The sequence below is a fragment of the Ursus americanus genome, chromosome 16 (genome assembly GCF_024610735.1).
Source record: "Ursus americanus isolate L20-20 chromosome 16, mUrsAme1.1.p, whole genome shotgun sequence".
NCBI lineage: Eukaryota > Metazoa > Chordata > Mammalia > Carnivora > Ursidae > Ursus > Ursus americanus.
The window spans coordinates 4,426,980-4,492,858 of NC_142142.1; the positions used below are offsets into that span (position 1 = coordinate 4,426,980).

Here is a 65,879-nt window from a genome sequence, read left to right on the forward strand (position 1 = left end):
TTCTTTATTTTCTCTATAAAACAGAGTATCAGATGAGGTAGCTGAAACGGATAAAAGTCCTTTAAAGAACTGCAACAGGTGGAGTAGGTGACCCTAAGCTAGTTTCTTCACTTTAATGTCTGGAGCCCAGGCTAGGAAAGTGGTTGGATGGGCTCAGTTAACACTCTTGTATGAAGCTAAGCTCTGTAAGTTTCCTTGTGTCTGAGTGGCTTTCCTCCGCCCTGGTCATCGGCCCTTTTCCCTGCTCCTGTAATCATTAAACAACTAGTGGGGTAATGGTGAGTAAGAAGTCGGGCTCACCTTATTGAGCTTCCTTCTTTCCCAGATCTCGTCTCCTCATATCTTTGTTGCTTTGTCAGGTCTTTCACCAAAATAGGTCATGAGAAGTGGGACAAAGGAACTACGGGCACATCAGATTTAAGCTATAATACAGATGATGTAGAACCAAAAGAGCCAGGGAAGACTGATGGAACATGTCATTGAAGAAGGCAGCTGACATCTTAACAGTTCAGGTATTAATCAGGAGCTTAGACTTTAAATTTGGAAAGCAGAAAAGATACTGAATCTCATTGGAAAGGAAAGAATAGATGACTCTTGCTCCATAGTTCCAGTGAAGGTGGGAAGTTCTCTTAGAACTCTCCAGTGAATATCACAGTTGATGCCAAGAATCCAGGGAGACTACAGCCCGATCCCACTGGAAGGACGGCAGCTGCATCAATATAAATGCCTCTTCCTTGCCTAGAAAAGTGGGGACCCAGAGAAATGCCAGACAATGTTTCCAAAGTCCATCCTCTCAGAGACATTTGGAAAGCAAGGTAAGGCTGTATTGCCCTTGGGGGGCTGTGGGAAATAGCATGAGAAATGGGGAATGAGTTCATGCTCACCCAGAATAGGGAGCAGGAAGGAAAGTAAGCACATAATACAGATAAATACAGGAAATACATAAATACAGGAAAAAGGAGAAAGTGAATACACAGACAAGCTTTGGGTATTACAAATTTTACACCCATAAACTATAATGGCCGCAGACATTCCTACGTGTACATATTTCTCTTTGTGTTTATAGTCCTACACATGCCGCCCCAGGTCACATGCAGAAGAAAACTCTGAATCAGCTCAGCTACTTTTTCTTACCTTATGTACTAGGGACCAAATGCGAACATCAAGAGATCAAGGACCATGTGTTCTCGGTAACTGATACATTGTCAGTCCTAATAAATTAGATAGACGGGTATGTTTTTAACAATGGAATTCATGGATGAAACATCATGAAGCATAACTGAATGCCGGTAGGGTTTGTTCCATTTTGTTTTGCTTTATTTTGAAGAGGGCCCAAGACCAGGATGAGAAAGTAGCTAAGAAAGGCGATAGCACATGGGTCGTTCTTGTTATTTTAGAGTATCATATGCTGTGGGACTTGGAATTAGGCATAAGAAGATAAAAAGGTGTACAGCAGAGTTTCTCAGCCGTGGCACTACTGACGTTTTGGGTCAGATCATTCTTTGTTCTGGGAGGGGGGCTGTTCTGTGCAGTGTGGGGTGTTAAACAGCATCTCTGGCACCTACCCATTGGACGCTGGTAGCACTTCCCTCAAGTTCTGACAGTCAGAAATATTTGCAGGCATTGCCAACTATACCCTAGGGAGAAAATGGCTGCTGGTTGCAAAACACTGGAATAAAGAATCATTCCTCCTTTCCTTATCATTTACAGGACATGAAATGGTGTTTATGTGTGTGGGGAAAGGTGAGTGGGTAGGTGGAGGCTGTGGAATATGGTAAAGTAATGAGTAACATGACACAGAACTGAGAAAATGTCTGGTATAATTCATTTCAGGACATTAGAAATCATGGTCCCCAGGGGGAGAGTCTGGGGCCTCGTCTCATTGCCGTACCTGGCGTCTCATTGCCGTACCTGGCGAAGATTTAGGGATATGTGAATATACATTGATAGAAAAGATCAGCATATAGTGAAGGAATGAATAAGTGACTGGTTGGTTAACTGATTTGGAAATGTGGCTGTTGAAACACTCAGGAGGGTACCAACTTGTAGGAAGTTAATGGTCCTGGAAAATCAGAAGTGAGAATGAGATTAGCTTTCTTCTTTGGATGTAAAAACATAATAATTCTACAACCTCATGCTCTACTTTGCTCAAGTGACCCAGATGCTTTTTATTTAAAGATAGAACCATTAATCTCCAGAATGTGGAAAAGGTTGCAAAAAGAGCCACAGAGCCCAAGTCTTAAATGGCAAACCAATGAACTCACCCTATGAGGCAGGGCCAGTAATAATTTCGATTATTATGTTTATTATTATGTTTTGATTATTATGTTCTCAAAACATATATGTATTTCTCTCTACCTAGAATAAACTTCCTTTGCTTGTCCTGTGCACAAAGTTGCCCTTGATCCATTTACCTTCTCCATGGAGTTTCTTTTGTCCTATTCATAACAATAGCATTTGCTGTATTTTTCTACCATAATGCAACATTTTATTCAGTTTTCATTTTTTCATTTATATTTCCCTCACTCCACTGTGAAAGCATCGGTCAGGTCTTATTCAAATTTTCCATCTAAATTTCTATCCTAATTTATCCCTTCTTTCTGCCACTTCTACCAGGCCTCTCACATGGACCACTTTCTTAGCTAGAGGCTGTGATGGTTTTTTTGTATATCTATCTCTGATGAGTACTACTCAAGTATGAACTCCCCCATTTTCCAGCCACCGATCCTCAGCATCTACCATTTTCAAGTTGTTTTCAAAATAGTTTTATCTCAAGAAGTTACCCAATAGAGAACTCTTCCTGTTTTCTTAAAATATTAATTCAGGATAAAAAACTGCAACATTTTGGTACTCAAGCTAGTTACTATATAACAAATCTCTTAATAAATTCCTTTTTATTTAGTCCTTAAAGAAATACCAGAAGACATCAAGATCTGGGATAGAGGACAGTTTGTTGGATTCTAATTTCAAGGGTATCCAAAATAATACTCTCTTTTCCTCGTATAAAAAAGAATAGATAGGATTTGAATAAGCTAGAGCTCAAAAAATTAAAAACCCTTTAAATATCCCTGATTAGACATCCCAAAACAGCTTCTTAAATTAATTTGAAATTTTATGGATTGACTTTTGGAAGACTTAGTTAAGATAGAGATTATGTTACTAATCATTTGGGGCTTGCTGGTTGTTGTTATGACTAACTTCTGACTTATTCATTTAACAAATTTTTTTCTCCCTGAGAATTTGTATGTGTGAAGTAGTTTCAAGGGCATGAATAAACAAAAGTAAATTTGTTATCTCTGTTTCAGAATCAAACAGAGATATATGCATAGTCAAATACACACACATATATATATATACACATGCAAATGTGTATATTTACATACACATTCATATGTATGTATATGCATATGCATAATATACATATACATGAACATACTCACACACACACACTAAATGGTCCTCAAATTCCCCAAGAAGAGTATGGGTTGAATTACATGTGGTAAAGCATTTTTTTAAAATTTTTATTATTATTTTTTAAAATGTTTTTTTATTACATTATGTTCGTCACCATACAGTACATCCCTGGCTTCTGATGCAAGGTTCGATGATTCATTAGTTGCGTATAACACCCAGTGCACCATGCAATACGTGCCCTCCTTACTACCCATCACCAGTCTATTTTTCATATAAATTAAATGCAGTGTTTGTAACACCATGAGATACAAAGAACAAAAACCTGTATTAGTCCTACTCCTTACCTGATAGATGTATATTCTTCTTCCCTCTCTTGTTCAGTCTTTGATATATGGGAGTGATCTGGGGAATAGAGAGATTGGCTCTATTCCTGGAGCCCTCTGATGTTCAGGTAAGGATGGCAGAAGAGTTTTGATAACATTGGAAGAAATGGGAGAATATGAATATTACAAACTGATTTTACATTTAACCAGGGGTCAGGAAAAAGACAGAAGTGGAACAAGAATCACTACTGGGAAGTTGACATCTAACACTGTTATATGCAGTCACCAACAGTGACAGAGACAATGTCCATTCTTAATGACACCCAGTTCCATCCTTCTTCATTCCTCCTCCTGGGTATCCCAGGGCTGGAAGGTGTGCACATCTGGATTGGATTTCCCTTTTTTTTGGTATATCTTATTGCACTCCTGGGGAATGCTGTTGTCCTATTTGTGATCCAGACTGAGCATAGTCTCCATGAGCCCATGTACTACTTCCTGGCCATGTTGGACTCCATCGACCTGGGCTTGTCCACAGCCACCATCCCCAAAATGCTGGGCATTTTCTGGTTTAGCCTTAGGGATATATCTTTTGAAAGCTGCCTTTCGCAGATGTTCTTCATCCACTTCTTCACTGCCATGGAGAGTGTTGTGTTGGTGGCCATGGCCTTTGACCGCTACATTGCCATTTGTAAACCCCTTCGGTACACCATGATCCTCACCAGCAGAATCATCAGCATCATTGGAGGCATTGCTATCCTGCGGAGTCTATGCATGGTGACCCCACTGGTGTTTCTTCTCCTGAGGCTGCCCTTCTGTGGCCACCATGTCATCCCTCATACCTACTGTGAACACATGGGCATTGCTCGTCTGGCCTGTGCCAGCATCAAAGTCAACGTAATATTTGGTCTTGGGGATATGTCTATTTTACTATCGGATGTGCTTCTTATTACTCTGTCCTATGTCAGGATCCTCCACGCTGTCTTCTGCCTGCCCTCCTGGGAAGCCCGGTGTAAAGCTCTCAACACCTGTAGCTCCCACATTGGTGTCCTCTTAGCTTTTTTCACACCAGCATTTTTCTCTTTCTTGACACACCGTTTTGGCCATAATATACCCCAGTATATCCATATCCTTTTAGCCAATCTATATGTGGTTGTTCCACCAGCCCTGAATCCTGTAATCTATGGGGTCAGGACCAAGCAGATTAGGGAGCGGGTTTTGAGGATTTTTTTTTTAAAGACCGTTAACCATTCCTATTCCTAGAATTACAGTTCATATTTGCTCCATTTGCTCATTAGAAGGAGGTTATTGTCTAAAAAAATAGAAGTAACAAAGATGAATATAAACAGAAATAGCATTTTTCTGTAATCCTTGAGTTTACAGATAATAATAAATTTGTTGGTGATAATATTATAATTTTTAAGGATTGCATCTTTTACAAAATGCTTATATTTATACTATTTGATAATCAAGGTAGTCCTATAAAGTCATTACTATATTCACAAGTTTTCAGATGAGGGTTTGATACTTAGGATCCTAAATGATTCGTCTGAAAATTCAGCTGTTAGTGAGGAGTACATTCTTAAGTCAGGTGGTTTTAGAGTTATACCAGTTTCTGAATCATCAGAAGATATATGAAAGCAACAGAATGAAATTTGTTCAGGGATTGTAGATAATTTTGGTGGCAAAATTTTCAAAATAATAACAATGACATTATTGAACTCATTAGCATTTACTGTTCTAAATAATCTACTTACATTTACACACCTATTTCTTATGTGAATTCTATGATGTGGTCACTCTTAATATATGCATTTTCACATAAGTAAACTGTGGATGAAAAAATTCTCCATAAAAAATTATGATTGAGATTTTGGCTCCAGGTATCTAGAGAAATAGAAGGCATGCATTTAGAAATGAAACAGAGCAGGGAATAATGGTACATAATTGTGAAACACATTCATTAAGTGAATATTCATTAACTTCTGCATGTGCTAAATTATATGTGGCTGTTTGGTGATAGATAGAAAGACAGAATCCTATATTGTAAGAAACCCATGATGGCAGTTAGGGTATTAAGGCAAAGAACATTATGCTATAGGATTACATATTAACTTTTAATTGGAAGGTGCTTTGTAGAATCTTCGTAATAATATTAAATAAATATTTCAAATGTTGGGCTAATATATTAAAAATAGCCACACAAAACTAGAAATGTATTTGACTTTTTTTCAATTTCTAAAATAGTCATATGGAAAATTATTGACCTAGTCGTAAAGGAGATTTTGTTTTTTGTTTGTTTTATTTTGATTTTTTTTTTTTCGAGAGAGAGAGAGGGAGAGAAAGTGCACGGTGGGAAGGGGCAGAGGGAGAGGGAGAGAGAATCCCTGGTAGACACCCCACTGAGTGTGGAGCCCACAGGTGGGGCTCCATCTCATGACCCTGAGATCATGATCTCAGCCAAAGTCAAGTCGGAGGCTTAACTAACTGAGCCTCCAGGTGCTGCTCTTCTGATTTTTGAGGAGATATTATTTGAAACTACATTCAAGAGAGTCTGCCAGAGTTATGTTCTCTTTTACTTCATTTAAGACTTCTGAGTTTTCATCACTTTATGAGCATGGACATTTCACTGCATGATCAGAAAATGTCAGAGAAAAAAATTAGATATTGCCTTCTAAAATCTTGTAGTTAGTTCTAGCAAAAATATTGTAAATGGGACAGCATAGAATTCATATACAATATTTGTTAGCAAAATTCATATACTACAGTTAAATTTTTGTATTTAGAAACTCTAGTAGATCAAAAGAACACAAAAGGGCAATTGAATAAAGAGACATCAAAGTAATTGTCACGCTAGCCTGTATAGTCAAAGCCTCTAACTCTAGATAAAGTAACAAAGCTTTAATCATCCAGATAGACAACAGAGAGCTTATCTATTGGTGCACTAACAAAAATGATATCATATTTAGACTTAAGTAAATGTAAAAATTAATAACATTATCTATAGCAACTTGGACCTTTGGATGAAATAATCTCAGTACGAAAAACAGTTTGTGGAGATTTTTGAGGAAGAATCTATAGCTTGCAAATATGGTTTTTAGTAATTGGAAAGTTAAAATTAAAAATATTTGCTTGGCACCCCTAGGTTAGACATTACTAGTGTTCGCTGACATTTCCAGCTTTCTTTTTCTTCCACGAATGTGGGAGGATTACATGTGTCCAAACTCTTCAGTTAAACTTGGCCACGGGACTTGGTGTGGCAAATAAAATATTTATAAAAGTGACCGGACATGTATCAATTCTGAAAGGAAACATTTAAGAGTGATTATATGCTTCTCCATTTCTCTCCCCCTACTCTTGTGTACCCTGAAAGGTTTTGTTAATATGCCAGGTCATAAAATTCTGATGCCTTCATCACAATAGATCCTTGAGTGACTACAATAGAGTCTCCACCCCCAAAGCCTCTATTAGTTGTGTAGCATAAACAAGAATTAAATCTTTACGTCTTTAACACACTGAAATTTGGGAGAGGATGGGTGTTACCTCAGCGTAATCATGAGTATCTGGAATGATATCATACTCATGGACCAGAAACAGTCCAAATATATATGTGTTTAGCCAAGATTAGCTAAGTTTTTCCTGAAGAACAAAGTTGGAAGACTTATTCTGTCAGAACACAAGATCTGCTCTTAAGCTATAGAAAAGACCTATAACAAAGCTATAGTAATTGGATGGTGTGCTTTTGTTGCAATTGTAGAAAACCAGTCCAATGAAGCTGCACAGAGTCTAGAAGCAGACCCCCAGATACATATTTGCTTGAATTATGACAGACATAACATGGCACTACAACGACAAAAGATATTATCAATAAAAGGTACTGGATCAATTGGAGAGTCATATGAAAAAGTAATGAATCTTGATGTTTATCCCACATCACACAAAAAATCCTTCCCAAGTGAATTGTAGATATAAACTTGAAAAGAAAAATACAGCTTCTAGGGGAAAAAAAAGGAGAAAATATTTTCAGAACCTTATAATAAGGAAAGATTCTAAAATAAGACACAAGTACATACATATTGGTATACTAACAATATTGGGAACATATTGACTAGTCACTGTATATTTAAATTAAGAATATCTTTCATCAAATACACCATTAACAGAGAAAATAGGAAAACCAGATGACTTGTATTATAGAATATATAGAAGACTCCTATAAATAGATAAGAAAAAGGAATACCACCACATAGAAAAATTAACAATGGACTTGTATGAGGACTTCATAAAGGAGGATATCTGTATTTCCAGTGAATATGAAAAGATGGTCTACCTCCTTAGACATAAGGAAAATACATTTGAAATCACCAAGCACTTCCACTATGTATTGACCAGAATGGATAAAATTAAAAATGTTAAGCAGCATCAGGTATGTAGAGCAACTAGAATCCTGAGACATTGCTAGTGAGAAGGTAAATTGGTAAAATCAATTTAGAAAACTGGCAGTATCACAAAAAGCTAGTCATGTGCATATCCCATGACCTCAAAATTTCATTTCTAGGAATATACCCAGCAAAAGCATTACATAAATTCATTTGGAGATACGTACATCAATGATCACAGAAGCACCATATGTAACACTAAATGAGACAGCTCAAATGTACATTAATACTAGAATGCATAAAGAAGGTGTGATATATTTATACAGAGAAATACTATGTACCAATGAGAATGAACAAACTAGGAGTATAAACAACAAATGAGCCGGATAGAAAAAACATACACACATGTATCTACATCTATACACATGTTGATTTAATTTCAAGAATAAGAGTGCTAACACAAGGACTGACGTGTCAAATCAGATTCACATAAACCAATACCAATGACTTATCCTTACTAGGATGTCTAGTTATTAGTATACTTATAAGGGGAATTAACTAGATCAATTGTTTTTCCTGGGCCACAAGGGTGGAAGAGAAAAAATGGTTTCAGGTGTGCTGCTAATCTTTTGCTTCCTTGTAGGCAAGTGTTAGAAATCAGAATTGTGGTTACTTTTGCTTTTGTTTCCCTTGCTTCAGAAGACAGATCCAGAAAAACGTTACTATGCCCTATGTCAGAGAAATTACTGCCTATGCTCTTTTCTAGGATTTATGGTTTCAGGTCTCACCTCACATTTAGGTCTTTAATCCATTTTGAATTTATTTTTGTGTATGGTGAAAGACAGTGATCTGGTTCATTCTTTTGCATGTAGCTCTCCAGTTTTCCCAACACCCTTCATTGATGAGACTCTTTTTCCCATTGTATATTCGTTCCTCATTTGTTGAAGATTAGTTGACCATATAATTGTGGGTTTATTTCTGGTTTTTCTATTCTGTTTTATTGATCTATGTGTATATTTTTGTGCCAGTACCATACTGTTTTGATTACTACAGCTTTGTAGTATAACTTGAAGTCTGGAATTGTGATGCCTCCAGCTTTGTTTTTCTTTTTCAAGATTGCTTTAGCTATTTGGGGTCTTTTGTGGTCCCATACAAGTTTTAAAACTGTTTGTTCCAGTTCTGTGAAAAATGTTGGTGGTATTTTGATAGAAATTGCATTAAATCTGTAGATTACTTTGAGTAGTATGGATCTTTTAACAATATTTGCTCTTCCAATCCATGAGCATGGAATGTCTTTTCATTTCTTCGTGTCATCTTCCATTTCCTTCATTGGTGTTTCATAGTTTTCAGAGTACAGGTCTTTAACCTCTTTGGTTAGGTTTATTCCTATGTACTTTATTATTTTTGGCACAATTGTTAAGTGGGATTGTTTTCTTAATTTCACTTTCTGCCGCTTCATTATTAGTATATAGAAATGCAACAGATTTTCATATACTGATTTTATTTCCTACTACCTTACTGAATTCATTGATCAGTTCTAGTAGGGTTTTGGTGGAGTCTTTAGGGTTCTCTATGTATAGTATTATATCATGTGCAAATAGTGAAAATATTACTTCTTTCTTACCAAGTTGGATGCCTTTTATTTCTTTTTGTTGTGTGATTGCTGTGGCTAGGGCTTCCAGTACCATGTTGAATAAAAGTAATGAAAATGGACATCCTTGTTTTGTTCCTGACTTTAGGGGAAAAGCTTTCAGTTTTTCCCCATTGAGTATGATGTTCACTCTGGGTTTTTCATCTAAGGCCTTTATTATGTTGAGGTATGTTCCCTCTAAACCTACTTGGCAGCCACTGTGGGAAAAGGATGGAGGTTCCCCAAAAAGTTAAACATAGAACTTCCCTATGATCTAGTAATCTCACTATGAGTATTTATGCAAAGAGCACAAAAACACTAACTCTAAGGCATACATGCACCCTAATATTTATAGCGGTATTAACTACAATAGCCAAATGATGGAAGCAGCCCAAATGTCCACTGAGAGATGAATGGATAAAGAAGATGTGGTAAATATATATACTATGGATTATTATTCAGCCATAAAAAATAATGAAATCTTGCCATGTGCAACAACACAGATGAAGCTAGAGAGTATTATGCTAAGTGAAATTAGTCAGAGAAAAACAAATACCATAAATTTCACTCATATGTGGAATTTAAGAAATAAATTACACATGAGCAAAGGAAAAAGAGAGAGAGAGAGACAAACCAAGAAACAGACTCTAAACTGTAAAGAACAAACTGATGGTTACCAGAGGGGAGGTGGGTGGGGGGAAGGGTGAAATAGGTGATGGGGATTAAGGAGGGCACTTGCTGTAACGAGCACTGGGTATTGTATGGAAGTGTTGAATCACTATATTGTACACCTGACACTAATATAACACTGTATGTTAACTATACTGGAATTAAACCAATACCTTAATAAATAATTTTTGTTGTTGTTGTTCTTTAAAAGCCACTGTTTAGGGAAGGAAAAAACAAGTAACAGAGCAGGAGACAACATGTGCAAAACACATATGTCGTGAAAGACTTGTATCCAGAATACATAAAGAACTTCCAAACTCAATAATAAGGAAACGACCCAATTTAAAACGTGGGCAAAGGATTTGAACAGGCACTTCACCAAAGAAAATTATATGGATGGCAAATAAATACATAGAAAGATGGTCAGCATCACTGGACTTCAGGGAAATGTACACTAAAACACAATGAGGCAGCACTAGAACCTCTTCAGATGAAAGAATCCTGAGAATGCCAATTACTGGTGAGCCTGTGGACCAACTGACAGTCTTATACACAGGGAGTATCAACGCTCTCTAGCCAACAAGCACCAGGAATACGATTATAGTTTTTAAAAAAGGAGGATTCATCACCTGCTGTAACAGGGGACACCACATGCAGGGGTGAAATGTCAGGGGTTTCAGTAAGAGTGTTCAAGGAAGGGCTGGATATTGGAATTGGACTTGTTAGGGGATATTTTTCAGGAGCAGATGCTCTCAAGGTGCTCGTGCTTAGTGAAATTGTTTCTATTAAGTGGACATCATCAATCAAGATGTTTGTGCCAGGACAGCTATCAGCTGACAGATACTAGAACTGCTCTTTTCTCTCTCAGAAGAAAACCAGTCTCTCATGATTGTATTCGTATCCAGGCTAAACACAATACCTAATCTTTCTGTGATGTCCTCAAACGATGTATGTTTCTATTTTGCTGTTCAGTTTTTATCGTGCCGCCTTCTAAGCCTCTCCTAAAGGAAACTGAGTTAGGAAGCCTAGAAAACTCACCGGTTTCCTGAATTGCTGTAGTTCTGAAGTTGGCCCCATAAATGTTAAAACTTAGTTATTTGCATGTTCATATGTGGTTAGTATTAACTATGCAACCAGAATATCAGCTTCTTGGGGTAAAGATTTACAGATGCAAAACATTACTGACCACATAGTTTTAAATAAGTGCTCAGTGGCTAACCTAATTTCTAGATCAAGTAAATGATATTTGCTGGAAAAGAGTGTCACAATCATTAGAGTATAGAACAGTCATGGGTAATGAGTTGGAGAAATTATAGTTTGGCTCAGATATTATTCTTGTGGGACTGATGGCAAGAGAATAATTAGAAAGAGTGGGTTGTTAGAGAATGAGAGATTCTTTCAAATTGGGAAGCTAAGGGAAGAAACTTGAAAGTCCCAAGAGATTCTGTTGCCCCTGCGCTTTTTTCTGCCCGTAACCCAATGGTGAGAACTTGCGAATTCATTGTTCATGTCCTCGTCCCATGTGACCCCAGAAGAGCAGCTACTCCCCTTCAGGGAGAGGATTTTCAATCTCAGTATAAACTTTTCTCCTTGAACCCCAGTTACAATGCTAAGACATGCTTGGAGCAGTTATTGGTCAGGATTGTAGATTCTTTCAATATTGGCACTTTCTGAAGCTGGTGAGTTGGTTATAGGCTTGACTGCCCTATGTGTTCAAACATATAGGCCGGGAAGGTTTGAGCTTGGTCTGTTGATTAAATTCCCTCATTAAATTGATGATACACATTTATATATGATACAAATATTAATTTGGAAGACATAAAGTAAAATATTTTATATTAAATTTCTAATTGGTAGAATTTCAGATAATTTTGCATATTTTGGTGTTTTATCATTTTTTTTTTCACAACAAGCACACCTCCTTTAATGATAAGGAAAATTTAAAAAACCTAAGCGAACAACTTATTTTATTGAGGTATTACTACATTTCTTTCCCTCCCTTCTGTTTTCTTTTTCCCACTCTGTTCTGTTTTGCCTCATTTCCCTCTCCCCCTCCCCATTCTGTCTTTCCTCTTCTCTCTCTCTTCCTTTCCTTCCCATTTCTAACTCTCTGGTAGCCTAATTCTACTGAACTTTATCATGTGATTCCTTACTTCAGAATTTCTTTTGTATTTTATATCCAAAAATTTGACATTCTCAAATTTTTCCCAAATCAAATTAATACATTTTCTATTTTTATTTCATTGTCACTAAGGGTGATGAAAGCAATTGTTTAATACCTTCAGTTCCAAACCGTATGCAGCCTCTTAAAATTACAAGGGGCTTTTCCATTCTGATGTATGCATTCTATATGGCTACATGTTTATATACATATTCACTCTTGCTTTAGTCTTCCCTATTATCAAGCACTCTTAGCATTACATACATAAGCTATAGATAAAAATGCGAAACAATTGAAAAAAATGATAAATTTATTTAAAGACATCACTTTCCTATCAGCAGAACTCACTCACTCATTACTCTAACTCTTCCAGTCTGTCTTTTACTCTTTTCCTAACACCAGGGCCTAGTTTGGTACAACTAAGATGATCCTTCCTTCCCCACATCATGAACATGTATGTGTTTATTTAGCTCCCCACCTGCCTGTTTGGTCTGGATTGGGAGGGTGGGTCTCATTTGGGTTGATATGAATCTGGCAGATGGCCATTGCTCCTGAACGAGTCCTGCTCGGTGGTGTGCAAAGGAACATCTCTGCTCTCAGCGAGGGCTCTCCCTTTACGCAGCACTGCAGAATACCTGATGGAACGTGGTTTTGGCTTTAACACAGTTCTTGAGCTTTTGTTGTTCATTCTCCACATGGATAAAGATCTGGATAGAGGGCATAAGCGTCTTTTGGATAGGTGGGCATGCAGAATGAGGCTGTCTTTAAGCCATTCCTTTTCTATCTCTTGTCCTAGTCTATTTTTCCTACATGAGGCCTCCTAAATTCCCTTGCAAGTCTGAGGCTTTGATTACAGATTTCACAAGTCTCTGCCCTCATCCTTTTGGCCCTTGAAAGATTCTACTTATTTAGGCACTCTAGTATAGAGTAAATAATGATTTTATGTGAAAACAAGTTGGCATTGTAAAAGATCGAATAACTCAGATTTTGGAACATGCACTACTATGGAACTTTTCTATTGATATTTCATTAATACCGTAGAGCAGGACAAGAGTCAAGGGTTTCCATGAGAAAAATAAGATGTACATAAATAAATCAGTTATACATTACTGCCTATTTCTGATTGTTGTACCGCCTGCTTTTGCTAAGCCTTCCCTACAATGCCTTGTATTCTCCCTCTGCTGCACCAGAGGCCCATTAATAGACCCCTTGTCAGGAAAGCCTCTCATCAAGGACTTAATGTGTACGTTCACAGTTTCCTTATAAGGATCATGGGTTTGAGTCTCATTTCTCTATCCTTAACTGCCACATAAACTGTGTGATTTCTGTTCCTGTCCTCCTACCATGAGGACTTTTGATGAGGAGTAGAATTAACAATTACCTACTTGTCTAGTCTTTCATTTACGAATGTTTTGAGTGGCAGCTATCTGCCAGATATTGTGCTAGAGAAATAATGATGAAAAAGTGCTCACTGGCCTCCTCTGCAAGTCTGCCTGAAGCTTACAATTCGGTGGGAACTCCGACCTTAAGTAGACACACAGAGAGCTATGGGTAGAATAAGAGGGTCTTAGGAGAGACTGTTATCAGCCAATACACTGAGTTCAGTGAAGGCCTTTTTGCGAGGGGGTAACTTAGTAAAATGTGGAGGATTAACTGGAGGATGATGTTGGTTCCTCCTCTCTTTTCCTCACACCTGTCTTGAGGATCTCTCCTACAGGTACATTACCACTTTCAGAGATTTCCTCTTCCTCTTTTTTCTCTCACAGGGCATTTCTCTTTTATTCTTAAAATCTACTTTGATTGTCTATGATCTCAAGTGCATAGTATATTGTGTAACATCCTAACTTCCTTGGATTTTAGGAGGAGGTCATGTCTCATATTAATGCTATTTCATACTCTTCAAAGGGCTGTTCTTTATTGATTATAATTAAGAACACATTCATCTTTTGTTCCCAGTTCTTTAGAAATGTAAATTTAGAACAATTATGTTAGAAAATATGCAAGAAGTAGTTGAGAATGAAGAAGAGGAAATGGGGAGGAAATTCGGGGTGCTGATGATAAGGGCAAGTAGCTCAAGAAATCGAATAAAGGGCTAAATGCTTGATACTATAGGAAAACTCCATAAATACGTGCATTTGGGTAGAATCCTAGGACTACCAGGAGGTCACAGAGCTGGTGACTGCAACCAAGCAGTCATTTTGAGGATGGAGACGAGCTCCTGTGATCCGGACATAAAAGAAATCAACTGATTCAGGAGCCAGTATCTGTCCTGTTTTTCCCATGTGGTTGATGTGAGTAGCAAGTGGTATAATTTGTCTGAAATTTCTTTGTGCAATTGAAATAAATAATATTAAATGCTTATATAACACTATTATTTCTGTAGTTGTCCTCTCCCTCCTAATAGCAATGACAATAATAATGAATTCACATTTAGGGACAAAGTTGGAAATGGTATGGATTGTTTAGAAGTGAAGGGAAGCCAACTTGTCTGCTACGAGGAATAGGGGACATAAATACGGAGCCTGAATGGTTCAGTCAGTGCTTTAAGCCTCAGTCAATCTTTCTAAAAATGGTGGTTTTATATCTGAGATTAATTATGTTACCTTGAATTTTGTGAACTCTGTGGCCTCATAAAGCAAGGTCTTTGTTTCAAAAAGTGAAGCAAATGTTTTCATCCCTTGATGCAAAAGTAACACAAATTTAGAAAAAGCAAAAAATATGCTTAGATTTTGATGCAAGCTATTTATAAACAAGTTGAAGAAGAAAGATAGGCCATATTAAGTAGCAGAAATAAAAGTCCATTGGTTGTAAGTGGAAATGCATAGAGGAAAATATTGGACTCATATTTTCAGTTAAACAGATGATATTTAACTTTATTATTATTATTAATTTTTTGGAAGTATCGTTGATACACATGTTACATTAGTTTCAGGTGTACAACATAGTGATTTGACAAGTTGATACATTATGCCATGCTTACCATCTGTCACCATACAACACAATTATAGTACCATTGACTATATTCCCTCTGCTCTAACTTTTTTATCCCTGTGAGTTAATCATTCTGTAACTAGAAGCCTGTATCTCCTACCGCCCTTCATCCATTTTGTCCATTCTCCCATATCCCTGTCCTCTGGCAACCGTAAGTTTGTTTTCTGTATTTATGGGTATGTTTCTGCTTTTGGTTTGTTTTTAAACAAATGATTTTAAAAGATGCTTCTGAAATCTATAATATTGTCAGTACTCACAGATTATAGTCTGTTATCAGTGGGCTATCAATGTGTATATCTTCTCCCAATCTATAATTAAATATTTTTAAAAGTTAGAGCCTAAAATAGAAACTTATTTCCACTGGCTTAGTCAGTGTTCTCACTAAAATTAATTTAGATGATCTCATCCAATACGTAAATATCCCTTCATTTCTTGCGGAATATTCTTCATTTGTCATATGTACGTATCAACGAAAGTAAAAGAGGGGAAATATGTATGAGGGAAAACATGATCTTCTGTATTCCTAGAGGAAATACAGTAATTACATCCTTTTTTGTTCTAATTCAGTATTAGCAATATTGAGGAGGCATTGGGAAACCTTACAAAGAACTAAGGATTCCTTCAAATGAGGAGAGTGTGACCATTAGAAGCCTTTGCCAGTATGTCTCCAGCCAATACCTCATGCATTCACCCCTCATCCTTCCTGCTTTTGGGAATCCCAGGACTGGAAAATACGCAGTTCTGGCTGGGTGTCCCCTTTGGTACAGTGTATCTGATTGCCCTCCTGGGGAATGTCATCATCCTCTTTGTGATCCAGACTGAGCACAGCCTTCACCAACCCATGTTCTACTTATTGGCCATGTTGGCTTTCACTGACCTGGGCCTCTCCACTGCCACTATTCCCAAGATGCTGAGCATTTTCTGGTTTGGCCTCAGTGAGATTGACTTTGGAGGATGCTTAGCTCAGATGTTCTTCATACACCTGTTTACAGGCTTTGAAACGTTCATGCTTGTAGCCATGGCTTTTGATCGTTACGTAGCCATTTGCCACCCTCTACGATACAACACAATCCTCACCAACAGAACTATTTGTATTATTGCTGGAGTAGGAATGTTGAAAAATTTTGCTTTAGTGTTTCCACTTGTGTTTCTCCTTCTAAGGCTTTTGTTCTGTGGACATAATATTATACCCCATACCTACTGTGAGCACATGGGCATTGCCCGCCTGGCCTGTGTCAGCATAAAGGTCAATATAGTGTTTGGATTAATCCTCATCTCTATGATACTTTTGGATGTTGTTTTGATTGCTATCTCCTATGTGAAGATTCTGCACGCTGTCTTCAGACTCCCCTCCTGGGAGGCCAGGCTTAAAGCTCTTAATACCTGTGGTTCCCATGGATGTGTCATCTTAGCTTTTTTCACTCCAGCATTTTTCTCCTTTATGACACATCGATTTGGACACAATATTCCACGTTATATCCACATCCTCCTGGCTAATTTATATGTGATCATCCCTCCTGCTCTTAACCCCATTATTTATGGAGTGAGAACCAAGCAGATCCGAGAGCGGGTCGTGACAATCTTCCTTTTTAAGGAAGTTTGACTCTGAACCCTTGATTCGGAAAGAGCCTTCAAATCTTTTCCCTTTTCATCCGTAAAAGAGGCAAGTGTTGTTAAGCTTTTATAGAGTAAATGCTTTCCAGTATACGATGTTAAACACGATGTTTCCTCATTTATGTGCAATATCAAATTAGAGATACATTGACATAGTAGATATTGTTCCTAACTAACTGTAAACATTATTGTTAAATAAATATAGGTCACTTATTTCTGGAGCTCATATTAAAATCAGGATCCAAGGATAAAGTCTTAGTGCAACTCAAGTACTATTTTTTCTTTCCCAAGCACTATTAATTAGTCTCTGAACAAAGTTTACTGATTATGGTGGAGGAATGCTGAACTGCCAAGAACTATCATAGCTGTAATGGGACCGACAAGACAAGCCATAAGGTGTGGTTCCAGGAGCAACAATTAAAGAAATCAAACACCAATTTTATTTCTCCCTTGGCACAGTTGACTTCCTTAATCATGTAACCACAGGGAAGAAAATAGTCAATAAAACACCATAGACATCATTGTATACTCCATTTTTATAAGTTTTGAAATAGCAATTACAGCAACTACAGCCAAAAATATTTGAAAGGATTCATGGGGCTTCATGAAGTATACTCATTTTTGGCTTTAAGTAAGGTTAAGGTAAAATACAGCAGGAACAAGAAATAGAACAGGTAAACATACAAAGATCCAAAAAAATTCAGCCACAATTCATAGGACCTTTTCTCAATTGTGCAGAATGAACTTTATCTTTGTTGTGAACCACTAAAAATGTGGAAAGATACCTTTGTTTCACCTAGGCCAACACACAAAATTAATGAGAGTTGTTGTTGTTGTTGTTTTAAATCTTACCGGTTACATAGCAAAAACTGGGACCTCCATAAAATGTGTGGGCCTTACCCAATCAGTCGAAGGCTTGTATAGAACAAAGACCCACTTTCATGGAGCAAGAGGGATTCTGCTGGTTGCTGAGTATATTCCAATTATGCATCTGTAACTGGGGAAATAACCACAGGATGATTTTGAAGATCCATTGATCACCTGACTTACAAAGTCCCTACTATGACTGTAAGGACTTCATCAAAATAAGAAATATGTATATTTATTTTTAAAAGGAGTGAATTTGGTGATGAGCACTGAATGTATGGAAGTGTTGCATCACTCTATTGTACACCTGAAACTAATATTATGCTGCATGCTAACTGGAATTTAAATAAAAAAATACTGAATAAAAAGAATATTGAAGAATATGAAAGAATATCTTCATGTTAATGAGTTCAACAAAGATTTCTTCAACAGCACACAAAGAGCAATAACTTTAATGTAAAATATTAATAAATTTGATTTTATTGAACATGAAAACTTGTATTCCTCAAAAAATACCACATAAAGAGTGAAAAGTCAATCCATATAGCGGGAGCAGATATTTGCAGGATATATATCTGAGAAAGGATTTATACAAAGACTATAAAAAGAAGATTTACAACTTCCTAAGGAAAAGATAATACAATTTTAAAGAGATGAGCACAGACTTTAAATAAAATCGTGTTCCACTAAAGAGAACAACCAAATGGCCAATAGCTATAGTTTTTACAACATCATTAGTGGTAAGGTGATGTATATTAAAGCCACATCACAATAGCATTACCTGAAGTTAACAAATAATGGCAACAAATAAACATAAACATACATGCCCACCCTTTTTTTTTTTTTTAAGATTTTATTTTATGTATTTGACAGAGATAGAGACAGCCAGCGAGAGAGGGAACACAAGCAGGGGGAGTGGGAGAGGAAGAAGCAGGCTCATAGCAGAGAAGCCTGATGTGGGGCTCGATCCCATAACGCCGGGATCACGCCCTGAGCCGAAGGCAGACGCTTAACCGCTGTGCCACCCAGGCGCCGCCATACATGCCCACCCTTACACCAACACACATACCAAACCCCTAGTGCTGATGAGGATATACAGCAATTGGCTTCTTTGTAACTGGTGAACTATTCTCCCAATCACTCAACAGTCATACAAAGGAATTATTACTGATGGCGGATGTCTCCAAACAACATGTAGAGAAATAATAATAACAACTTTATTCAAAATAGTCAAAAATGAGATAAAACTCCAATGTCCATCCACAATTAATAATTACATTGGGTACATTTATGAAGAGGAATACTATCCAACGACAAAAAGTAACAAGCTACAGTTAAATCCAATCATATGAATTAATCTCACAGACATAATTTGAGTGAAGTAAGCGATCACAAAAGATATATCACATGATTTAATTAATATTAATGTTAATTAATATTAAAGTCATAAAGTATCCAATCTATAGTCGTAGATATAAAAAATGATGAACTCTGGAAGTTATTCACTGGTAGGGGCATGAAGTCTTCTTCTGGGTTGTTGGTAGTGCCACGTATTTTCATCTGAGCAGCAGTTACATAGGTTCTGGGTGGCCCACAAGGTGTGCAAGTACTCAGCAAATACTTTCTATGGGGCCTCTGACCACATATACAATTTGAACCACTCTAAATCAGCATGCCAGCACTGTTCTTGTAGACTGGCCTTTAGCAGTCCCTGAAATAAATACTGTACACCCAGTGGAGCAATCTGCTCTCCTGGCCATCACACTAGAATAGAGATCATTCAAAAGGCCTTGGGAAACTATAGGCATTACCTCTGGAATTCTTTGGGCATCTGTACAACACCATTAATGCAGAATATTGGGTTAGGAAGTGTCCCAAAAGGGAGTGTCCTAAAGTGGAGAAACAGGAAGGCTCTTAGAGGGGTACTTTGAGCTTGGGGAAGGGTAGCTAGTCCCAGACCCTGGAAAGGGACTTAGAAACTTTTAAGAATGGTATTCCTTACATAGTTTGTGCATTCATAAAAATCCATAAAGTGGTATGTGTAAGATTCTTTCATTTTACTATGTGTATGTTGTACTTGATAATTTTTGTTAGTATCTTTTAAATCTTTTATTGAGATATAATTGACATATACATTTTATTAGTTTCAGGTGAGCAACATAATGCTTCAATATTTGAGTATATTGTGAAGTGATCCCACAATAAGTTTAGTTCATCACATGGTTGTACTTTTTTTTCTTGTGATTTTTTTCTTGTAAGATCTACTCATTTAGCACCTTTCAAATATATAATACAATGTTATTGACTATAGTCCCTGTGTTGTACATTACATCCCCATGACTTATTTATTTTATAACTGGAAGTTTGTACTTTTGGCCCCCTTCTCCCATTTCACTCACTCCCCCACCTCTGGCATCCAACAGTCTGTTCTCTATATCTATGTGTTCTTTTTGTTTTGTTGTTTGTTTTTTTAGAGTCTATATATAAGTGAGATCATACAGTATTTGTTTTTCTTTCTTTCACTTATTTCACTCAGCATGATGCTGTCAAGGTCCATCTGTATTGCCACGAATGACAAGATTTTCTTGTTTTTTTATGGCTAAATAGTATTCCTGTGTGTACCACATTTTCTTTATCTACTCATCCATGGATGAACATATAGTTTGCTACATATCTTAGCTATTGTCAGTAATGTTGCAATAAACATGGGGATGCAGATATCTTTTCCAGTTAGCATTTTCCTTTCCTTCAGATAAATACCAAGAATTGGGATTTCTGGATCACATGGTAGTCTGTTTTTAATTTCTTGAGGAAACTCCATACTGTTCTCATAGGGGCTACACAAAGTTACATGCTCACCAAAAGAGCAAAAGGGTTCCCTTTTCTCCATATATTCACCAACACTTGTTATTTCTTGTCTTTTTGATAATAGTCATTCTAACAAGTGTGGGGTGATATCTCACTGTAATTTTTTTTTTAGATTTTATTTATCTATTTGAGAGAGAGAGAGAGCATGAGCACAAGAAGGGTAGAGGGAGAGAATCCCCAAGCTGAGAATCCCTGCTGAGAATGGAGCCTGATGTGGGGCTTGATCCCACGACCCAGGAGATCATGACCTGAGCTGAAACCAAGAGTCAGACATTCAACCAATTGAGCCACCCAGGCGCCCCTACTTCACTATAGTTTTGATGTGTATTTCCCTGATGATTATTTATGCTAAGCAAATTTTCATGTACCTGTTGGCCATCTGTATGTCTTCTTTGGAAGATAAATTTTCTTAAAATAAAAAATTATTAAGCACCTACTATATGCGTAGCAAGACACCATGAGGTAAACATTGGCCAAATACATATCATTGATCAAAGACTATAAAATGTGGATAGGATACTCAGATTCATCTGATAAGCCACAAGGAGGAAGTGCAAATTAAAAAGTGCTGGGTAAAGTATTTAATAAATAATGCATGAATGAATAACTAAAGTTTGTGAATCCAAGAGTAGTTACTATCTATGGCTTTAGATTTGATCTTCAAGAATGTAATTGACATGTTTAGGAATTCACCCATTTAGAGGTGTTCATTCCTGAGCATCTTAAATTCCTCATTATACTGATGCTTCTATGAAGTCCCCCTTTACCATTAGAGCGAGAAAGAGATATAAATATATTTATATTTCTTTAAGTTTTGCAGTATTGAAGATGCATACATCTAAAGACAGACTGGTTCACTTTGAACAGTAAGACAATTATGGGAGATCGGCATAGATGTGATGAGCCTGGGAAGATTCCACACAGAGTCAGTCAGGGGGAAAATTTCTCCAAATTCTTCTTTCTATAAGACCTTGAAATGTCACATACATTTTTATGTTTATATTTTTATGACTTATCAGTTTCTGGCAGATAATAAAATATCAATAAAATTATGGATAAAAACAATTAAGAAAGGAATGAAAGAATCTGTCACAAGTATTAAGGACCTGTAGTCCTTGATTTAGAGATATATATAAATTTGGTAATGTGGCCACCAGAGTTAACTATTTGCAAATAAAAACCATTTCATTCCACATAGTCCTTTCTGTAAGACCTGCTCTGTAAAGATTATACAGGAAAGTAATAAAATCTTATAACTAAGTTGTCCAAAACTTTATGTATTCCATAAATTTTCACAGTGATTGTTTTGACATTAATCCTACTATATGTTCTAGATGGGATATCTAGGGAAATTATGAATGAATTAATACTAAGATCCCAGTCCTTTTTCTGTTGCAAGATTCCGTAGTTGAGAAACACAATCTCTTTCCCCGAGATTAGTGAATTATCTCTGAGACAGTTTATGCCAGTCATTTTTCAGAAAGATACTTGAAACCTTTTCCCGAATCTGCTTAGTCCTCACTCCATAGATGACAGGATTGAGGGCAGGTGGAACGACAACATATAGATTGGCCAGGAGAATGTGAATGTATACGGGAACATTCCTACCAAACCGGTGGGTCAAGAAGGAGAAAAAGGCTGGAGTGAAGAAGGCTAGAATAACACAGATATGGGAGCCACACGTATTAAGTGCTTTGAGTCTGGCGTCCTGAGAAGGAAGGCAGAAGACAGCTCGGAGTATCCTCACGTAGGAGATGACAATCAGAACAACATCAACAAACACCATTGATATAAGAATTAATCCAAATATCATGTTTACTTTTATATTGGCACAGGCCAGCCGTGCAATTCCCATGTGCTCGCAGTATGTGTGAGGGATTATATGGTGTCCACAGAAGGGAAGCCTCAAGATGAGAAACACCAGAGGGATAATCAAAATGAAATTGACGCCAAACAGCACAACAAGGATGAGACCAATCATCCTATTTGTGAGAATCAGGCTATATCTCAGAGGATTGCAGATGGCAACATGGCGATCAAAGGCCATCGCCACCAACACAACCGTCTCCATGGCAGTGAATATATGAATGAAGAACATCTGGGTGACACAGCCCTCAAAGCTAATCTCCTTGAAATTAAACCAGAATATGCCCAACATTTTGGGGATAGTGGATGTGGACAGGCCCAGATCAACGGAGGCTAACATAGCCAAGAAGTAAAACATAGGCTGATGAAGACTGTGTTCATTCTTGATTACACACAAGATAGTGATGTTCCCCACAAGGGCAATCAAATACACAGAACAAAAAGGAAACCCAATCCAGAGGTGCATCTCTTCAAGGCCCGGAACTCCCAGCAGGAGAAAATAGGAGGGGTGGAACGTGGTATCATTTGAGGGGGACATCTCTCTCTGTTATTTTGGAACTGCAGAGAAAACAAGTTATTAAATATTTAAAAAGTCAAACCACATCCATTAAAAGAATACAATAAACTTGGAGTGGTGATCAACAGGAAACCATGAGGGAGATTTTATGCCAGCCTTTAAAGTATGGATTCATTCAGATATTAAGAAATATTAATAATTCTGCTAAGTCTAGCGAACATATCTGAGAAAATCTGATTATATAATATTATGGTTTGGGGGATGAGACAGACAATATCCAAAAAAACAAAAAATAAGTGTGTGGGGGTGTACATTTACATGTATAGATGTCATATATGTACATTCATATGTATAGATGTCATATATGTGCATGTTCATATAGATGCCAGGTACATATAATAGACAAGTGACTTAAAGAAAAACAACGCCTGATGATTGGATGCTAATGAAGTTGGTGTCTATTTAAATTTATCATGAGGGAAGTTCCCTCTAACAAAGTGATATTAAGCAGATAAATGAATACAATACTGGGGTGATTTAGTGTAAAGTTAATAATGAACATTAAATATGTTTTTTATTTGAGTGTTGTTGACACACAATGTTACCTTAGTTTTAAGTGTCTAACTTCTATATTCATCACAAGTGTAGCTACCACTTGTCCCATTTCACCGCTATTGCAGTATCATTGACTATATTCTCTATTCTGTGCTTTTTCTTCCTGTGACTTATTCATCCCATAACTGGAAGCCTGTATCTCCTACTCCCCTTCACCCATTTTGCTCATCCCCCCCCCATCCCTCTCCCCTCTGGCAACCATCAACATTAAATACGTTTGAGAGATGGGATGATACTTGGATTTGAATCTGAAAAGGAGGCTCCTTCAGCCCTGTGGGCCATGAACTGAAAGTGGTAATTGCTCTTCTCTGATAAGGCTGTGAAATAGGGTTTTAGGAAAGCTGGGGACTCTCTCTCTGGGGCATCAGGTAGTAGGTATGTGAGGAGTAAAGAAGGAAATTGAACTCTTCCTCCTCAGTTTATTTTCCCCTTTTTCTACGGTCCATGGGTGGTGTGGTAAGTTGGAGTGAGGTGCTTCTGTTTGGAAGGTTCCCGAAGCCCCTCAGCTCAGTTGAGACTCAGGTAAGATGGACAGATAAAGTACTTATTTCTGAGGGCTTTCTCAAGTTTTCTATAGAAATTTCTATCAAAATTTACTCTAAAAAATCTGGATAGTAAGAACAAAAACAAAAGAATGTACTTTATTTTTAAATACCCTGTTTGAGCTATACTTAGAAAATACTGAAATTGAGAAACAAAGTAAGAGACTTTACCCCTACCAAAAATATTTAAACAATACCTACCTTATGCTCTTCTGTTCCTCACAGCTTCCACCCTATTTCAGGAGTTTCTTGTTTCAACTATTTCTCAGACTTCCTATCCCTCATTTCTAGTGCCTGGCACCCAGAACCCAGCCTTGAGCAGCACCGCCTGGCTTAGCTATTACCATGATTCTTTTAGGGTCAGATTACAGCAATATTCAGACTGCATTGTATTTGTCATGCCTACAAAGGAAAGTTTATATTTATGCTGCAACAGATGTCCAAACCCCAATCAATCTCCCACAGAACCCTTAATCCCTAGGGTCTGGAAGTTTCCTCTTCCTGAAAAAAGATAGTTAATTCTCCCATGGCTTTCTTTCTGAACTACGGGATCTATGGTTGCCACCTTACGTCATTAGTCTCTACTCTGACCATCCCCACAGATTCTATCCCCCAGCTTTACCTTTGGCCCAATAGCATTAAACTTTTAGGAGGTGTTGGTTTTGATTTACAATAATAGAAACAAGGTAAAATAATTGGAAATGTATAACATAGGCTGGAGAAATAATGAGTACAAAAATAATGCTAAAGTCGTGGCACGTATAAGTGGTACTGAATAGCAGTGAGGAGGAGGGCTCTAACACCTTCTGAGTTATCCTGCTCTAGTTTAAATGAGGGGGAATGGCTAGACAGTGCACATGCCAAATCTTTTAGAATTGTGTAATTAGTGGAATTTCACAGAGATTGGAGCAGTAGTTGGTTTTTAGGTCCTCCATTACATATTGCATTTTGGATTCATACACAGAGATTCAGTATCTCCTCCCCTGAGGATCCAATGTCCTTGTGACCTGGAAGCAGCAGCCCTATTCTACCAAGTCAGAATTGAGAGCTCAAACACTCCTTCTCATGCTGTCTAGGCTTTATGTCCTTTTTGTTCAGATCAACATATATTAGGTTTGCAGGGTCTAGGCTATGCCACAAGTGAGTAGGTTTACCCAAGCAGGACAACAGAATAATTGCTGTAAAGAGGCTAGAAATCCCTCATATATGAGTGGATACAGGTTAGTGAATGCAATATGGAAATCTGAGAAATCCATGAGAAATGGGAGAATTAGACAAGGGGAAGGAATGGCAGAGAACTAAATAATTTACTACCATATGTGATGTGGTGAACTGCTGGCACGATCCACCTCTCAACATTATTCCAGTATTGGTTGTAACTTATCTGTAGCCAGTTTTCATGGTATTCTGCAGGAGACCAACTAACTGCCTATCCAAGTGGCCAACCTGCAGGGAATCTGAAAAACTAACCCTTTCTTATCAGTCTGACCGCTTATTCCAAGGAATGGCTTCTATTCGTCCTGCCCAATGCCATCAGAAACTCAAGACACTTAAATCCATAATGCTCAGAGTGGCCTCACTGACATCACTGAAGATAGCACTGGTGGATGGTGATGAATGTACTCATGAACACCACCAATGGGCAGTTTATAAGGCACTTTATTCAGGGTGTTTATGTCATGGTGCAAGTGGTTCATTTAATTCTTCAGGGGAAGCAGGCACTGGGCACACACAATTTGTCTTTGTATCAACCTTTTCAGAGGTTTCTGCTCCAAGACCTGTGGAAGATATAAGGCGTGACATAACAATTAAATAAGGTTTGGATATCTTAATGGTAGTGAGTTATCTTTGCAGTGCTTAAACTGGTATTCAGTGGAATCTATATTTGGAAGTCAGTATCTCTGATTTGTCATTCAAGTCATCAGATAACTCTGGGGTCCTAGGAGGATCTTTGGCATGTGATTTCCCCAAGGTCATATCTGTGGAATAACTGCTTGACAATTCTAATCTCTCAGGGATGGAGTACAGTTTTATAATCTCATTGCCCTCATCTTCCAGATGGTTCACATTCTTCGTTAATATCCTCTGTGTGCCATGACCTAAGTGATGAGTGAGGGCATGAGCTCCAAACTCTTTGACAATCATAGAGCAATCCCTTTGACAATCATAGAGCAAGCCCTTACAATCCAATGTTTTTGCCATAAAACAGAGTTGGGAACACAATAAATCTCATCACATCTGTCCCCTGAAACAGGGAAGCTCACCTGTTAATTCAGTGAAATTACCTGATTTCCCTTGCAATTATGAACTACATGATGGGAGGAAGAAGATGGGAAATCACAGTACCATAGAGGTACCATACACAGTAAGCCTCTCTCCTTGTTCCCATTTAATGAGGACAAATAGCAGCCCAGCAATGGAGTGCTGAGTGACCCTCTCAGTCTCAGGATGAGACTCAAGGAATTCATTTGTTTGTTTCACCTTGCTATGACATAGAGATACAAGGAGATTTCATGAGAAGTCTCTACGATGCATTTGGATTTTTTAATTGTATTTTCTTCTACACAATGAAACTTATCTCCTTTTCCCACATCAAGATGCTAGTTTAGCCTGTCCCTCAATAAATCTATGACATCTTGGTTAGGTCCCGTCAGAGCCATTAAAAAATAATAAAACAATTTTGGAATACTGTCTCTGTTTATGAGAGATTCACCCCTGCAAAATTGCACGTATTGGAAAACAAGTCACCATAAATATTTGATGACCATCCTCCCCATTCCATTCCTTAACTTTGACTATTACTGCCACTTTAAGCAGACCGTTCCTACCTCTAAAGGGGCTCTCTAATCTCCATTCACTTGGCTCATTTCCAGAAGGCACACAGTTGACTGACCAGATGCGTAGCTCACTGTGTCAGACACTGACCAGGCCTTTAGGGGAAAACAAATTATTTAAGGCACTTAGGGAGAAAGGAGTAGTAGCACAAGCATGGATTTTTTCCTTATTAATGTGTTCTAGAGTAGTATGAGATACTCTGTGGGGTCAGATGTCGGACTCTAGGAAAAGAACCCTGACCCTTGGGCAGTGGGACCCTAAGTTACATTAAATCACCAATCAGAGACTAGGATCCAAGATAATAAGATGGGATAGACAACTGGCTTCTAACTTTATTTTACCAGCTCACACTATTTGGGAGAATAATAACTAGAGCGATTAGGAGGCTGGAGGCCAAATAATGCTGATTCAGCAGTATGTTATGTGAGAGACTTGACCAGTCACCCCTTTCTGCCATTCAGTATCAGGGGATGAGAATCAACACTTCTCTGGCATCACCCAAGGGCTTGCAGCCAAGCCTTGTTGCTGATGACAACATGGCTGACAAGTGCCCTGATCTGCCTCTTGGAATACCACCAATATGAACAAGCTTGAGCACCGAACAGTGACTGTTTTCCATGGCAATGTGTTAGAGGCCAACTGTATTTCTGGAATGCATGCATGGAGAGAATCCTTCAATTAAACCTTACTTTAAACTCTATTTCATTATAGATCTCAAACTTCCTTAATTCCCACTTTATCTGTACTATCTATGATGCAGACAAAGTCTTCTAACACTTCTTCTGGTTTCAGTCTATTTGACTTTCCAGCTGGTGAATGAACTCCCATTTTATAGACAGGCAGTTGTCCATCCAAACATCCATGTATCCATGCATGCACACATCCCCATCCTTCCAACAAATATTTATTGAGCACCTGATATGTTCTACGAATTGTTCTAGTAAACAAAAAATAATGCTATTAGAGTGATTTTCTTTCTCTTTAATGAGTTCTGTACTTGGTGCTAAAGTCTCTGTGTTCAAAAACTTTTTATTTTTCTGTTTATTTGATAAGAAATTAACCACTTAAACATTAATGACTTCATATTTTATCATTTTTCTGTAAAGATGATAATGTACATGATTATCAACTGAGAACTACTTACATTTAATTACTGTGTATCAATATAATGTGATGCTATGTGGCTTTCAAAGGAAATGAAGAGACGTGCATAAATTGTCTCGAAGGAATCACAAGAAACTGGTATTGGACATTTTTTTCTGGCGAGAGATCTGGAGACTAGAAGTCAGTGATAGGAAGTACACTTTATAAACTCCCCTGTGAGAATTTCTTTTTAATTAGTTTATGTTTTCTTTTTTTTAACCTTTTAATTGAAGTACGACTGACTTAAAAAAGACATACGTATTTAATGTATATGACAGTGAGTCTGGGAATAAATATACACCTGTGAAACCATCACCACAATCAATGACATAAACATATTCATCGCTTCTGGGGCCCCTGGGTGGCTCAGTCATTTGAGCACCTGTCTCGTGATTTTGGCTCAGGTCAAGATCTCAGGGCTGTGAGATCAAGCCCTGTGTCAGGCTCCACGCTGAGTGTGGAGCCTGCTTAAGATTCTCTCTCTCCTTCTCCCTCTGCCCCTGCCCTCTGTTCATGCTCTTTCTCAAAAAATAAAATAAAATAACAAATAAAATAAAAATCCATCACTTCCAAAAGTTTCCTCCTGCCTTCTTTACTTAGTATTTATGTTTTCCTCATTTAGAACATTTGATGTGAGATTTACTGTCCCCTCCTAGCAAATGTTTAAGTACACAATGCCGTATTGTTAACAATAGCCTCTTCAATTTTTTCAAAAAGAGGAAAAATATAGTTCAATTACCCCAGGATTCAGCAGCTTAAAACAGTAAACATTTCTTATCTCACACATTTTCTGCATATACAGGTGACAAATAAGCAAGGTAAACATGCTCCACATCTTCAGTCATTAGGTAAATGTAACTTAAAGACACACTAAGATACCAATAGACTCTTGCTAAAATGACTAAAATTTAAAAGACTGACCATACTAAATGTTTGTGAGGGTGTGGAACAAGTAGAACTTTTATGCACTGCTTGTGAGAATGTAAAATGCAACTATTATCAAAATAATTTTGTCAGTTTCTTAGGAAGGCTTTATGTATATCTGCTACCACTCCTAGGCTTTTACTCAAGAGATGAAAGTATATGCTTGGTCAAAGACTTGCACATGAATGCCCGTAACAGCTTTGTTTGTGATATACAAAAGCTGGAAATAAAGGAAATGCCCAACAACAGATAAATGGATAAACAAATTTTGGTACATCCATAAAATGGAATACTACTCAGCAAGAAAACCGTATGTGTGATTAGCACAACAATGATTTGATGAAACTCAAAATGGTCATGGAAGCAGCCAGACTAAAAAGATGACATTCAGTAATATTTCATTTATATGAAATTCCAGGATTTTATAGAGCTAATCTATAGTGACAGAAAGCATGTCAGTGCAGTCAGGTTTAGGCGATGGTTGGATCACAAAGATGTAAAAGGAAATTTTAAAGGTGATGAATATGCTAATTAATGTCATTGTAATCAAGGTAATGATGGTTTCATGTGTGTATACGTAAGTAGCAAAGCCCATTTTTATCGGTGTTTGTACTGCAATTTCCTAAGAAGGTAGGCGCTCAAAATATGTTTGTGGTATGTATGAATAAACAAATGAATGGGCAGCATTGCATGTTTATTCCTTGATGGAAAATACATTTTCTAGTTTAACAAAAATCTATGGAGTTCTAGGGAAAGTGCTTTTACTAGAAATTATCCGTGTTTTTGAATAACTGGTATGGTCCCTTTTTTCAATATTACCTACTAGCTGGAAAGTTCTTCAGAGACAAAACTCTGTCTTACTGTATTACTCTCAAGTGGCATCAAATTCAGTATCATGCAAATAACACAAAGGCATTAGCATTAGTTTTATTGGATTTAATTAAATTGGTTTGTAGGTCCTTTTTAAAGAAAAGTTTTCAAGTTGATATACAAGGTTCAGAAAAGTATAAGAATGATCCATTAAGAAGAAGATTGGCCAGGCGCCTGAGTGGCTCCGTCGGTTAATTGTCTACCTTCAGCGTAGGTCATGATCCCAGAGTCCTGGGATCAAGCCCCACATTGGGCTTCCTGCTCAGTGGGGAACCTGCCTCTCCCCCTCCTTCTTCCCCTCCCCCTCACTGTGCTCTCTCTCTCTCTCTCTCAAATAAATAAATAAAATCTCTAAATTAATTTTTTAGAAAAAGAAGATTGGTTAGTCGCTGTCAAATCACATATCCACTATCTGTCTGGTATGGATGCCTTCTTCATCTATGAGAACATCTTCCTCCATAATGATGGGGTTTACTTTTATCTCTTTCTTCAGTGGTCTTTTGCTAAGGAAAAGTTTGAGCATCTCTTCTTGCGTTTAGTCTTTGTCCCATAGACAATAGGATCCAGGATGGGTGGCAGAAGCAGGTGTAGGTTAGCCAGAAAAATGTGAAAGTTGTGGGGGATTGTATGACCCCAAAAATGGTGGGTAAAAAAAGTGAAGAAGACTGGGACGCAGATGATGACTATAGCACAGATTTGGGCAGTTTAGGTGCTGAAGGCCTTTTGCCAAGCCTCCGCTGGGGAGAGGCTGACCACTGCCCAGAGGATCATGGTGTAGGAGACTGTGATGCACAGGACGTCAAAGCCCCCAGTCAGGAGGGCAACCGTCAGACTGTAGATGGCATTGACCTTGATATTGCCACAGGATAAATTGGCTACAGACATGTGGTCACAGCAGGTTGGGAGATTATATTACCCTTGCAATAGGGCAGATGTTTCATGAGTAAAAAGGAATGATGAGTATCACACCTGGAAGGAAGGTGAGAAGCCCAGCCTTGGCAATGATAGAATTGGAGAGGATAGTGGCCTAGTGTAGAGGGTAACAGATGGCCACATATCAGTCCAGGGCCGTGAGCATGAGCACCCCAGACTCCATCCCTGTGATAGTGTGGAGAAAGCACATCTGGACCAGGCAAGCATTGAAGCTGATATCTTTGAGATCAAACCAGAACTTACACAGCATTTGAGGTACACACTGAACAATGTCAGGGAAGGAGAGTAAGGCCAAGAAATAATACATGAGCTGGTGTAGGGCCTCCTCCAGATGAATGAGATAGTGGAGCCCAAATTCCCCAGTATAGTAACAATGTACATGAAACAAAATGGGAGAGAGATCCAGATATGAGCACTTGCTAGTCCAGGTGCTCCGTTCAATATGAACGATGACAGAGTCAGTCTAGTATAGTTGTAATCATGCATGATGACAAGTTAGAGGGTATGTTGCCTTCTTCAACTTTGATGTCAGCTTTGATGTCTCTCTGAAAAGAAGTTTAGGCAAATGTATATTGATTGCTTACAGTGCATTAGTTAATATTACAACATTTTTGCATATATCATCTCAATTATCTTAATTACCTCATGAGAGGTTATTTATTGTATTAAATAAGGGTAAGTATTATTATTGTATTATAGATGAGGAACTGATGTTAGTGTGGTTTCATTGATTATAAATCTTGAAGCCAGGATTCTTGCTCTTTGCCATGAAGATATATATATTTATATATAAATATATATTATATATAAATATATTTATATATTTATATTTATATAAATTTTCCATACTAAGTCCCCTAAGCCCTCAAACTCTGTTCCTAACTAAGCATTAGTACATTCTTAGACCAATGAGAAAGCATCAAATAGTGAACATTAGGACGGTTGAAAGTCTTTTTATTAGTGAATTTCCAAGTGAATTACAAGGATTTTTCTATTTCTGAAAATGGGTATGGGTAAGGAGATCTGTTTATCATCATGAGTATCAACTATTCTTCAGGTTATGAGATAGGAGATTTCAAAACACTGTCAGTTATATCCTTGGTTATTCTCCCTATAATGTACATTGTTTGATCAACAACGAATGAAGAAAATGGACTCATTAATTAAGGAGACTTATTAATGTCTTTACGTGGCTAATAAATGGAACTAACCCATCAGCACAAATCTACTGGTACCACATCAGGTGCGTTCAGACCACTGTAGCCACATTGCTCCTCAAGGACGCTGTTCATTTCCTTTCCTTCCTCTCCAGCTTCATGTTGGGCTCCCGGTATTGTCAAAAAAACCTAAATGTGGTTGAGCCCTTTAGGTCTGCCCAAGACTTATTATTGAGTGCAACAATATGTGGCTCGCTAAATATTCTGAGTGAGTTGAAAATTTTAACAATCGTTCTATTTTCCGTCCCCAATCCTTCTCTGTCTACATCTATATCAATTTTTTTTTCATGGACAGTGTCCCAATGTATGACATTGAAGAAAGCAAAAATCACATTTTGTGACCCTGAAGAACATGAATGCACGTGACCTAAGTTCGGGAAATACACGTGCTTTAATCATGAGATGGAAGAATTAGCATCCTCACCCTCAGTTGCAGTGGATAGTGACGATCATCGCTGGGTTAGGAAAGAATGATGAGGCATAGCACTTTTTAAGTATGGTCATAATTATTCTACTATGAACAATATGCATCCTTAATATTTAAATTGAGAGATACAAAATGCTGCCTATAATAATCAGTATATATAATAATCAGTAATTTCCCCTTCCACATTTATTTCCTCTTCCCTTACAGAACCCCAAACTCCTCACTTATCCTCCACCTACAAGCAGAAATGAGATGAGGAACAGATGGGACTGTTAAAACAACAATACTTAAAAAAAATTCCAATATACATAGTGGGCAGGGATTTGCTGGTTTCTGAGAATAGAATAAAGCTTTTCTGAAAATGGGACAAAGAGTTAGGATTAAAGAAATGTAGCGTCTGACCTTCATTTGGAAGTGAATGATCTCTGTAGGGGAGGGAATTTTCCCTTTCCCCTCTAGGTTCTTTGGCTGGTCTAATAATTAAATTAACATGGAACAGATTAAGAGATTAAGACAATTTAATTGCCTATGTATGGGGTCCCAAAGATATGAGACCCACTGAGAAAGCAGTTGACGCTTATATACAGTCCTGGGATAACGAGAAGGGGGTAGCGGTTTGGACAAAGGGGATGAAGAGAGTTCACAGGAGATGGGAAGAGTCAGTGTTTGGTAAACTAAAGTTTGCCACACCATGCCAAATCTTTCCTATGTAAAAAAAAAAAAAAAAACAGTTATCTTTGGAAATAGTTCTCTTCTTGGTACTGATCCTCTATTTAATTTCTCTTAGGCAGTTAAGGGGAGGTTAAAAGCTCTTTGTAAGTCTCTTGGGCCTTCATTGTCTTCAGGAAATTAACAGCATGCCAAAGAGGCATTTCTGAGGTGGCCTGCCCCGAACCCCATCATCTCCAATATAATAAAATGCAAAAGGCAGGGGTGCCTGGGTGGCTCAGTCAGTTAAGCATCTGCCTTTGGCTCAGGTCATCATTCCAGGGTCCCAGGATCAAGCCCCAGCTTGTTCTCTCTCTCTCTCTCTTTGTCAAATAAATGAATAAATAAAATTTTTAAAAAACCTTTAAAAAATGCAAAAGGCCAAGATGCAAGTCTGATAGGATTCTATAAGTGCCTTCCAAGAGATAAATATGCTCAATTAAAACTGCAAGCTGAAGAATTAATATCAGTATTTGAGAGTTCCTATCTATGTGAAAAGGAATTTTTTTTAAGTTTTACTCAAATTCCGGTTTGTTAATATGCAGTGTAATACTAGTTTCAGCTGTATAATTTAGTGATTCAGCACTTACTTACTCCTTAATCCCCATCACCCAATCAATTGACCCTTCCACCCACTTCTCCTCTGATGACGACCAGTTTGTTCTCTATAGTTAAGAGTCTGTTTCTTGGTTTGCCTCTTTTTCCCCCTATGATTGTTTTATGGATCAGCGTTAACAGGTGAACATTTGCGATTGGTTTTGATGATAGGGAACAGTATCACATACACACACGAAAGGATTCTCTTCTCTCACTGATATACCCGTGTTGCCAACAAATTGTACTAAATAATTATTACTATGTAAATTATTACTATGTAAATTATGTAAATTCAATTAGCAAACCTAAAATGGCTCCCGTCATGCCAATTTTCCATACCTCTTACAAGGAAATTTGAAGGGAAGTCGCAGCACAGGGATAAATGGTCTTCTAAAGGGACTTCAAATAGACAAACGCAGGGATGCTGGCAGCAGTGTGATCCTGAGAGATGCCACGAGCCACGGCTAAGATAGGTGCTGTTGTTCATGGAAGACCCTGAACTCAGGTAGCCAAGAGCTAAACCTCCAACCTTTAAAATCTCAGTGGAATAAGATGGAGCTTTTGAGGCAGACACGGAGGGATTCAGCGTCTGCAGCAAAAGCACAGCAAGAGGCATCGTTTGAATGTCCTCCATGGAGTAGGGGTGCCTGCTCTGATACAACTTCTTACTTTACATGAAGGGCATAATTTTTAGGGGATACTCTAGTTACATATGTAGTCTTCTCCCACCACTAACCAAGAATTAAACCCATGATGAACTTTCTACTTTGTTAAATGAGGCAGATAATATTCAGACTTTAAGTACTCCATTTTTTAAAAACCCTTTCCCCAATGTTTATAACAGAAGCACTGCTAAGCAAGATATTCCATAATTCCTTCCCACTACCACCCGTCCTGTAAGGCACGTTTCACTTGTGTGGCCCAGGACAGCTTCACAGTATACAATACACTAACCTCACTTTATTACGCCCTAAACTTGGGTGGAAGGACAAATTAATAGGAAGAGAAAGAGATCAAAATGATCTTGTCCATTATACCTCCTACTAAAAGCTACCCTTTTTTTAGTCTGACGTCTGTATTCTGCCTTCTATTTTTATGTAAAATAAAATATAAATAAATATATAAATAAAATATAAATAAATATATAAATAAAATATAAATAAAATAATGTAAAGATTTATTTATTCATTTAGTATGTTTTTCCTAAGAAAGTGGTAGAAAATATACTCAACATTACAAACAATTGAAACTGAAGAGTCATTGCTTTAAGAGTGATTGTGTCCAAAGTTTCCTGGCAGGAAAATAGATTGGACTGGCTTACTGTATTCTATGGAATCCAGAGGAAAGCTTACACAATTATACTGAAGTCCTTCACGCATCACAAAGAGAGGAATCTCTGTTATCTTGTTAAGCAGTGCGGAAATTCATACAAAGCAAGTACCCATTCATTTTGTCCCTCAAAGCATGAGGGGCCAATGAATTACTTCCATTTGGGTGATGGCATTTGGAATGTGGGAGGGGACATTAAAAAGTAAAGCTTTAATTCATATTACCCAGTGAAAGTCCAAGGTATGTGGAAGGTGAAAGAGTGAAATTTTAAGTAAACATCAAGGTAAGCCAAGAGGAAAGATGGGGCTGAATTTTCATTTTGGAAGAAAAAATTGACCAAATAATCTGAAAATAATAGAACTTTATTTCAGATAGGACATACTACACATTCAAATAAGAAAAGAAATCATACTGATTTTAACTTTTAAAAATGTTTCTTTCAACCTGTCTTTTCTTTTTTCCATGTTTTAGGCCCCCAAAGCTCTTTCCTAGACCGCTGGAATATTACACACTTCAAATTGCCTTCATTTCCTGTTTTATTCCCTAAATTTGTAGGGATTATTATTTCAACAATTAGTTATGATTTCAACAATTATTCAACAAAATATTATTATTATTCAACAATTATCTGTTGAAATTGAACAAATCCAATCTATATAGCTTGACATATGATCTCCTTAAATATTTAGCTGATTCCTAACTCTTAATGGCTACTGTGTTTGATAATTTAACTTTGTCATTGTTCACAACCCTCTGCCCACCTCCCAAATTCCAGAAGAGAAAGCTAAGGTGTCTCTTTTGAATGACACTCCTCTGAATTGGTTTTCCTTTCTGTTCATGGTAGCCACTACTGACTCTGTTCACTTTTACTATCCCCAGGATGCTGGGAATATTCTAGTTCAATTTGAGGGAAATCAGGTTTTTGTTGTTGTTGTTGTTGTTGCTGTTGTTTAAAAATTATTTATTTATTTTAGAAAGAGAGAGAGAGAGCACATAGGGGAGGGTCAGACGGAGAGGGAGAAAGCTTCTCAAGTAGACTCTGTGCTGGACAGAGCCCAATGCAGGGCTTGATCTCATGACCCTGAGATCACGACCTGAGCCAAAACCAAGATTTGGTCGCTTAACTGACTGTGTCACCGGGGGGCCCAGAGAGGAGATCAGTTTTGAGGGTTGTCTCACACAGATGATCTTCAACCATACATTCAATGGGATACAAGTTGTATTGGTCGTCATGGCTCTTGATCATTATGTTTCCATCTGCAGTCTACTTTAGTAAAACCAGATCCTCATAGACAGAATTATGAATTCCATTAGGATGAAACCCTGAGGGTAAAATTATTGGGTCGTAGGATATGTATATCTTTAACTAATACTGTCCAAAGTGGAGCATACCAATTTATATTTTGGACTTCACAATATAGACATTTCCATTGCTCTATTTTCTTTTCTTTTTCTTTTCTTTTCTTTTTTTCTTTTCTTTTTTCTCTTCTCTTCTTTTCTTTTTAAAGATTTTATTTATTTATTTGATAGAGAGAGAGGCAGTGAGAGAGGGAACACAAGCAGGGGGAGTGGGAGAGGGACCAGAGCAGGGAGCACGATGCAGGGCTCAATCCCACTGAGCCTTCCACTGAGCCGAAGGCAGACACTTAAGGACTGAGCCACCCAGGAGCCCCACCCATTGCTCTATTTTCTAACTGTCCATACTGAAAGATGTTTCCACTTAGCGAATTGATATATATGTCAAGATGTGTCATTGTCGTTTAATTTGCATTTCCCGGGTACTAATAAGGTTGAAAATCTTGTTATTTTTTATTAGTCACTTAAATTTCTACTTTTAAGAAGTGCCTGTTAATCAGTGAAGCCTGTTGCAAACTGACCTTGGGGTTATCAGGGAAAATTCAGACTTTAAATGACACATTATAACCCTACTGCCCTTAGCTTGCCCCTGAATTTAAAAAACTATACACCCGTTGTTTCCAGAGATAAATATGCAGTATTTCCAATCCAGCCATAAATTAGCCTCATCTTTAAAACCCGTGTAAAAGCAACAGAATTTCTTCTTGATAGTCAGGATTAACCATCCTAACTAGGAAAATACCGTTACATATCCATAATGATTGGGGGGAAATCTTAGATTTTAATTAAGTAGAATCATGGCTGTATTTTCTAGTAGATTATCTCTCTTGGAAACTAGTACCTTCAACTTGCCAAATTCATAATAAGCAGATAGGAAAATATACTCTGGGAATACTCAAAAATTTGTTTCCATATAAATTAATGGCAATTGCTTTTTGCTTTATGCCATTTCAGCTTACAAAAGATGTCATAGAAATGCTCTACTTTTGGAAAGCAGTGGAAACCTATATACACCATCTTGAGCTAAGCAGAAAGGGAGAGGGAGATGAGATCTCAAAGGGGAGGAAGACAATTCACAGGAAGCTGAGAACAGATGCTTAGTAAACAAAGGTTTGCTATAACATGCAGATAAGTCTTTCCCATATAAAAAAATATTTTTGATCATAGCTCTCTTGGTACAGGCCCCCCATCTAAATTCTTTTAGGATGTTAAGGGGGAGGTAAAAAGCTCTTCCTGAGTCTGCTGGGCCTTGATTGCCTTTAGCTGTGAATAATCCACCAGCGGAAGAGGCAGATTCTGTGGTAGCCTGCCTGGAACCCCCTCAGTTATGACATGTAATAGTGAGAAAGTTTACTCCTACCCTCATCCCTTGGTTACTGGACTTAGAAATTTGACTGGAGAGAATATGGCAACCTAAGTTGTCCTTATTCAAGCATATACCACATGCTATAGGATAGTACCTCTCATTTGGAGGTTTTTTTCTCAGCTGGCAGGTTTCCTTATCCTGCATAATCTATCCCATTATTTTCTTAGCCCGTCTGCTTGGGGTGATAAAGTACGTAGTAAATTCCATGAATTCCATGGGTGTGATTATAGTGTAACAACTCTTTATTTGAAAAACAAATTATTTGGTGTCACGAGAATGTTGCATGAACCCCTGACCGTAACACAAACCACCGTATTGCAGACAGTAAAGACATATTTGTATCTGACATTCATATCTCCTCACATAAAGAAATGCCACTCCTGCTATTACTCCCATCATCATGGAATCCACCAACAATTGACTGGGCACTTCTCTCAAGGAAATGGTCTCATATCAGAAGTTCAAACACTGGTCTCTGCTTTTGGCTGGTTGGACATTCTTCAGAAACTGTTAACAGATCACCCTGGATCAGGGGAATTACATGCATATGAGCATGGAGAAATGTGTAAAAATATTATTCATAATGGCCCAAACCTGAAAGTAACTTTAGTGTCTGTTAACGGTAGAATGGATTAAAAGAAGTGTAGTATTTTCACATAATGTCTAGCAATAGACATGATTGTATCACAGATGTATGCAACAACATGGATTATTCTTACGTTGATAAATAGAAGCCAGGCACAAAAGAATATATACCATATGGTCCCATTTATATAAGATAGGTAACTATGTATCAAGCTAAATTATAACGTTTAGGGATGCATGCTGAATGATGAAAGTACACAGAGAAAAGCAAGGATAAATTGGCCAAAAAAAAGTTAAGATAGTGGTTACTCTTTGAGCGTGTGGAGAAAAAGTGGAATTTCCATGACAGTGGCTTTTGGGGGCTGACAGTGTTTTAGTTCTTGACCTGTGTTGTAGTTGCATGAATGTTGATAATTTATTAAGCTTTGGGCACTGTTTTGTACATGTGTTCTGTTTCACTTATTTTAAATAGTGAGGATTAAAGTAAAACAACAATATAGAAGAAAATATAGGAGAATACTTTTAATAATTTCAGATGAGCAAAATAAAAGTACTTTTATTTTAATAGTTTCAAATGAGCAAAAAATAATCCTAAACTCACAATAAAACTCAGTAGTCATTAAAGGAAAGATCAGGACATTTGACTCTTTAAAAAAATTCTTGGGGCACCTGGGTGGCTCAGACAGTTAAGCATCTGACTCTTGATTTTGGCTCAGGTCATGATCTCAGGGTTGTGAAATTGAGCCCTGTGTGGGGCTTCACACTGGGTGTGGAGACTGCTTAAGATTCTCTCTCTCCCTCAGCCTCCCACCCCACCCCCCGCCCTGCTCTACTAACTAACTAACTAACAACTAACTAACTAACTAACTAACTAAATTTCCTTGTGACAAACAGCCATAAACAATGTCCAGAGAGAGACCCAAGGGCGCAGAGGGATGTGATCCATGTCAAAGGCGAAAGAACGAATACCTAAATAAGTAAAGAGCTAAAACAAATCACTTTCAAATGCTTAATGAAACAGCAGGTGATGGTATAAATAGGTAGTACACATAAAAATCAATCAGTTATAAGCATTTGGAAGGATGCTTGATTTCATTCAAAATAAGAAAATGTGTAAATTACAAAGATACACTGTTTTACCTCTCCAAATGGCAAATATTTGAAAACTTACTAAAACATTTTTTAATGGACATAGGGAAAAAGTAGATCTTGTACTTTGTTCATGGGGGTACAAATTGATATCACCTCTCTGAAGAAAGGGAAGATGCCCTAAGATCCAACATTTCCTCCCAGAAATAATTTTTAAGTTTCCTTTTACACTTAAATGGAAAAAAACGAGGTTTGTAAAAGCTTATGCTCCCCAACATTGTTTAGATACACTCCAAGTAAAGGAGGGAAATTATCATACAAAGAGGAAAGAAGTTGTATATAAAAAGATATGGGATATAGGAATAACAGCATATATTATAAAATGAAAAGGAGTGAAGGATTCAGTATGCTACCACTTTGATTTTAAAAAGTCTATATACATGGAAGAATCTGAAAGAACACATTAAGATCTGATGATAGTGATTGCCTCCAGAGAGGAATGTTAGGTTGTGAGAGATTTTATTTCACTATACAATGTTTGGCAAATTTGAATATTGAATTTCATGCATATATGACCCATATGTATGAAACTGAAGGAAACCAGAATTTGTAAATTCAAAATATGCCTCTTTGGCATAAAAAAATTATTTTGAGCTGAAGGCAATTAAGAAGTAAATGCAGCAAAGTTTCTGCTGTTTTGCCTGGAGGCAAGAAATAAATTCTTTTAGTGGAAACAGACTCTTACCAGCCCAGCAAATGCACCAAAGGAATCTACAAATCAACCTTGTTACACTGTTATCTTCTTAGTTGCTACTTTACCATTGACTTCCCCTCACCCAAACCTGTGTGTCAGTTCTTCCCATCTATTGTTTCTTTGTCTAAAAAGTAAAAAAGCTTCCTGCTCTTCACTTCATTCTCTTATGAAGGCTCTCATGTGCGTGCAAAAGTTCGATAAAATGTACATGCTTTTCTTCTGTTAGTCTCTCTTTGTCAGTTTAATTTTCAGAGCAGCCAGGGACCCTAGGAAGAAACGTTTCCATCCCCTACAAAGAAAATATATGATCACTATCTAGAACAAAAATTATAAGTTGGGAGTATGCTTATTGGCATGAAAAATGTTCATAATATGCTATGAAATAAAATGAGAGTTATAAAATTTTACAGTATAACCACATGATAAAGCATGTCAGATACAGAACTTTTTTTTCCCCCTTTTTCTAGTTGGCTTTTTGTCTACTTTCACATGACAATTTAAATGTTGTTTTCCCGGCATAGATTTGCCTACTCACCTTTTCTAGATTAAGCCCCTGATGAAATGCTTTCATTGTACCTACTATGTGACAGGTAATCACTCTGGAGTTTGAGACACATCAGTAAACAAATAAGTTAAAGATCTATGCTCAGGATACTAAAATCCTCAGCAGAGTTGGGGAGGGCATCCAATAAACATTAACATAATGACTAGGTGAGATGTATTATAAAATAGAAAGGACTAAGTGCTATGAAAAAAATGAGAGCAGGTCAAAGAAAATCAGGAGTACTAGACAGGACTTATGGTGTTAGGGTGAATATCTTGATTTGAATATCAACAAGAAGTTGATATTTCCATTCATGGTGGGAGAAAGTCCAGAAGTTACAACATAAAGTTTTTGTTAAAATTTGTCCTCAGGCCCTTTGTAGTAGTCCTCTGTCAGGGTAAACTAGAAAAGAGGCAATAATAGTGTTTGCTTGTGAGACTGTACTATGAGGGACCTTGAAGAATCTGATGTCAAACTTCTGTGCTTTAATAAGCCATTTAAAAAATTCCTTGAAGTGTTGCAGGGTCATCAGGGAGGGGACTTTTCACCATTGCAGTCATAAAGAGTGGTCCACAAACCCTTATGTTTTTAATCTCTTAGAGAAAACATGCAGTATATTATAGACATTATAATCAAAGATTCTGGAACCAAACTGGCTGGGTTTAAATACATGCTGTATCATTTACTGGGTATGTGACTTTCATTTAGTCATTAACTTCTCTGTACCTCAGTTTGCTTGTCTGAAAACTGGGTGTAAAATAGCATCATCCTCATAGTTATTTTTAGGATCGAATAAGTATACAACTCTTGGAAAAGTACCTGGAAAATAAATGCTTGTATGTTTCTTGTTGTCACTATTATTTTCTGAAAAACCATTTTCTGTGGAGGCAAGCTATCGACCCTTTGACAGAAAGTTACTCAGGGGGACTACACAAGGAATCTCCACTCTGCCAAAATGACTCAAAGGTTGAGAAGCTGGGGTGGGGCACTGGAGAAGTGAGTAGGAACTGAGAAAATTGAGTTTCTAGGGATGAGAGAAGACAGGTGGAGGAGGAAGGAGAGGGAGACAGGCTTCAGGGGCAGAGGGTATGCTGGAGATCTGAAGAGTCCAGGCAGGTGACAAATGGGGCTGCAGCTACTTTCAGGTCAAGGGCAATTCTAAGAACTTGGTATCTCTCAGAGTCCAAGAGCAGAGGTTGGCATGGCTGTGGTCATGCAGAAACTCACAGACAGGGGACTTCCAGGTACGACCTCTATCTATCTTTCTGAGTCTTTTGTTCCTCTCCCTTTCTCTTTTATCTCCAGTCACCCAAAAACATTTCTAGGCTCAAACTGGCTATGCTTTATTTAGCCTAAATATTTTGCCTATATTGTTTCATTTTTAAAAATAATAATCCCCATCCACCCTTTCTCTCTCTCTCTTTTTAAGATTTTATTTACTTATTTGACAGAGAGAGAGACAGCGAGAGAGGGAACACAAGCAGGGGGAGTGGGAGAGGAAGAAGCAGGCTTCCCGTTGAGGGGAGAGCCCAATGAGGGGCTTGATCCCAGGACCCTGGGATCATGACCTGAGCTGAAGGCAGACACTTAACAACTGAGCCACGCAGGCGCCCTACCACCCTTTCTCTTAAAATACTTATACACGTATCAAGATTCATCTCATCTACTAACTTCTCTCTAAAAGCTTTACTTACCACCCACAATGGCCATTGATAATCATTATTTTTCATGAATTTTATAATAATTTTTGTATGATGACCCTGTTACCATTTTATAACAGTGATTCCATTGCATTTTATATCTTCTACTAAACTAGAAATTCATTAGTGTGTTTGTATTCACTTCTATTTTTCAGTGCATATCATGGAATCAGGCACATGGAAGGCATCCAGAAAACTTTATGGGTTAATTTTGATGACATGTTTGGGAGATGAAATAAAACTGATTTCTACTACCTGTATAACTGGAAAGGTTTCTCTTCAAACTATAATGTTCAGAACGAATCAGAGTTGAAACTATAGATTATAATAACAATAATCTCAGCTATAATTTACTAAGTGGTTAGTATGTATCAGAAATTATGCTAAGTTCTTCTTCTTCTTCTTTTTTTTTGCATTAGAGCATTTAATCAGTCAGATAAATCTTTGTGGTATGTTTTCCCCACATTTGATAAAGAGTTTAGAAGCTGAAATTTAAACACTTTCTTGACAGAGAGAGAGAGAGAGAGAAAGAAAGAGCATGTGAGCACAAGCCAAGGCAGCAGCTGGCAGAGGGAGAGGGAGAAGCAGGCTCCCCACTGAGCAAGGAGCCTGATGTGGGGCTCTGTCCCAGGACCCTGGGATTGTGACCTGAGCTGAAGGCAGCCACTTAACCAACTGAGCGACCCAGGTGCCCTAGAAGCTGAAATTAAGAGAGATGAAATGTCCTGTTAAAGTCGAGTGGCTAGAAATGAAGGCATAAGATTTACATCCTGGACTATCTGGATAGAAAACTCACGCTCCCCCCAACTCTTTCCTAACTAACTTTTTATTCTGTCCACGCTGCCTCCATTTGTATCATCTCTCTTCTTTCCTTCATTTATGTTTCCTCTCCTGTGTCCCTGGCCAGAGTCCCGATTCTGAGTACCCTGAGGCCAGGGATTGTCTCAATTCAACTCAGCCTCTCTCTCTCATAAACCTAATGTATGACCAATAATATGACCTAAATAAGTATCTCAAAATGAATGAATGAGTGAAAGAATTATAATCCATACTAGTAATTTAAGTGTTGGTTTTGTCTGTTTCACTGATAACGTCACAATTACATTTTGTAGGTGCACTTTACAGATTTATTTACTTACTTGTTTATTTGAGAGAGAGAGCGTTCGGGGCAGTGGGCAGAGGGAGAGAGAGAGAGTGAATCCCAAGCAGACTCCACAGTGAGCACAGAGCCTGATGTGGGGCTCAATCTCACGACCCTGAGCCAAAACCGAGAGCTGGGCGCTCAACTGACTGTACCACCCAGGCGCCCCTGTACGTCCATTTTAAGTGGAGGTCCTAAACTGATGAAATGGGGAAAAAAACAATTCCTAGACATGTCTTAAATAAAATGTAGAGTATTTTTAAAAAAATACATTTAGCCAATAAAATCAGGAGATGTCAGAAAACATCTCAATCTAATTGTCTTTAAGCATACTGCAGCATATCGCCGCGCTGGGCCCACATTATGCATGGCAGTAACGTGCTTGGTTTATGTGTTTGTTCTTTACGGAGAGCACATCCTTGCTTCCCACCACTAGAGTCCCCTCTTCTCATGCACAGTACGTATCGACACCAGGCCTGCATCCCTCATTTTATTACCTGCTTTTTCTCACTAGACATAGAAACCTATAAACCCTTTGTAGAACATAAAACCTGTAAGGAATGGGTACATTACTTTTTTAGTCTGCATTCTCTTCTTTGGCAGATCTTACACAGTAGAAACATTTCATAATATATACTTACAAAGACTTCAGAAAATCTACATATTAGAGGGACGTGTGTGTTTAATATCCTTTTACTCACAGCATTTACAAATGTCTTCTCCATTCTCTTTAAACGCCCCTCCCCCTAAGCAATATATCTATCTTATGATTTATTTCTTTTGGATAAAGACAACCTGTCTCCAAGTAACAACTTGATCACTCCTTCCCGGATCTGCTTGGTCTTGACTCCATAAACAATTGGGTTCATTGTAGGAGGCAGCAGCAGGTAAATGTTGGCTACAATGATGTGTATGTGGTGGGGGATACTGTGTCCCCCAAAACGGTGGGTGAAAAACGTGAAAAAAGCTGGAACATAGGTGATCACAATGGCACAGATATGAGACGTACAGGTGCTGAAGGCCTTGTGACGCGCATCTGCAGATGACAGGCTCACTACCGCCCTCAATATCATAGTGTAAGACACAGAAATACAGCAGATATCAAACGCACCAATCAGGAGAGCAACCATCAGACCATAGATAGCGTTGACCTTGAAATTACCACAGGACACCTTGGCCACAGACATGTGGTCGCAGTAGGTGTGGGGAATGGAGTTGCCCCGACAATAGGGCAGACGCTTGGTGAGGAAAGCGAATGGGAGGATGAGCAGCACACCGCGCAGGAAGGTGGCAAGACCGGCCTTGGCGATGACGGGGTTGGTGAGGATGGTGGAATACCGCAAGGGGTAGCAGATGGCCACATAGCGGTCCAGGGCCATGAGCATGAGCACCCCAGACTCCATCCCAGTCAGCATGTGGACAAAAAACATCTGAGCCAGGCAGGCGTTGAAGTCGATCTCCTTGAGGTTGAACCAGAGTATGCACAGCATATTGGGTACGGTGGTGGTGCACAGGGTGACGTCTGTGAAGGAGAGCAGGGCCAGGAAGTAGTACATGGGCCGGTGCAGGGCCTCCTCGTGGCCGACGAGGTAGATGAGCCCACAGTTCCCCAGGACAGCGGTGACATACATGAAGCAGAACGGCAGGGCGATCCAGGCGTGCGCGGCTTCCAGCCCGGGGACGCCATTCAAGACGAAGAATCCTGGGGTCAGGCTGGAGCTGTTTTCCCCACACATAATGGCTGACAAGAGGAGGGCATTTTATGTTCTTTAAAAGTGGTGATTTCCTGGACAAGAAAATAACTCAAGGGTGAGTAGGGGGCTTGGAAACCAAGTACAAAAGGAATTTTTTTTTTTTTTGAATGAAAATTGGTAATTAAGTTTCCTTAGAGTCACATTATCCATCATCATATTCCATCTCTGGTTCTTAACCTTGCACACGACGTGGACAAACTGCTTCGTCATTTTATGCCTCATTTTTCTAAATCTGAAATGAGGATAATAATTGAGCCACCCTCAGAACGTTGTCAGAATTATTCAATAATACATTTATATAGTGTGCTAAAATTGTGCCTAGTATATAGTGAATGCTCAATAAATATTAGCTGCTGTTATTACTATTCCTACCTCACTATAAGGCACCCCATGTGATCTTATTTAATATACAAATGGAGCTGTTGAGCCTGCTATAATTCAAGTGTCACTGTGCACTTAGGGTGTGAAAGGTAGTATTAGATTTTGAAAACCTTAATTATATTGGGTGATTGAGAATTGAACTTTAGAGACAAACCATGAGAAGCTCTTGACTCTGGAAACAAACTGAGGGTTTTGGAAAGGGATGTGGGTGGGGGGATAGGGTAACTGGGTGATGGGCATTAAGGAGGGCACGTGATGTGATGAGCCCTGGGTGCTATACACAACTAATGAATCATTGAACATTACATCAAAAACTAATGATGTATTATATCTTGGCTAATTGAATTTAAGTAAAAAAATAAAGTTGCATGCCACACAGAAAAAAAAGAGAATTGAGCTTTAGAAAACAAACACTTGTTACTAGGGCCTTCAAGAAAGGAAAATATATTCTCTTATCTTGAATTTATATTTTAGGCAGAAAAAAATGATAAATATCTCTTGTCATTCGAATGATATCCCGGGACATCTTATCCAGCTAAATCCTTGCAAGTCTCCTGCTAATTCTAGGTAACTCATCAGGTGGCCGTTGGGATGTCTGCAGAGAGAATGGTGTGGATAGGAGGCCACCACTGATGTCTACTTCCTTCTAAGGGAACACTGCAGCCACAAGACTGAAAAGATCAGGATATTGAGATAACAAAGGGGAAATAATATTTCATTCTGCATAACTGGCTTATAAACTAAACCGGATTGCCTATCATGGGAAACTCTCAGGCTCCTCCAAACATCAACACCATATAACTCAGCAATTAATCTACACTCATTAATCACAAATAAGCAGAGTGCCAGCTCTTTTTCCCCTTCAGTATAAGATTTCTGTGTACACTTATCCCTCTCAGAGGATTCTCCAAGATGCATGTGAATTTTGCTATTGAGTAGGCTATTTTTAAACTTAGAATATAAAAAGGAAGAAAACTAGTTGGATACGTCTGACCTCTGAAAATATGAAAGCAGAGTCTTATTGTATGCTTATTTATGGAAACATAGATACTGAAGCTTCATAAGTGTCCAACACTAACTAGCTGGATGGACTTGAACACGTTTCAAACCCTTGTACAATTTTCATCACTTGTAAAGGGAAGGTGATAATAGTATAGACTATAGAGGTGTTAGAACAGTTAAATGAGAGTTGATCCTTTTAAATGCCTGGCATTTAGTAAGTAATCAGTATATGTGAGCTATTATAATAATAGATAGTAATTGTCAGATTATGTGCTAAACACATATTATTCACTTAACAGGTATTTATTGATTGATATATGTGCCAGGTATCATTCTAGTTTGGGGGGATACATTAGTGAACCAAACAAACAAAATCTGCTCCACTAATGGATTTACTATTTCAATGGTGTTGACTCCTGTATTCAAACTTCTATTAATGCCACGGATACATGTAATTAACCTCATTTTATATATAAGGGAATGTAAGTGCAAGGTAACTCAATAAAAAGTCTAAGTTGACAACACTTAAAAACTGGTAGAGCCAAGATTTAATTTGGTTTGACTTTGAAGTCATGTGTTTAATCCATCTCTATCCATGGTCCTAAATTAGTGATCCTGATCCTGGTCCTGAGGAATAGTTGCTGGGCATAACCAGCTTAAATAATTCATTACAACATTGAAAGAGGAAAAAGCTTGTTCTTAATAGTGTCCCAAGAAGAGAAAGAATAAATGTGTAAATTTACAGGAAATCAGTCTTAGCCAAGGGAGGTATCTTTGCAGAGAAACTCTTCCTGTGAGAGAGAACCTGTCTGTGAGATAGCTGGATTCCTACTTCTGGACTTATTCACATAGACACTATAGGGCACTTGCTAGGGGGGATGCACAAGAAAATTTCTATAGGGAAACCCCTTTCAGGAACTCCTTTCAATGCCTTCTGGGATTCAAGTCTAGTCTTCAGTTACTTTCCACTTGTTCACAAAGACCATTTCCACCAAAAGCAGGTCTGAGTACAGATATCTATTAAGGCAAAAGCTTTTGTGTTCCTCCCATTGAAGCCCATTATTGTCCGAACTTCTCTTTATTGAATGAATTCTGAGGTAGTTTTAAATTTATTTCACAATTAGGGGTAGGCTGTTTTTTTCTCTTAGCCCCTAAATAAATGGTCATCTATTCTGATTGGAGTCAAGAAGAAATATTGAGTTTCCTTCCAATCAACCACATCTCAAAGACTTGTATTTCTTGTACTGCAAGTTTTACATTTGGGGAAAATACAAGTCTTTGGGAATCACCAAAACTCACCTCAGTGTCAGCAAAGACCAGGTTCATAGACATGACTGAGACTCCTGTCTGCGAGTTCTGAAACAACCACTTTCTACCCCTACATAGTATTGCTGTACCCTCTGAGGATTCTCCAGACTTGAGTGTCTACGCCTGACTGGCTCTCCGCAGTTGGTGTCTCCGAGGGCTTTGGTTGAAGCAAAGATCCTTTGAGACTTTTGAGATTATTTTATATTGATCAGCTTTTTAAGCAGGAGTGAAACTACAAAATAATAAGGGTAACAAAGTTAAGTGTCTTCCCCCCAATGTGGCTTCTAAGAGATCTGATAGTCATAAGAATTATGTGTGTTCCTTTTTTATTGATTTATAAAATAATGGTCTAAGAACATAATTATAAAATTCCAAAAATATACTAAAAGACCTACAATATCAATCTTTCTTCTTAGCCCTGAAATAAATGGTTCATTTCATCACCCTGAGTATGTGTGTGTGTGTGTGTGTGTGTGTGTGTATTCAATGCATATAACATATATTACATATATGTTCGTGTTATATAGACACATACATTTGAAATATACTTTAAGTCAAAAACTGTTACAAGAGACAAATAAGGTTATCATACAATGATAAAGGAGTCAGTTTATAAACAGGATATAATGGTTGTAAATGTTTATGCACCCAACATTGGAGCACCTAAATATATTCAGCAAAGATTAACAAACCTAAGAGAGGAAACAGGCAGCAATACAATAATAGTTAAGGAAGTTCAGTATCTCACTTTTAACCGTGGATACATTATCCAAACATAGTATCAGTCAGGAAACATTGGACTTGAACTACATTTTAGACCAAGTGGACTTAGACAAATAGAGAACATTCTATCCAACAGCAGCAGACTACACATTCTCCTCAAGCACCCATGAAACATTTTCTGGGATAGATCATATATTAGGCCACAAAACAAGGCTTAATGAACTTAAGAGGGGCACCTGGGTGGCTCAGTCAGTTAAGCATCTGCCTTCGGCTCAGGTCATGATCCCAGGGTCCTGGGATCCTGGGTCCCTGCTCAGCGGGGACCCTGCTTCTCTCTCTGCCCCTCTCCTTGCTCGTGCTCCTTCTCTCTCTCAAATAAATAAATAAAATCTTAAAACAAACAACCTTAAGAAAACTGAAATCATTTTAAGGATCTTTTCTGAGCACAATGGTATGAAACTAGTTATCAGTATCAGGAGGAAAGCTGGCCAATTCACAAATATGTAGAAATTAAACAATACAGTCATGAACAGCAGTGGGTCAAAAACGAAGCCAAAACATGCCTGGAAACAAACAAAAGTATAAACACAAATGATCAAAACTTGCTTGATACAGAAAAAATCATTTCTAAGAGGAGATTTTATGGCGATAAATGCCTCCATTAAGAAAAAAGAAAGATTTTTTTTAAGATTTTTATTTTATTTATTTGACAGAGAGAGAGACAGCAAGAGAGGGAACACAAGCAGGGGGAGTGGGAGAGGAAGAAGCAGGCTCCCTGCTCAGCAGGACAGGGGACTGGATGCTTAATGACTGAGACACCCAGGCAGCCCAGAAAAAAAACAAAAAAAAAAAAAGATCTTAGATAAACAACCTAACTTTACACTTCAGGAACTAGAAAAAGGAGAATATTTTAAGATTAAGGTTAGCAGAAAGAAGGAGATAACAGAAATCAGAAAAGAAATAAATGAACTAGAGACTATAAAAAGCATTAGAAAAGATCAATGAAACTAAACGCTAATTTTTACGTGGGTGACTATATATTATTTTAATAACAACCATTGCACTCACAGAGTTCTTGAAAGGCCTTTCCCATACCCTGTCCCCTCCCTTCTTCTGCACACAATCTGGCATTCATTTTGCCAGATGAAGAAATCACACTTTGAAGACGTCTACTGACTTGACAAGGTCTCCTACTTGCTAGGAGGCTGAACCAAACTGAAACCCTACAGCTCTTCCGACTCCCAGACCAGTGCTCTTCCCCTGAATCCCACCGCAGAGGTGGCAAGGTCCAGAGGATGGTCACTCTAAAAGATAAAACTGATACCATCAAAATCCTAGAGGAGAACATAGCAGTAGCCTCTTCGACATCAGCCATAGCAACTTCTTTCTACATATGTTTCCTGAGGCAAGGGAAACAAAAACTACAATGAAATATCACCTCACACCTGTCAAAATGTCTAAAATCAACAACACAGGAACCCTCCTGTACTGTAGAGGGAAGTGCAAACTGGTGCAGGCACTGTGGAAGACAGTATAGAGATTCCTCAAAAAGTTAAAAAAAAAACCACACCCTAAGATCCAGCAACTGCACCGCTAAGTGTTTCCCCATGGAATACAAAAACAGTGATTCAAAGGAATACGGGCACCCCAATGTTTATAGCAGCATTATCTATAATAGCCAGATTATGGAACGATTGCAAATGTCCATCAACTGAAGGATGGCTAAAGAAGAGGTGGTGTATAAAAAAGACTGAAATCTTTCCATTTGCAACAACACAAATGGAACTAGAGAATATCATGCTAAGTGAAATAAGTCAGTCAGAGAAAGACTAATATCACATGATTTCATTCATATGTGCAATTTACGAAACAAAACAAATGAACATAGGGGAAAAAAAGAGAGAGGCAAACCAGAAAACAGACTTTTAATTACAGAGAACAAAATGATGGTTACCAGAGGGGAGGTAGGTGGGGGGATGGGTTAAATCAGTGATGGGGGTTAAGGAGGGCACGTGTTTCAATGAGCACTGGGTATTGTACGGAAGTGTTGAATCACTATATTGTACACCTGAAACTAATATTACACTGTATCTTAGCTAACTGGAGTTTAAATAAAAATTTAAAAATAGTTAAATAAAAACTGGACTACAGCAAGATAAAGAAATTTTTCTCATCAAAAAAAAAAGTAAGGTAATAAAAATGGAGCAGATATGTAACTGACAAAGAAGTGTTATCCCAAACATATAGTCATCTTTTACTTCAATAATGAAATGAAAATTTTAAAGAGAAAAGGACAAAAGTCTTAGCTGCCATGTCCCCAAAGGCATCTAAATAGTGGAGAATTTATAAAAATATATTCCATCATCTTTGTCATCAGGAAAATGCATATTGGGGTGCCTGGGTGGCACAGCGGTTAAGTGTCTGCCTTCGGCTCAGGGCGTGATCCCAGCGTTCTGGGATCGAGCCCCACATCAGGCTCCTTTGCTATGAGCCTGCTTCTTCCTCTCCCACTCCCCCTGCTTGTGTTCCCTCTCTCGCTGGCTGTCTCTATCTCTGTCGAATAAATAAATAAAATCTTTAAAAAAAAATAAAAAAAAAATTTAAAAAAAAGGAAAATGCATATTAAAATGCTAATGAGAGGCCACAACACTTGCAATACCGAGTGTTGGGAAGAATGTAGAGTAAGCAGTTCATAGTCTTGGTGAGAGTTTAAATTGGTCCAACCACCTTGGAATACAGTTGATACTGTACACCAAGAGAGGATCTAAAACTATTGTGTGATCCAGAAATCCCACTCCTGGGTATTAAACCAAAGGAATGTACAAATATTTGCTCCCAAAGACATATACAGGAATGTTCAGAGTAGCATTATTCATAGGCACCCACCAAAAATGTTCTTTAAGAGTGTAATAAATTATTGCATATTCATAAATTGGCATTTTATTTAGGAAAGAAAGTGATCCAAAAAAGTAAGCTTTATGCAATATGGATAATTTTAAATACAATCATTGTCTTTTAAAAAATTCTGAACAATTCATCCCAGTCTTCTGAAATTTGGTGTTGCCGCATATGATAATTATTTCTTCTGTCTCCTCCCTTTTCCTTCCCTTCCTTCCCTTCTCTCTTCTTTTGTTTCTTTTACCATAATCTTCTCTTTTATTTTCTTTACATGTAATCTGCTATTTTCTGTTTACATGTGAACTCTCTTTTTTTTTACATCATTATTGTAGTTCAGATATTAAACTGTCTATTGTAATGAGTTTCTTGGAGTGCTTTTTTTTCTTTGTATGTGATAGACTTTAAACTTGCATACATATGTCTAAACTTTAGACCCGTTACTTTCTTTATGGCTTTGAATATTGTTTGTTCTGGGCATTCTGAACCCTGCTTTATTTACACCAAGGATGTTTATGTTTCCTCTTCATGCATACTTCTAATATTTTCTAATTACTAATTTATAATAATTACTGATTGAAAAGCATATCATTTTCCTTACTCTTTAATCATAGATTTTAATTTATATCACTTTTACCTTCCCAATTAAGTTTTCTTTTACTATTTATCTTTGTTTGATTCAATTCTGCCACATTGTCTCATTCTCTGATGTGACCATCTATGGCATTTCTGTCCTTATGCTCTTTTTCTCCTTTTTCATAGATTATATGAAATCGTCCCCACTTTTGAAACATTCTTTAGTCTTTTTAATCTAACAATACATAATTTAAACAACTGTGATACTCTTGTCTTTTCCCTCTTGCTTACCAGGATATTACTATAGACACAATAAAATTACTATTGTCTATGATGCTGTTGCTTTCCCCTCTTGATTCTCCTTCAACCAGGGTTAGATGTGTCTATTCTCAGTGTTTTTCAACAAACACGGAGTATAAATATCTCTGTTTCCTTTCTCTCTCATCGTTCTCATACGCAGTCCTGAAGAGGAGAATAATATACAGATTCCTATACCAAATGTCACTTTCTAGCCACGTTTGATCAGTGTCTCTCTCCTGAAGGAGCGTTCTTCTCTTACCAAGCTGTTAGTGTGGAATATACAATTTCCAGAAGTTACTGAAATCAAGGCCCACCACACCCATTACCCCACCTACGGTAATTATCGGTAAAGACTTATGGACTAAATGTATTAATATACTCCCGTATATATTTATCCCTCCCTTTCAATTCCTACTTCCTAATTGTTTCCTATATTTGCAATTTTTCTCATTATGTTGAAGGTGGGTGTGTATGATTGTCTGTGTGGGGGTAAGCAGTTAAGAGAGACGCAATGAATGTATGGAGAAAGACTATTTCCAGAAAAGTCTTTGTATATTTTTATCCTTCTTGGATCTGTCTATAGTGATATGTGTTGCATCGGTGTATTCTCAGATTATCATGGTAATACACTTCTTTTCCTGTGTCTTTGGGTTAGCAGGCATAGATATTTTAGCTCCCATTCAAAGCTTGTGCTGTGATCCCAGATTCTAGACTTCTCACTTTGTCCAGCCTTAAACACAGGCTAGAGTCCCAACACTGAAGTCATTTGAGTAAAAGTCTTTGTATTGGCTGTGAGTTCTCATTCCTGATTGCCTCTGTGATTCTTTTTTATTTTTGAAATCTTTATTAATTAATTTATTTGATTTTAGTTTTACCCTCTATAATTTCATAAATGTATTTAATTCAGCATTTCCATGTGTTTGGAGTGTTAGGGGAATTGTATATTCCTTTTTATATTCAAACTGCTACCCTTGCTTAGAGACCCTCAAAATATCAACTTAATATCATGTAATAACAAACTAGCATTTTTAATGCAATATAACTTCAGAAAACCCCATATTACATATTGATGTCTTCAAAATTCCAGTGGAAGAATAGCATACTTTTCTAATTGTTTTCAGTGATACACTTAAATATTAATAAATGTGCATTTCACATCTACCAGTGGTGGTGTAAGGTTTGGATTGGCAATAAAATTACAAAACTCAGGAAGTTTTCATCCAGAGCTAGATTTCCTCTTTGTGCAGAAGGACATAGGGAATGGAAATCGGTATGCAAGGTATATTCAGGCTTGTTTAGTGCCCCACAGTGACGTGAATGCAGGTTCTTATTCTCCATATTTTGCTGTGTGGGGACAAGGCCTGGTTACAGGAGACAAAGCCAATGTTTGTAAATGGCTTGGTCGTTATGTAATTTTCTTCGGCAATAAACTTCACTTTGGAGTCAAATTATAGGAAAAGATTTTTAGCTGTGGTGACTAAGGTTGGAAAAAAATTCTATGAAGTCAGCCAAACCCAAATGCCTATCAGTTTTGCTGGTGAATACCCTCTGTTTTCTACTACCGCTTCACAACCATTTATAAGACTTATTCTCTGTCTGCTTCAAAAATCTCCTAGAATTATCCTCAAGAAATTGACTTAAGATTTTGTGGTTTATTCCCTTGCTTATCTTCCCATCTTTTATTTAGATAGTATTGATAGAAATACATGAAAATTGTTCTCCTTGATAGTGGAAATTCAATATAGCTTAGATAAATATGATAGTTTACATAATTGAAACAAGTTATACCAAACTATGCAGTGAAGGGAATAGAGGGTTTCTGAAGTCATTAAAATACGTGTGAAGTGTCTTAAGAAACAGACACTGACACTTCTTTTTAAAATGGGTTTCCTGCCAAGAACTGGTGAATCCCCAACATGAGGTCAGGAATTTGTTCTTTCATGTGCATCCCATATGCAATTTGTCTCACGTGCAAAACACACTAGGAATCTAAGCGATGCAGTAATTTCCAAACAGCCTTGAAATTACATTGATGTGAAATTCCTTTCAAGAAAAAAAAATCCTCAAGTTCATTTTTTATTTAATTAATTTTTATCTTTAATGAGTTTTACAAAAAAAAATCAGTTACTATTATAGTAGATATTCAATGAATATTGTTTTCTGCAATGAACCCATTGGTTTTAAACTGACGCTCCAGAATCTCCTCTGAAATATTTCTTGTCTTTCCTTGATTTTGGGTATTAACTCATGAATCTATTTCGTAACTAAGACATCTTTCTCTTTAAAAAATAACTTGATGACTCCTTCCCGGATCTGCTTGGTCTTGACTCCATAAACAATCGGGTTCAGGGTAGGAGGCAACATCAAATAGAGATTAGCAATAAGAATATGGACGTGATGGGGAATGTTTTGTCCCCCAAAACGATGAGTAAAAATGGTGAACAGGGCTGGAACATATGTGATGACAATAGCACATATGTGGGAAGTACAGGTGCCGAAGGCTTTCTGACGCGCATCTGCAGATGACAAACTCACCACTGCCCGCAAGATCATAGTGTAGGACACAGAAATACAGAACATATCAAAGCCCCCAATCAAGAGGGCTGCCAAGAGACCATAGATAGCGTTGACCTTGAAATTACCACAGGACACTTTGGCCACAGACATGTGGTCGCAGTAGGTGTGGGGAATGGAGTTGCCCCGACAATAGGGCAGACGCTTGGTGAGGAAAGCGAATGGGAGGATGAGCAGCACACTGCGCAGGAAGGTGGCAAGACCGGCCTTGGCGATGACGGGGTTGGTGAGGATGGTGGAATACCGCAAGGGGTAGCAGATGGCCACATAGCGGTCCAGGGCCATGAGCATGAGCACCCCAGACTCCATCCCAGTCAGCATGTGGACAAAAAACATCTGAGCCAGGCAGGCGTTGAAGTCGATCTCCTTGAGGTTGAACCAGAGTATGCACAGCATATTGGGTACGGTGGTGGTGCACAGGGTGACGTCTGTGAAGGAGAGCAGGGCCAGGAAGTAGTACATGGGCCGGTGCAGGGCCTCCTCGTGGCCGATGAGGTGGATGAGCCCACAGTTCCCCAGGACAGCAGTGACATACATGAAGCAGAACGGCAGGGCGATCCAGGCGTGCGCGGCTTCCAGCCCGGGGACGCCATTCAAGACGAAGAATCCTGGGGTCAGGCTGGAGCTGTTTTCCCCACACATAATGGCTGACAAGAGGAGGGCATTTTACATCCTTTATCAGAAATTGCTTTCTACGTAGGAGAAAAGTGGGGTTAGAAACCAGACGAGAGAGTGATTTAGATAATACCCACAAATGCCATGAACTTTGTCATGATAAGACAGTGATTTTCCTCCTACTCTAGCAAGGGAGTCTTTGAACTAGGGTATCTAAAAATTGATTAAACAGTACTACTCAATGTGTCATTGGATAATTTGTCTAATAACTACCCTCACTTTCTAAACCTCTCCCCAGCACACCTCTTCTATTCCACCACATTCCAGTAACAAGTTGTGAACTGGGCCATAATTACCTCTTCCTCCCAATAAGCCACTTCTGTTGTCTCCTCTCGGATTCTTCCCGAGTCTTGTCACTAAAATCATGTATGTATAGTTAGAGGATCACCCTAATCTGACTAGTCCCTATCAGCAGGACTTTTGTCCTGCCTTGAAGTTTATGAAGAAAGCTATTGTCAGTAATGTTCCATATAACTTGCTTAAGATGATACATTGTAAATGCTCAATAAAATATATGTGAATAAATGAATGTTTGAATTAGTAAGAGCTTAGTATCTGACATCAATATCATGCTTTTTTACACTATGAAATTTTAAAGGAATATCTTGAGAAGAAAAAAAAAATATTTATACTTCTAAATTATTAGCAAGTTTTATGGAATTTCAGTAAAAAATTTATTAAAGGGCTGAATCCAATCAGGTATAGCATCCTTTCTATTTGGCTTCTCTGCTTTTCCACATTTTTTATTAGTTTCCTATCCATTTCAATATAACATTTGCATTTAAGAAGCCCTTGAAGGTCTAAGATTCCCAATTGTCTGTAATGCTTTATTTTAAGTAATATTTCTTTTGTTATAACTGGACAGGTTGTAATACCATATACCATATTTTTGGTATATATATATATCTATAGATATAGATATATATATATATTGATATTGATATATATATAAATAAAATACCATATACCATGATACCATAATACCATATTTTTGGATTGCAATTTCCTGTAAAGGTAGTAGAAAGAACTGAATAATGGTTGAAGGAATTTACAGATTCAGGGATGTTTGAGAAAGGTTGAAGTCACCGAACGGTTAAAATATTTTTTTCATCTGAGAAAAATAAAATGGTCCTTAAGCTCTGGATGGGCAACTTACCATGCTGCAATGTCAATAGCAAACATTCCCACCACCCAGCAGAACTACATAGATACTTGCACTGTGACGACATGTATTACATGGTTGTGAAGACAGCAGACATAGATTCCTGTCACCTGATAATCTGGAAATCACTCTTTGTCCCACCTCTGGCCAGGGTACCTAGAAGTCACCATGGAAAGAAGATACAAAAGAATACAAGTTACACAGGCTCACGGTCTCTGGTTCTTAAGGTGATTGCCTCTCATGTAAATTAATGTCGTATGAGAGAGTTCTCGACCTCTCCAGGAATGTCCCCACACAGAGGAATCATCATTTCATAGTCCTAGACCAGAGAAATGTAAAGATTATAGTCTCCAGTGTCCACCATCTTTTATGTGAACGCCACAGTGAAATGAATGGGTGACTGGAAAGTGAGACTAAGTCCACCCAGGAAGAAAGAGACCCATTACCTCTGCAGAAGTGAATGGGAAAGAGAAGTACGTTGCACGTTGCCTATTGCTAATATTGCCTTTTAAAAAACCATCTGCATATTCTAGGCCATTTTATTGTTAGCCATCACTATTCTTACTTTTCCTAAAATAGCTGTTTTTGGAAAATTGCCCAAACTCACCTCAGTGTTAGGCACAATTCTATTCATGGCGGAGAATACTTAGGAGTTCTTCAAAATCTGGGATGGTACCTTCTTACATAGGATTTTTAGTTTCCCTGGAGAATTTCCAGCAGGATGTCCCAGGCGGAATGAGTCTCCAGAATTAGATGTCTCAGAGGTATTTTCATGGAAAGAGAATAAACTTTCCACCTGGTGGTAACAGATCTATATTTAGAAGTTTTGAGTAGGAAAAGAAACAACAAAAACAAAACATATTAAAGTTAATGCCTTTTCCCAGGCAGGAAATGTGACAACCAAGCCTGGTGGAGATGAACATCATGTAAAAATTTTTTTTCTCTTTTTACAAAAGAAACACATCCTTAATGTGGAAAATCTGAAAACTGCAGAAAAGTATAAAAAAGTTGGAAAATCACTTGTAAATCCAATACAGAGGAATAACCATTCTCAAAAAATTTTCTGTACTTCGTTTATTCATTTTATAAAATTATTATGTGTAATATTGTTTTTGTAAAAATTTCAGAGTATATGGGGTTTTGAATACTGTTTTTCTTCTCTACCTGGAATTATTTTGTGGAAATTTTCTTGTGTCATTCTGTATACCTTGAAATCAAAATTTTCAATAGCTAAACTTCTTCTTTCAATAGCTATACCAAATTTAATTAAGCATTTCATTACTCTTGAATATTTAAATTACTTCCTCATTTTTTTCTATCAAAATAATTCTTCTATGGATATCGTAATCCATTCTGCATTACTGATTTTTCCTCTCCTAAGATAATAAGAAATAGGGGGCTCCTAAGTGGCTCAGTTGGTTAAGTGTCTGACTTCAGCTCAGGTCATGATCTTGGGATTCTGGGATTGAGCGCCACATAAGGCTCCCTGCTTGGTGGGGAGTCTGCTTCTCCCTCTGCGCCTCCCCGCACTTGTTTTTTTCTCTCTCTCTCTCACTCTCTCAAATAAACAAAATCTTTAAAAAAGATAATAATAAATAGGATTGTTTAGTTTATGGGATCAAAAGGCATGGACAATTTTAATTATATTTATAAATGTTGGAAAAAAATCATCTCCATAAAATTGTGTTGATTTTCATTTCCATACAGTACTAGTGGGCTGCCCCTCTATAAGTTTTGGTTATTATATGTTCTCTTTTCCCCAGCTAGACTGGTGAGAATTAATTTCTTTGGTATTTTAGCTTCAAATGAAATTAACTTCATTTGTAGTGATTAAGAATTTTTTTTCAAGTGGTTTTGGTCAGTTTTTTCGTATTTTGAATATTCATTCACCTCCTTATCCTTTTTTTTAAAAGATTTTATCTTATTTTATTTTGAGAGAGAGAGTCAGGGAGAGACACAGAGAGAGAGCAAGTGGGGGGGGAGGGGCAGAGGGAGAGGGAAAATCCCAAGCAGACTCCATGCTGAGCATGGAGCCAGCCCTTCTTGATCTCCTGGCCCTAAGATCACGACCGGAGCTGAAACCAAGAGTAGGACACTCAACAAACTGAGCCACCCAGGTACCCCATCTTCCTTATCCATTTTTAGTGGAGTTATTCGTTTGTATTTTATTGCTTGCTGGATACCTTCCATACTGAAATATAAATCCATTTGCTGACATAGTTTGCATACATTTTCCCAAGTATTTGGCCTTAAATTTTATCTTATGGTTGACAGAGATTGAATTGTTTTCCCTTCCCTCTCTTTTATTGAAGAAAAATCTTTCCATACTTCAGCCCTTCACTGGGAAATGACATACAGTGGAAAACAAAGTTGCACTACTCCGCAAACTCACGTCTCCTCTAACCCCTAAAGTAAATGCAATTAGAGCCTACATTCTGGTGTATACTTCCAGAAGTTTTTTTATATTTAGCATTTAATAACATTTTAATGTATTAACTATGGTGGTGGTGGTGTTTTGTTTAGCTTTTTGCATTAGCGATAGTGCTAGAAAACAGTACCGTAGTTCTCCCTCTTATCTGTCGTTTTGCTTTCTGCTATTTCAGTTACTGGTCAGCTGTGATCCGGAGGCAGATGATCCTCAGAAGGTCAGTAGTAGCCTAACAATGCATCATTGTGCATTTTATCATCTCATATCATCACAAGAAGAAGGGTGAGTACAGTACAATAAGATATTTTCAGAGACAGACCACATTCACATAACTTTTATTACTGTATATTGTTAAAAGTGTTCTACTTAATTATTATTGTTGCTAATTTCTTACTGTGCTTAATTTATAAATTAAACTTTATCATAGGTATGCGTGTATAGGAAAAAAACATAGTATATATGGGGTTTGGTACTCTCCATGGTTTCAGGCATCCACTGGGGATCTTGGAACATATCCCCCTGTGGATAAGGGGGGACAATTGTAAGATACTCTCAAATTCACTACTTGGAAAGACAACTTTCAATTAAATAAAAAAATTTGGTTTTGTAAAAAAAACAATGAAATACACATAAAATTATTTTGATAAAATTTAAATAAATGCAACTATATATATTCCAAAATTACAAATGGGTCTCTGTATAAATCCTCTCCTTTTAGATTTGAAATTTAAGGAAATAAGAATTGGTATGAATGTTAGTTAACTATAGAGCAGGGGTTCTTAACTTGTAGACTATGGTCCCCAAACTGGTTATACTAAACTGCATCAAGATCTTCTAGGGGACTTTAAAAAAAAAAAAAAAAAGATAATAGGGTGTCCTACAATCTATCACTTTTGCTCATAAATATTTACATTGAGTTTAGGAATTGATAGAGCTAAGCATTCTTAATAAAGTTATTTTTTATTTCCATTTTTTATGAATTTCATTTTTACATTTAATTATATACATCAGAAGTATAAGACATGAGGCAAAGATTTAACTTCTATCTATTGCAAATATTTTTAATATATTTCCTATATGTCTTGCCCATACTTTATTTAAAAAAATTTTTCCTCAACTTTCTGCATCACAGAAAATATTGTTATTCCAAAATGGAAAGCCTATGTCATTCATCTGTGTAGGACTTTTGTTCTCTCTCGTTTTTACCATGGAGTCTAAAAATGACCCCATGTAGTCATTTGACTTCCTACACGTATGACTTTATTTTGTATGAAACAAAGCAAAAGCAATAACCAAACAACAGAAAAGTAATGCATTAGATTTTTAAAAAAATGTTTGTATGCTATAAACTCATAAAGAACTGGCCCCTGCTTTAGCCCACTTACTCTTGTTTCCAGTCCCTTGAGTGAGGTCCCTAGTTCCCTTCATACCTTCATGCAGGCCATTTTGTCTTCCTGGATCAGTTGTTACCTCCTATCCACCCTCCACCTAATTACCACCAGTTGATCCTTCAGCATCAGCTTCAACACTAATTTCTTCCGGAAACCTTTTCTGTTTGTAATTTGTGCTGGAGACATCTTCATTATACCTATAAAACTTAATTATGCATATTGTACTTTTGCTTTGTTTGATTTTTCCTTTATCTTATTCACATACCTTTCCATCTTATCTTAATTTCATCTTAAAACTTGGGTTTTGCAATGACCTTTTTTTTTTTTTTTTTTTTTAAATATGCTCTATGCTCAGCACAGGGCCCAAGGTGGGGCTTGAACTCTTGACCATGAGCTCAAGACCTGAGCTGAGATCAAGTGTCAGACAACTGACTGAGCCACCTAGGTGCCCCATGCAATGGCCTGTTCTTAACAACTCCTTTCCTTCCTCTCCAGTTCCGTGCTGACTGAGACACATAGGCGGCAAGGAAATTAACATCAAAATGTCAACAATTTTATTAAGTACATAACTGGAGATTTTCCTGTTCAGAGGCATGAGATTTAGAATGAAAAGTTAAGATGTTAGTCTAAATGGAGTCCCTATACTTGAAGTAATAATAAGAGGAGAATAATTGCCCCCCTCCTCCAAATCTCTCCTTTTTCTTTCCTTAAGATTATTGCTCTCTGTTCGTTCTCATCATACCATGTCTTCCTGTACAATATTCAGATTGTGTTGACCTCTCCTCCGTTTCCTTCTCTTCCTACACTTCTTTCTCCTTCTCTTCTTTCTTCTTGATTTTCCTCTTTCATGACCCCAAAATTCCAGCTTTACCTGCAACCAGAGTTCTTATCACTACAGCAGGTTGCAGTACTTTACCCTTGAGAATTATCCTTAGCAAAACTCCCCCCTCCACATCTGCAACTCTTCCTCAGCAGCCATCCAGGATCACTTCACCCCCTCAATACTGTGTGCATTAGCCTCCAAACTCTTCGTGCTTTATTGCCGTCCAAAGTTTCGGCTGTGTTCAGGTGCCTGAAGACGGCATTGCCTGGATAAAGCAATCTTGCCTTGATTATTTAATATAAAAGTACCCAACAGATAGATAGGTGTGCATAATTGTTTAGTTTCTATAGCTATTTATTGCTCCAAAGGAATCAGGGGGAAATCCCAGACCAATATCAAACCTCTTTTCGATTGACTGAAATGACTTTGACTCCCTATCTCAAATATAGAAATGTTAAATTCAAAATTCTCATGTATAATCATGCCACAAAATAAGTAAGCTAATCTTGTGCAAACTTGTTCATTTTTTTCAGACTTTTTATAAAACTGTTTTGAAAATGGTTTTAAGTTATTTTGAAACACAAGCTATGTCATTGGTATTTTTCATTTCAAGGAAAAGTGCATTTGTCGTTCAAATTCTGAGAGACAGAACTCAGAGGAAGAGCGAGATAAGATTCCAGTTATACTTTGGCTTAATTTTACCAGTTCAATAAAAGAGAAACACAACTGTTAGTGGGGTCTTGTGGAGGGGTCATGTGGAATGCTCACTGTATATTGTGCCCCCCCAATCTGTACGGTTTGTTTGGTCATTCCTTGTCTTTATCTCTGTACATCATGACCAGTCTGAAATGGTTGGTCAAATAGTTCTGGAGATTCTTCAGAACAGGATAATTTTCACTATGCTATATCACCTTGTAATTTCCTGCTACTTCCTTTCCTTTGGGAATATTAACATCTCCTAGTTTGAAAAGGAATTTGATTTAACTAAATTGAAGTCTAAGTGTGAGTACTTTATACCTGATAGCCTGGTTCTAGAGCTCATCAATCTGTGTGAGGTTGATGTGGGAGGGCTGGGCCTTTCCACCAAGTCCATTGAGCTCTGCTCACGACTCGGTCTTTAGGGCAGGAGATGGAATTTGAAATGAAGTGTCTTCCACCATTTTTCCCCCAGTCTTTTCCTCTCCTCTCCTTTAGTCTTCTTCTTTCTCTCCCCATGAATACTGAATAGAATTTCCTTCTATCAAGTCTAGCTTGTAATTAAAAAAAAAAAAAACCACTCAATTATTCTAGCCTACTGGTTCTAGTTTAGTTGTAAGTCTTAGTTTTCAGAGTAATGTTGTGGTTTCCATGAAACCCATTTTTGAGTTTGTAATGGGGAAGAAGACATAAAATTAATTGGGGGTTGTTACTCAAGTGCCTTAAATAACTGTTATTTATTACATTTTATTTCTTCAGATTTTTAAATTTATGTTCTGGTTTTGCTGTGTTGCTATTGCTATTGTTGCCCCCCACACACCCCCGCCCCACAGCATAGGCCTGTCAACATGATTGTATTTACATTTTAGTCTTAATGTTCTCAGATTCATCCAGTCTTGCTGTTTGTGTAGCTCACACTCCTCTTCTATAAGATGAGGATAATTATACTATCCCATAGTTTTGACTTAAAAGTTCAATGCAATACTATATATGAATCATTATTATAATACCTGACACCATATATATATATATATATATATATTTAAATGGCAGTTTAGGAAAAGTAATTTTGTGATCTGTTTGCTAGTATTTTATTGCTAGTATTGCTTAAAGAAAATTCCTTAATTGAATAAAATTTACAAAATCCAAAAGCATAATTCAAGGATGTAGCAACTTTGCTGATTAGAAGTTCATAATTTACATTACATAGAGGCACTTTTGTAATGTTAGTATTAAAAAAACAGATTTTTATTCTAAATGTGAAATTATATTGCAAAAATATGTGATGCGATTAATATATTTTACAATTATTTGACTATATATAATATTGAAATATATTCTTCATATTAAAAGGTAATAAGAATATAATTTAATATAATTAAGATTTCCACCTACCTACCTACTTGTATCCATTTCCTGATCATATTCTATTACTCCAGTTACCTCCTGTGTTATGCTCTTATTCTTTTTCAGTTTTCGTTCAGTCTTGCTATTTCTGAATACCACATTTATCATTCCACTTCTGTTACTTTTTTCTCTGTTATTTCCAGAAATCTAAATAAAGTACTCCTTTCTTTACTGTCCCTGGTCACTCAACTATTTCTTCCCCTGTATTAAAGTCAAGTAAAGCAGTTAAGCCCAGACATCTTGATTGGAAAATTACATAGATTTTTTTTTAAAGTCTCCTTTCCTCTACTCATAAAACCTTTACTCAAATACCTGTCAACTATGTCCACTGTGTTTTTCAAAATTCTGCTTGATAGCAACTCCAATGGGTACTTCTGAGATTATGATGAACTCCAATGATCATATCCACTCCAGCTTCATTCGTATGTACATGACTACATTAATAAGAATCCAAATAATTACCTGGGCAGCAAAATGTCAGAAATAAATGAGCAGACAAGGAAGATTTTTTCCCCTAAGTTATACAAGTTTCACATAAATATGGAATAAAAAGGATGACAGGACCATGGAATTCAGCACAAACATTCTGGGGAAGTGTTTCTGGCTTCCCCACAATACCCGAGACAGTTTGCATAGGTGACTTCCCCAATCTTCTGGAGTCTCTCAGCTATTTGACCTGCTTTGTTCTTTTCTATATACTCCCTCAGAGTGCCCTAGACCAAAGAGCATTAATCATCAAGAGCTTATTTCAAATTCTGGATCTCCGATTCTGTGAATTCATTCTACCAGGTCTAACTAAAGTTAAACTGTGTGGAAAATACAATTGTTTCCTGTCTAATTCTTTTCTATCAAGTTAGAGGTCTCATATTAAGATTTTTTGTGATTGTTTCATAAATATTATAATAGAATATTGACAGGTATTTTCTCCTGACCTCATGGTTAGGAATTTTGCATCTGTTCTCTTGCTCTATAACTTCTTTCTTTACCTTTATGCTACATGCAGAATTATATACCATAAATTTAGCTCACACTCAAAATATCTTTCTCTCTGAAAACAATTTGATCACTCCTTCACGGATCTGTTTGGTCTTCACTCCATAGACAATTGGATTCAAGGTGGGGGGCAGCAACAGGTAGAGATTGGCTATAAAAATGTGAACGTGGTGAGGTATGGTGCGTCCCCCAAAACGATGCGTGAAGAAGTTGAAGAAGGCTGGGACATAGGTGATGACAATAGCACAGATGTGTGATGTGCAGGTGCTGGAGGCTTTGTGGCGAGCATCTGCAGATGACAGACTCACTACGGCACGGATAATCATGGTGTAAGACATGAAGATACAGAACATATCGAATCCTCCAATCAATATGGCAACTATGAGACCGTAGATGGCATTAATCTTGATGTTGCCGCAGGACAGTTTGGCCACAGACATGTGGTCACAGTAGGTGTGGTGGATGAGGTTGCCCCTGCAGTAGGGAAGACGCTTGATCAGGAAAGCAAATGGGATCATGAGCAACACACTTCGACTGAAGGTGGCAAACCCAACCTTGGTAATTACAGTGTTGGTGAGGATGGTAGAATAGCGTAGAGGGTAGCAGATGGCCACATAGCGGTCCAGGGCCATAAGCATGAGCACGCCAGACTCCATACCTGTCAGCATGTGGATGAAAAACATCTGCACAAGACAGGCATTAAAGTCAATCTCTTTGAGATTGAACCAAAAGATACATAACATATTAGGGACAAATGAAGTGCACCCGCTAACATCTGTAAGAGACAACAAAGCTAGGAAGTAGTACATGGGCCGGTGCA

At 37.6% G+C, this 65,879-nt stretch overlaps 6 protein-coding genes and 1 pseudogene across 6 annotated transcripts in view; 2 read left to right on the forward strand and 5 right to left on the reverse strand.

Annotated features, from left to right (window-relative positions):
* Positions 1-4,040: 4,040 nt before the first annotated feature.
* LOC123782716 (olfactory receptor 52E8-like) lies at positions 4,041-4,997 on the forward strand. Its single transcript, XM_045782987.2, has one exon. The coding sequence runs from the start codon at positions 4,041-4,043 to the stop codon at positions 4,995-4,997; it is 957 nt and encodes a 318-aa protein (XP_045638943.2).
* An 11,228-nt stretch (positions 4,998-16,225) lies between these two features.
* On the forward strand, positions 16,226-17,167 carry LOC123782683 (olfactory receptor 52E8-like). The gene has a single exon (XM_045782955.2). It carries the CDS (start codon positions 16,226-16,228, stop codon positions 17,165-17,167), a length of 942 nt encoding a protein of 313 aa, XP_045638911.1.
* Positions 17,168-22,357: 5,190 nt separating this feature from the next.
* On the reverse strand, positions 22,358-23,317 carry LOC123782715 (olfactory receptor 52E4-like). The gene has a single exon (XM_045782986.2). It carries the CDS (start codon positions 23,315-23,317, stop codon positions 22,358-22,360), a length of 960 nt encoding a protein of 319 aa, XP_045638942.1.
* A 7,397-nt stretch (positions 23,318-30,714) lies between these two features.
* Positions 30,715-31,647, reverse strand: LOC123782714 (olfactory receptor 52N1-like; annotated as a pseudogene).
* Positions 31,648-44,735: 13,088 nt separating this feature from the next.
* On the reverse strand, positions 44,736-45,707 carry LOC123782678 (olfactory receptor 52N2). The gene has a single exon (XM_045782949.2). The coding sequence runs from the start codon at positions 45,705-45,707 to the stop codon at positions 44,736-44,738; it is 972 nt and encodes a 323-aa protein (XP_045638905.2).
* A 9,456-nt stretch (positions 45,708-55,163) lies between these two features.
* On the reverse strand, positions 55,164-56,126 carry LOC123782679 (olfactory receptor 52N2-like). The gene has a single exon (XM_045782951.2). It carries the CDS (start codon positions 56,124-56,126, stop codon positions 55,164-55,166), a length of 963 nt encoding a protein of 320 aa, XP_045638907.2.
* Positions 56,127-65,086: 8,960 nt separating this feature from the next.
* Positions 65,087-65,879, reverse strand: part of LOC123782713 (olfactory receptor 52N2-like) — a 962-nt gene continuing 169 nt past the window's right edge. The window contains 2 exon segments of the mRNA XM_045782985.2: positions 65,087-65,121; positions 65,124-65,879. The exon segment at positions 65,124-65,879 is cut by the window's right edge and continues 169 nt beyond it. Of these exon segments, the coding sequence (XP_045638941.2) occupies positions 65,087-65,121; positions 65,124-65,879 (791 nt within the window).

What these genes read in the sequence shown, in the direction of transcription:
- LOC123782716 (XM_045782987.2), top strand. Translation starts at nt 4,041, where the DNA reads ATGTCCATTCTTAATGACACCCAGTTCCATCCTTCTTCATTCCTCCTC.
- LOC123782683 (XM_045782955.2), top strand. Translation starts at nt 16,226, where the DNA reads ATGTCTCCAGCCAATACCTCATGCATTCACCCCTCATCCTTCCTGCTT.
- LOC123782715 (XM_045782986.2), bottom strand. Translation starts at nt 23,317, where the DNA reads ATGTCCCCCTCAAATGATACCACGTTCCACCCCTCCTATTTTCTCCTG.
- LOC123782678 (XM_045782949.2), bottom strand. Translation starts at nt 45,707, where the DNA reads ATGTGTGGGGAAAACAGCTCCAGCCTGACCCCAGGATTCTTCGTCTTG.
- LOC123782679 (XM_045782951.2), bottom strand. Translation starts at nt 56,126, where the DNA reads ATGTGTGGGGAAAACAGCTCCAGCCTGACCCCAGGATTCTTCGTCTTG.